The 72089-nt window shown below is 43.2% G+C and overlaps 2 protein-coding genes across 4 annotated transcripts in view; one reads left to right on the top strand and one right to left on the bottom strand.

The window, feature by feature from the left end:
- Positions 1–5446: 5446 nt before the first annotated feature.
- Positions 5447–57990, bottom strand: ggt1a (gamma-glutamyltransferase 1a). Of its 3 annotated transcripts, XM_072914212.1 has the most exons (13): positions 57770–57990; positions 51650–51826; positions 49800–49930; positions 49629–49718; positions 46407–46599; positions 23619–23779; positions 23259–23408; positions 20460–20596; positions 12992–13179; positions 11990–12117; positions 10147–10259; positions 9943–10056; positions 5447–6106 (listed from the first exon to the last, which is right to left on the bottom strand). In XM_072914212.1, exons 1-13 carry the CDS (start codon positions 57853–57855, stop codon positions 5960–5962), a joined length of 1815 nt encoding a protein of 604 aa, XP_072770313.1. In that variant the 5' UTR covers positions 57856–57990; the 3' UTR covers positions 5447–5959. The 3 variants fall into 3 exon arrangements, with proteins under 3 accessions (XP_072770313.1, XP_072770312.1, XP_072770314.1); XM_072914211.1 differs by having other exon boundaries at positions 9943–10259; XM_072914213.1 differs by lacking the exon at positions 57770–57990 and adding an exon at positions 54419–54529 and having other exon boundaries at positions 9943–10259.
- A 7940-nt stretch (positions 57991–65930) lies between these two features.
- The window catches only part of lrrc75ba (leucine rich repeat containing 75Ba), a 34775-nt gene continuing 28616 nt past the window's right edge, over positions 65931–72089 (top strand). The window contains exon 1 of the mRNA XM_061985845.2: positions 65931–66534. Coding sequence (XP_061841829.2) covers positions 66256–66534 — 279 coding nt within the window. The 5' untranslated portion in view covers positions 65931–66255. The remainder of the gene's footprint in view (positions 66535–72089) is intronic.

Consider the following 72089-nt stretch of genomic DNA (forward strand, 5'->3'; position numbering starts at 1 on the left):
TCCTTTAATACAGCTCTATACTCTGGTATTTAAGCTCCAACAAATACTGTATTTTCCGGACTATAAGGCGCACTTAAAAGCATTTTATAATACTTATAACCCGGTGCGCCTAATGTACGGAATAATTCTGGTTTTGCTTACCCACCTTGAAGCAATTTTATTTGGTACATGGTGTAATGATAAGTGTGAGTAGTAGATGGCAGTTAAACATAAGAGTTTGATTGATTGTTTGAGACTTTTATTAGTAGATTGCACAGTACAGTACATATTCCGTACAATTGACCACTAAATGGTAACACCCCAATAAGTTTTTCCACTTGTTTAAGTCTTAGTCCACGTTAATCATTTCATGAGATTCAGAGATACTCACTTACCGTATTTTCCGCACTATTAGCCGCACCTAAAAACCACAAATTTACTCAAAAGCTGACAGTGCGGCTTATAACCCGGTGCGCTTTATATATGGATTAATATTAAGATTCATTTTCATAAAGTTTCGGTCTCGCAACTACGGTAAACAGCCGCCATCTTTTTTCCCCGTAGAAGAGGAAGTGCTTCTTCTTCTACGCAAGCAACCGCCAAGGTAAGCACCCGCCCCCATAGAACAGGAAGCGCTTCTTCTACTACTGTAAGCAACCACCCGCCCGCGTAGAAGAAGAAGAAGAAGCGCGCGGATATTACGTTTCATTTCCTTTGTGTGTTTACATCTGTAAAGACCACAAAATGGCTCCTACTAAGCGACAGGTTTCCGGTTCATGAAAAGACGCAATCTCTCCATCCGCACACGGACTACTATTTCACAGCAACTGCCTAAAGACTTTCAAGAAAAGCTGGCTACTTTCCGTGCATATTGTAAAAACAAGATAGCTGAAAAAAAGATCCGGCCAGAGAACATTATCAACATGGACGAGGTTCCACTGACTTTTGATATTCCTGTGAACCGCACTGTGGATACAACGGGAGCACGTACGGTGAATATTCGCACCACAGGGAATGAGAAGTCATCCTTCACTGTGGTTCTAGCTTGCCATGCTAATGGCCAGAAACTTCCACCCATGGTGATATTCAAAAGGAAGACCTTGCCAAAAGAGACCTTTCCAGCCGGCGTCATCATAAAAGCTAACTCGAAGGGATGGATGGATGAAGAAAAGATGAGCGAGTGGTTAAGGGAAGTTTACGCGAAGAGGCCGGGTGGCTTTTTTCACGCAGCTCCGTCCATGTTGATATACGACTCCATGCGCGCCCACATCACGCTGGTTTTTAATATATTATTAAAGTTTGACTGACCTATCTGACTGTTTTTTTGACATTCCTTTAGCGCAGTTAGATGCGGCTTATAACACGGGGCGGCTTATAGGTGGACAAAGTTTTGAAATATGCCGTTCATTGAAGGCGCGGCTTATAACCCAGGGCGCCTTATGGTGCGGAAAATACGGTACTTGAGTTTTAGAGGTACACCTGAACACAACATAAGAACACAACTTGTTTACTGTGAAGTAATTGACGCTCATCAGCCGGCTGTACTGTAAGACTTTATTGACAAGCGTAGTCACAAACATGGCATGAGAACATTGCATGTTTTAGAAAAAATATATTTGCAAACATTTTCACAAGCAACTATACATGAACTTCCACCCTACTATAAAAAACATTTACAAAGAAATGCAAAATTATAAATGGATGTTTCTAGATTTAAAAAGTATTAATTACATTGGAAGGGCTGACGAACTGTTTTTAAACATGAAAACAACCTGAGCAAATACATCTGGTTTTAGAACCGTGTCTTATATGATGTGAAAACAAACATTGTTTTGAGTAGAAATCACTTCTACTGTACATTGACACTGTGCAGATACTCACATCTCAACTAGATGAGCTGTGAATGCTCCAATGCTGAAGTTGAACTGAAATCCTGGAATTTTTTTTAGAATTGTTGAAGTAGAGCACATTTTCTAAACAGGCTGAATATTCTGAAATTGGAACAGTTTCAATCAGATGAAAATTGTGGAACTTTGTAGAATGTCCCATTGATTTCAATGGGAATTTCGGGAAAAGCGGGAATTATTGTGGAACTGGTAAAAAAACTTGAATGGTCTGAATGAGTTGAAATGGTTGGTGTTGAAATGTTTCAAATCGGTCGAGAAATGTTGAAGTAGTATAATGTTGAATTGAGAAATGGTATTACGGAATTTCACGAAAACGGGGAATTTTTCCAGTCCAAAAACAACTTTTGTTTTTTATCCTGATTAAGAAGAATGTTTTGACGGTGGAACGGTTGAAGTGGGTTGAAAAATGTGGGAGGAGTAGTCGCCAGGAAAAAGGGTAGAAATAGGGCTTTGGAAATCCAGGAATTCTGGAAAATCCTGTAATTTTTTCGAACTTGGAAAAAGAGTAGTGTAAATTTCCAGAATGGTTTGAATTGGTTGAAAAATGTGGAAATGGTGAAAGTTTGAAAAATGGCCAATTCATTTTGAATGGGAAAAATGTCCCGGAAAACCTGGAAATCTGGGAAATGTTTTGAATTTGTCAAGGGAAAGCCCGCGATTCCCAAATAGGCTGAACAGTTTGAAGTTGGAACGCTTTGAATCGGGTGAAAAAGGTGGAAGGTAGAGCGCGCCAAAATTTGGAGAAGAAGAAGTTGAATAACTAGAAGAGGCAATTACTGAAGGAATGTGGTGTGAATGTTCCAATGCTGAAGTTGAACTGAAATGCTGACAGAATGTAGAATGAATGTAAGAATACCGGTAGTTTGAATGTAAGAATAGTTTGAATGTTGAAGAGTTGACGCTGAACTGAAATGCTAATAGAATGTAGGGTGAATGTAAAAATGGTTTAAATGTTGAAATCGTTTAAACGCTGAAATGGTTTGAATGTTGGAATGGTTTGAATTTCCAGGAAAACCGGAATTTGGTTTGGAACTTGGGACAGTGTTAGTTTGAATGTCCAGGATGAGTGGAATGTGTTGAAGGGGGAATGCTTTGAATAGGTTGAAAAATGTAGGAATTGTGCAACTTGGAAAAAATGTCCCATTCATTTCAATGGGAATTTCCTGGAAATTGGGGAATTTTGGGAAAAGCGTGAGTTTTGGAAAATGATTAGGAGCATGAATGTCCTAAATGAGCTGAATTGGTTGGTGTTCAAATTGTTTAATCGGGCAAGAAATGTTGAAGTAGTAAACGGTATTAGGGAATTTCAGGAAAATCGGGAATTTTGTTGTACTTGTAAAAAGGGCAGTTTGAATTTCCAGAATGGTAAAATGTGTTGAAGGTGGAATGGGTTGAAGAATGTGGGGATTGTGGAAGTTTGAAAAATGGCCAATTCATTTTGAATGGGGAAAATGCAAAAAAAATCAATTATGGGAAATCCGGGAATTCTGGAAAAATCTGGAAAAGAATAATAATACTAATAAATAGGTGAATTTTGGTGTAGAAAAATGCTTTGGAGCATTCACACAATTAATAAAAAGTGTATTTTACATGATCACATCTATTTCATGTTTGAACTTCAAAAGTCTTCAAAATGTTTTCAAGTCAGTCAAGGAAAAAGCGGATTATGATGTATGATATTCACCATCATGTTGCTATTCACCATGATGTTGATATTCACCATGATGTTGATATTCACCATGATGTTGATATTCACCATGATGTTGATATTCACCATCATGTTGATATTCACCATCATGTTAATATTCACCATGATGTTGATATTCACCATCATGTTGATATTCACCATCATGTTGATATTCACCATGATGTTGATATTCACCATGATGTTGATATTCACCATGATGTTGATATTCACCATCATGTTAATATTCACCATGATGTTGATATTCACCATCATGTTGATATTCACCATCATGTTGATATTCACCATCATGTTGATATTCACCATGATGTTGATATTCACCATGATGTTGATATTCACCATCATGTCGATATTCACCATCATGTTAATATTCACCATCATGTTGATATTCACCATCCTGTTGATATTCACCATCATGTTGATATTCACCATCATGTTGATATTCACCATCATGTTGATATTCACCATCATGTTGATATTCACCATGATGTTGATATTCACCATCATGTTGATGTTCACCATGATGTTGATGTTCACCATCGTGTTGATATTCACCATGATGTTGATATTCACCATCATGTTGATATTCACCATCATGTTGATATTCTCCATGATGTTGATATTCACCATCATGTTGATATTCACCATCCTGTTGATATTCACCATGATGTTGATTATTCACCATCATGTTGATATTCATCATCATGTTGATATTCACCATCATGTTGATATTCACCATGATGTTGATATTCACCATCATGTTGATATTCACCATGATGTTGATATTCACCATGATGTTGATATTCACCATTATGTTGATATTCACCATGATGTTGATAGTCACCATGATGTTGATATTCACCATCCTGTTGATATTCACCATCCTGTTGATATTCACCATCATGTTGATATTCACCATCATGTTGATATTCAAGCCTGACATTTCCCTCCGGATGACCAAGGACGTTATATTATTATTATTATTATATTATTATGTTATATTATTCATGCTTGATGAGGAACTTTTGAAATAGTAAACAATAATTTGTTGTTTGCCAAATGTTACCATTAGTTTTAAACGACAATGTTATATTGACGTTTTAAATTACACATTTATTTTTAATCTACATTTTCCTCACTTGAATTTTAGGTTTTGGTGTGTTGTTTTTAGATCCTAGTACATTAAAATTTAAACAAATAACTATACTGTCGCACATGAAATGTTGTCCTGGGAGGGGAAAAAGGACACCAACCGAGGCAAGATAAACAGTTTGTAAGGTGAGCTATAAAAGGTAAATATTTGCAGGTACTTTTTTTCATATTTGAATTGAATATTAAAAAAAAATTGTAAGTTATCACAAAAAAATTTTGTGTTGAAATGAGTTCCAGGCAAAAAGACAAAAGGCTGTCTTTGAAACCAACCAAGAAGAAGGCTCGTAAAACTCCACTGGGACTTCAAAGCGGAGAGAACCAAGGATCTGCCCAATTTCCAGACTAACTCTTTTTGAACTATTTTACGAACTCCTTTTGAAGTATTTTACGACCTCTTCTTTTGAACTGTTCGGTAACCAAAGGCAGCGCTGTTTACGACCCACTTCCCTCTGGAAGCAGCTGTGGTCAGGTGGGGGGAGAAAGTCAAATTAAGAAGGAGGAGTGCAATCCTTTGGCAGAGCGTGCTGAGACGCTGTAAGAGGTCATAGGTCGACGGCGACTCTCCTCAATATATTGACTCCAAATTGAATTCTGTCTCTGTTTAATTCTTTGCCTCTTGTCTTGTTTAATAGATGTCATCAGTGTTTGAACCTGACACCAAAGCATCCCAACCGCTTCAGCAGAGAGTAATATCACCTTTATCACGTACTGCGAATACATAAGTCAACTAGGAAAACACTCGGAGAGCACACACCTCCCAGTAGTAAAAAGCCTTGAATGCAGACAGCGATCCGGATCAGCCCCAAAATGTAATCGCTTCTTCCTTCCCCATTTCTGACATGTCCGGAAAGTTTCATTAAAATGTTCCCATCTGGTCATCCACTTTCTTTGTCTCTGTGGGTGGAGGCGGGGCCACTGACATACACTCAGACAGAATTTGAAACGTGTAATGTAAACGTACGGTAGAAATGATCCGGATCAGCCCCAATATGTAACGACTTGTTCCCTATCCCGTTTCAGACATTTCCTGGAAGTTAGTAACGAGCTACTTTGCCAACTAACTTACAGACAGAAAGACAAAGGATTACAAATCCTGGCGGAGGTAATAACTCTTAAGAGCATCCGTGTTTGGATATTTAGAGTTACCCAAGCGAGGTAATAAAACTGAGTCGTTCCTTTAGTTTTTGTACGTCTGAGTGGGAGTTTGAAAGCACGTTTAGTATCCAGCCGGATATCCTCCTTTCCTGGGGTCGGACTCGGCACAGAGACGCTCTCCTTGCTGCATCACCACCTGGACCACAGAATCTGGACTCTTCAGCAGCTGGGTTACATGGTTCTTCTGCATCAGGCCCTCAAGGACACTCTGGAATTAAAACAACTTTAGAGGTTGGTGTGGATTAAAACAAGAGCAAACTTGATGCATTGTGCCGAGTGTGACATTTGGTGGAGGAGGAATTATGGTGTGGGGTTGTTTTTCAGTAGTTGGGCTTGACACCTTAGTTCCAGTGAAAGGAACTTTGATTGCTCCAGGATACCAAAACATTTTTGGACAATTCCATGTTCCCAACCTTGTGGGAACAGTTTCCTCTTCCAACATGACTGTGCACCAGTGCACAAAGCAAGGTCCATAAAGACATGGATGACAGAGTCCGGTGTGGATGAACTTGACTGGCCTGCACAGAGTCCTGACCTGAACACCTTTGGGATGAATTAGAACGGAGACTGAGAGCCAGGCCTTCTCCACCAACATCAGTGTGTGTGACCTCACCAATGCGCTTTTGGAAGAATGGTGGAAAATTGCTATAAAGACACTCTGCAACCTTGTGGACAGCCTTCCCAGAAGAGTTGAAGCTGTAATAGCTGCAAAAGGTCATATTGAACCCTATGGGTTAGGAATGGGATGGCACTTCAAGTTCATACGTGAGTCAAGGCAGGTGGCCAAATACTTTTTGGAAATATAGTGTATCTTTGGGCAGTTTCTCCTGTTCCTCTTCTCAGCACCTTTCAAGCTCCATCAGGTTGCATGAGAAGTGTGGGTTTTCATCCATGATGTCTCCGTACATTGCTGCATTCATCTTTCCCTCTATCCTGACTTGTCTCCCAGTTAGTTTTCCATCCAGGATGTCTCCGTACATTGCTGCATTCATCTTTCCCTCTATCCTGACTTGTCTCCCAGTTAGTTTTCATCCATGATGTCTCCGTACATTGCTGCATTCATCTTTCCCTCTATCCTGACTTGTCTCCCGGTTAGTTTTTATCCACGATGTCTCCGTACATTGCTGCATTCATCTTTCCCTCTATCCTGACTTGTCTCCCAGTTAGTTTTCATCCACGATGTCTCCGTACATTGCTGCATTCATCTTTCCCTCTATCCTGACTTGTCTCCCAGTTAGTTTTCCATCCACGATGTCTCCGTACATTGCTGCATTCATCTTTCCCTCTATCCTGACTTGTCTCCCAGTTAGTTTTCCATCCACGATGTCTCCGTACATTGCTGCATTCATCTTTCCCTCTATCCTGACTTGTCTCCCAGTTAGTTTTCCATCCACGATGTCTCCGTACATTGCTGCATTCATCTTTCCCTCTATCCTGACTTGTCTCCCAGTTAGTTTTCATCCACGATGTCTCCGTACATTGCTGCATTCATCTTTCCCTCTATCCTGACTTGTCTCCCAGTTAGTTTTCATCCACGATGTCTCCGTACATTGCTGCATTCATCTTTCCCTCTATCCTGACTTGTCTCCCAGTTAGTTTTCATCCACAATGTGTCCGTACATTTCTGCATTCATCTTTCCCTCTATCCTGACTTGTCTCCCAGTTAGTTTTCATCCACGATGTCTCCGTACATTGCTGCATTCATCTTTCCCTCTATCCTGACTTGTCTCCCAGTTAGTTTTCATCCACAATGTGTCCGTACATTTCTGCATTCATCTTTCCCTCTATCCTGACTTGTCTCCCAGTTAGTTTTCATCCATGTCTCCGTACATTGCTGCATTCATCTTTCCCTCTATCCTGACTTGTCTCCCAGTTAGTTTTCATCCATGTCTCCGTACATTGCTGCATTCATTTTTCCCTCTATCCTGACTTGTCTCCCAGTTAGTTTTCATCCACGATGTCTCCGTACATTGCTGCATTCATCTTTCCCTCTATCCTGACTTGTCTCCCAGTTAGTTTTCCATCCATGATGTCTCCGTACATTGCTGCATTCATCTTAGTCTAGTCAGGGAGGTGACCAAGAACCCGATGGTCACTCTGTCAGAGCTACAGCATTCCTCCGTGGAGAGAGGAGAACCTTCCAGAAGGACAACCATCCCAGCAGCAATCAGGCTTGTTTAGTATAGTAGCCAGACGGAAGCCATTTCTTAATAAAACGTTTTAGACCATGAGAAATCCTTACTTTGGGCTCTCGATTTCGTGGAATCATATACTGGTTTTTGTTCCGCCCAGTTGGTCTTACTATAGATTCAGATAGATTCAGATAGATCCTTATTGTCATTGCACAAGTCCAACGAAACTTTGTTTTCAGCACAAACCCGTTCAAGATGAGACAAAGAAACAGTGTACAGGGTTACAGAACAGGAACGCTGATGGGTCGCCACAAGGCGCCTCGTAAAAAATGGGAAAAAGGTAAAAGGCTAGGGAGAAAGATGAGTAAAAAAATACAATCTAGACTGGACTCCTAAGGGGGTCTAGTCTGGAGTGGGAAAAAACCTCCATGCAATGCACACATAAACACGTTACATTTAATCACCACAAACTCGCAACAGAGGGGCGGGGAGTTGGGGCCCTGGAGGTCGACTGCTGCTATGAAGCGCTGCCATCCGACCATCACCCCAAGGGGAAACAAGCGGTGGGGAAGGCGTGGGGGGGTGTATGTGCCCATTGTCTTGGGTGTGACGATGTAATGTTTTTTATAGACTGAGGCCGATCTGCAAAAGTTCGACTCCAGGTGTCGTTGAGGAGGGAGGGAAGTCAAAAGCGTCCATCATTGAGGTGTCCTTGGGGGTGTTTTTCAGAACAGCCTGGTCCTGTTTTCACAGCGTCAAAGCTATTCGAGGGAGTCAAATCGTAGATTAGGATGTTTGTTTTGAGCGAGCAGACAAAAACAATGACTTGTCTGTTCTATTCGTCCATGCTGGGTTTTCTCAAATTCAATTCTCCTTTCACGGTGGCAGAGGGGTTAGTGCATCTGCCTCACAATACGAAGGTCCTGAGTAGTCTTGGGTTCAATCCCGGGCTCGGGATCTTTCTGTGTGGAGTTTGCATGTTCTCCCCGTGACTGCGTGGGTTCCCTCCGGGTACTCCGGCTTCCTCCCACCTCCAAAGACATGCGCCTGGGGATAAGTTGATTGGCAACACTAAATTGGCCCTAGTGTGTGGATGTGAGTGTGAATGTTGTCTGTCTATCTGTGTTGGCCCTGCGATGAGGTGGCGACTTGTCCAGGGTGTACCCCGCCTTCCGCCCGATTGTAGCTGAGATAGGCTCCAGCGCCCCCCGCGACCCCAAAGGGAATAAGCGGTAGAAAATGGATGGATGGGATGGAATTCTCCTTTTCAGCAAGCTTCTCCATGATGTGATCCATCTTGCGATTCAGTTCAGAAATGGCCACAGTCTGTGTTCCCACAGCCCGGCCCAAACCTTCCATTGCGACGAACAGCCTTTGGGCTCCTTGAGTGCCCAGCCCAATCAGCAGGTGCCCCGCGATCACGCTTCCAAATAGGTAGATGTCTTCCACGTCCTCGATGGAAAGGACTGAGAGGCACATGATTCTCCATTTGTCCCAGGAATTTCTCACGTACTCCGCAGCAATGGTTCCATCAGGGCAGCCAGGCTCCCCCGAACCTCTTTTCCTCGTCGAAAATACTTTGTCAATTGCGTCGAGAGTCCAGCTGATCATTTCCATGTCTGATGTTTTAGATTTGAGGACAGCGCAAAGAAAGAGGCTTCAAAAAAGTTCAGACAAGACAAAAACAAAGAGAGCAAGCTGGGAAAGGAGCGAGCGGAGAAAAATGCGACCGCCCTCACCAGAGGCAAGACAGAAAGCCTATAGCTGAGACAGTCACCAAAAACCGGGGCAAAATTTAGCTATGTTGTGACTGAGATAACACTGTTGTAAATGTAACACTGATCGTGTTCTTTTAATAACAACATTGCAATAAATCAATAATAACTGATGTACCATTGTACACGCCACTTACCTTCTCAAAGCCCTGCTCCACCACCGTCAGATTTGGATTGAGCTGATTGTGGACTCGCGGCTCAGTAACCGCTTTCTTTAGGTCATAGTTGAAAAACAGGGAGTTGAGGATGACCTGACACCAGAACAATGAACATGTAACTGTCAGAAGTGAGAGACAATGCAGCATGCATGCAGATGAGTGGAAGTCTTGAACCGGTCTAACCAAAGCGGTGGCTGTGGTGATTTTGGTGCCTCCTGATGCGCCTACAACCATTTTAACCCTCTTGTCTTTGTCAAAGACGATCGTCGGCGTCATGGAAGACAAAGGCCTCTTGCCTGAAACAGAAAAACAAAATGGCCCAAACACATACAGGTAAAAGCCAGTAAATTAGAATATTTTGAAAAACTTGATTTATTTCAGTAATTGCATTCAAAAGGTGTAACTTGTACATTATATTTATTCATTGCACACAGACTGATGCATTCAAATGTTTATTTCATTTAATTTTGATGATTTGAAGTGGCAACAAATGAAAATCCAAAATTCCGTGTGTCACAAAATTAGAATATTACTTAAGGCTAATACAAAAAAGGGATTTTTAGAAATGTTGGCCAACTGAAAAGTATGAAAATGAAAAATATGAGCATGTACAATACTCAATACTTGGTTGGAGCTCCTTTTGCCTCAATTACTGCGTTAATGCGGCGTGGCATGGAGTCGATGAGTTTCTGGCACTGCTCAGGTGTTATGAGAGCCCAGGTTGCTCTGATAGTGGCCTTCAACTCTTCTGCGTTTTTGGGTCTGGCATTCTGCATCTTCCTTTTCACAATACCCCACAGATTTTCTATGGGGCTAAGGTCAGGGGAGTTGGCGGGCCAATTTAGAAGAGAAATACCATGGTCCGTAAACCAGGCACGGGTAGATTTTGCGCTGTGTGCAGGCGCCAAGTCCTGTTGGAACTTGAAATCTCCATCTCCATAGAGCAGGTCAGCAGCAGGAAGCATGAAGTGCTCTAAAACTTGCTGGTAGACGGCTGCGTTGACCCTGGATCTCAGGAAACAGAGTGGACCGACACCAGCAGATGACATGGCACCCCAAATCATCACTGATGGTGGAAACTTTACACTAGACTTCAGGCAACGTGGATCCTGTGCCTCTCCTGTCTTCCTCCAGACTCTGGGACCTCGATTTCCAAAGGAAATGCAAAATTTGCTTTCGTTAGAAAACATGACTTTGGACCACTCAGCAGCAGTCCAGCTGGTGTCGGTCCACTCTGTTTCCTGAGATCCAGGGTCAACGCAGCCGTCTACCAGCAAGTTTTAGAGCACTTCATGCTTCCTGCTGCTGACCTGCTCTATGGAGATGGAGATTTCAAGTTCCAACAGGACTTGGCGCCTGCACACAGCGCAAAATCTACCCGTGCCTGGTTTACGGACCATGGTATTTCTGTTCTAAATTGGCCCGCCAACTCCCCTGACCTTAGCCCCATAGAAAATCTGTGGGGTATTGTGAAAAGGAAGATGCAGAATGCCAGACCCAAAAACGCAGAAGAGTTGAAGGCCACTATCAGAGCAACCTGGGCTCTCATAACACCTGAGCAGTGCCAGAAACTCATCGACTCCATGCCACGCCGCATTAACGCAGTAATTGAGGCAAAAGGAGCTCCAACCAAGTATTGAGTATTGTACATGCTCATATTTTTCATTTTCATACTTTTCAGTTGGCCAACATTTCTAAAAATCCCTTTTTTGTATTAGCCTTAAGTAATATTCTAATTTTGTGACACACGGAATTTTGGATTTTCATTTGTTGCCACTTCAAATCATCAAAATTCAATGAAATAAACATTTGAATGCATCAGTCTGTGTGCAATGAATAAATATAATGTACAAGTTACACCTTTTGAATGCAATTACTGAAATAAATCAAGTTTTTCAAAATATTCTAATTTACTGGCTTTTACCTGTATACTTTATTTTCATCTTAACATGCAGAAACAATGTGACGTTTATACTCCTTCAGTCTTCTCTAACAACACATTAGGCACAAAATGGACACGTCTCACCTGGTTGGATGAAGTTGTTAGGCGAGGGAGGGATTCCAAAGCCATTGATTATATACGGAGAGCTGAAGTCGTCCATTTCATCGTTGAAGATTATTCCAGTTGATCGAGACCTGACTTTGGATCCAAAGCTGGATGCAGAAAAAAACAATAATCATGAATAATTGATGCAGTGGGAAGGGGATTTATATGCCACATTTGTCGTGGTTTACCTGACACATGAAATGTGACGCATTTGGGCCATGCACGAGCCACTTTAGCCACCAGATGGCAGTAGAGTGTTGAATATCTTAACCTCTTAAGGCCCAAGCTGTTTTTTTATGTGGATCTAGCATGATAGTGAGAGTCCAGTCCATAGTGGATCTAACATAATAGTGTGAGAGTCCAGTCCATAGTGGATCTAACATAATAGTGAGAGTCCAGTCCATAGTGGATCTAACATAATAGTGTGAGAGTCCAGTCCATAGTGGATCTAACATAATAGTGTGAGAGTCCAGTCCATAGTGGATCTAACATAATAGTGAGAGTCCAGTCCATAGTGGATCTAACATAATAGTGTGAGAGTCCAGTCCATAGTGGATCTAACATAATAGTGAGAGTCCAGTCCATAGTGGATCTAACATAATAGTGTGAGACTCCAGTCCATAGTGGATCTAACATAATAGTGTGAGAGTCCAGTCCATAGTGGATCTAACATAATAGTGAGAGTCCAGTCCATAGTGGATCTAACATAATAGTGTGAGAGTCCAGTCCATAGTGGATCTAACATAATAGTGAGAGTCCAGTCCATAGTGGATCTAGCATAATAGTGAGAGTCCAGTCCATAGTGGATCTAGCATAATAGTGAGAGTCCAGTCCATAGTGGATCTAACATAATAGTGAGAGTCCAGTCCATAGTGGATCTAACATAATAGTGTGAGAGTCCAGTCCATAGTGGATCTAACATAATAGTGTGAGAGTCCAGTCCATGTAGATGTGTTGTGACCGGCCAGATGAGAGACTTACTACAGATTAATGGTGCTGGTGGCAGCCACTGCACTGCCGTCCTCAGCTATGACGGACAGATGAGCAGTTCCATGGCTGTCTGGGACAAAGTAATCCGGCTCGTAGTAAATGTCCGGGTGAGTGGTGTCATCTGTAATTTTCTTCCGTATGCCTTCTCCAAAGTAGTCTGATGTCATGTTTTGGATGAGCTGAGAAAAGTGAAACATGTCACAGGTTAGGACGATCAAAACACTTATTTATCATCTTGGAAAACTTTAATCTTATATTTGTAACATTTCTCACTTATCTTCTATTATTATTATTATTATTTTTATTTTTATTATTATTATTTTTATTATTATCATCTAATCTTCTATTCCTAACATTTCTCATCTAATATTCTATTCTTCTTCTTCTTCTTCTTCTTCTTCTTCTTCTTCTTCTTCTTCTTCTTCTTCTTCTTCTTCTTCTTCTTCTTCTTCTTCTTCTTCTTCTTCTTCTTCTTCTTCTTCTTCTTCTTCTTCTTCTTCTTCTTATTATTATTATTATTATTATCATCTAATTTTCTATTTCTAACATTTCTCATCTAATCTTCTGTTATTATTATTATTATTATTGTTATTATTCTCATCTAAAAGGCCATGGAAAACGACTTCCGGACGGCTTCGAAGCAATTCTGGTCCACCATCCGCCGCCTCAGGAAGGGGAAGCAGTGCACTATCAACACCGTGTATGGTGAGGATGGTGTTCTGATGACCTCGACTGCGGATGTTGTGGATCGGTGGAGGGAATACTTCGAAGACCTCCTCAATCCCACCAACACGTCTTCCTATGAGGAAGCAGTGCCTGGGGAGTCTGTGGTGGGCTCTCCTATTTCTGGGGCTGAGGTTGCTGAGGTAGTTAAAAAGCTCCTCGGTGGCAAGGCCCCGGGGGTAGATGAGATCCGCCCGGAGTTCCTTAAGGCTCTGGATGCTGTGGGGCTGTCTTGGTTGACAAGACTCTGCAGCATCGCGTGGACATCGGGGGCGGTACTTCTGGATTGGCAGACCGGGGTGGTGGTTCCTCTCTTTAAGAAGGGGAACCGGAGGGTGTGTTCTAACTATCGTGGGATCACACTCCTCAGCCTTCCCGGTAAGGTCTATTCAGGTGTACTGGAGAGGAGGCTACGCCGGATAGTCGAACCTCGGATTCAGGAGGAACAGTGTGGTTTTCATCCTGGTCGTGGAACTGTGGACCAGCTCTATACTCTCGGCAGGGTCCTTGAGGGTGCATGGGAGTTTGCCCAACCGGTCTACATGTGTTTTGTGGACTTGGAGAAGGCATTCGACCGTGTCCCTCGGGAAGTCCTGTGGGGAGTGCTCAGAGAGTACGGAGTATCGGACTGTCTGATTGTGGCGGTCCGCTCCCTGTATGATCAGTGTCAGAGCTTGGTCCGCATTGCCGGTTGTAAGTCGGACACGTTTCCAGTGAGGGTTGGACTCCGCCAAGGCTGCCCTTTGTCACCCATTCTGTTCATAACTTTTATGGACAGAATTTCTAGGCGCAGTCAAGGCGTTGAGGGGATCTGGTTTGGTGGCTGCAGGATTAGGTCTCTGCTTTTTGCAGATGATGTGGTCCTGATGGCTTCATCTGGCCAGGATCTTCAGCTCTCACTGGATCGGTTCGCAGCCGAGTGTGAAGCGACTGGGATGAGAATCAGCACCTCCAAGTCCGAGTCCATGGTTCTCGCCCGGAAAAGGGTGGAGTGCCATCTCCGGGTTGGGGAGGAGATCTTGCCCCAAGTGGAGGAGTTCAAGTACCTCGGAGTCTTGTTCACGAGTGGGGGAAGAGTGGATCGTGAGATCGACAGGCGGATCGGTGCGGCGTCTTCAGTAATGCGGACGCTGTATCGATCCGTTGTGGTGAAGAAGGAGTTGAGCCGGAAGGCAAAGCTCTCAATTTACCGGTCGATCTACGTTCCCATCCTCACCTATGGTCATGAGCTTTGGGTTATGACCGAAAGGACAAGATCACGGGTACAAGTGGCCCAAATGAGTTTCCTCCGCCGGGTGGCGGGGCTCTCCCTTAGAGATAGGGTGAGAAGCTCTGCCATCCGGGGGGAGCTCAAAGTAAAGCCGCTGCTCCTCCACATGGAGAGGAGCCAGATGAGGTGGTTCGGGCATCTGGTCAGGATGCCACCCGAACGCCTCCCTAGGGAGGTGTTTAGGGCACGTCTCACCGGTAGGAGGCCGCGGGGAAGACCCAGGACACGTTGGGAAGACTATGTCTCCCGGCTGGCCTGGGAACGCCTCGGGGTCCCACAGGAAGAGCTGGACGAAGTGGCTGGGGAGAGGGAAGTCTGGGCTTCCCTGCTTAGGCTGCTGCCCCCGCGACCCGACCTCGGATAAGCGGAAGAAGATGGATGGATGGATGGATCTAATTTTCTATTCCTAGCATTTCTCATCTAATATTCTATTATTATTATTATTATTATTATTATTATTCTTATTATTATTATTATTATTATTATTATTATTGTTATTATTCTCATCTAATCTTCTATTATTATTATTGTTATTATTATTATTATTATTATTATTATTATTATTATTACTATTATCCTCATCTAATCTTCTATTCCTAGCATTTCTGAGAGAACCAGAACTGGGCCTGATGTACTAAAAGGTTTGCGTTTCTTAAAACACGTGCAAACTTAAACTTTTTGGGGAATTTTGCCTATTGTTCACAATCATGAGAGACAAGAACACACGTCTTTAAAAAAAATGTATTTTAAAGATGAAAAAAACGCTTGGAAGATGCAGCTAACGGGAGTCACGGTTGTAGTCTTCAAAGTCCTCTAAAACGAGGTCAAAACCCTCCATCAACGTTTTATATACACACTGTGTACATAATGTAGTAACAGACACCTTCATAACAATATGTAATATGTACAATATACACACTGCAAGTATATATATAATGTAGTAACAGACACCTTCATAACAATATGTAATATGTACAATATTTACCTTATTTTGGTCATTTTAATCATCGATTTTCGTTTCCATGGCAGCGCACTTACAATTTCTTGCAAACAACTGTGTTCCTACTTCCGGAAACAAAGGCGTGTGTGTTGTAATCATGGCAGAATCGGTAACAACAACAACAACAAAGACGACTATTGTTGGACAAATGAGAATTCGCAAGCCAATCTTTTTGAAACTGAATATACGGAGGATGAACTACTTTTTTTTATTTTTATTTTATTTTTTTGTCCTGTCCAGCTTCTCAGGCAAATCATATAGTTGATGTAGATGTCCATATCGGCTGTACACATTTACTTATTTACTTATTTGTATTTGACTTTATTAAATGTATTTATATTATCATTTGGTGCAGCCGGGCCGGAGCAGGAGGGGATAGAAAGAGAAAAAAAGGAAGATAGAGGGGGAAATTGTGGGGACAAGAGGGGGATAAGACAGAAAGACAACAATAACAACAACAACAATAGAGCAACACTAGTAAATAGGATAAGTACAAATATGATGGTAAAAGTGATAGCAAACGAGCAGTTAGTGAAATAAATAATAATACAGAAATGACAATGAGCATTACAGAGGATGAACTTCTGCTTCTAGAAGCCAGCACAAAGGAAGGGTGAGACGTTGGAGCAGACGGAAGCCAAGAAAGTGAGGTCGGCGTGATTCGAAGCTGCACAATGTGGAATTTGGAGCCATGCTATTTCGACATAAATGGAATGCTTGCCCAAATAAAGTGGAAAAAACATCCCCAGCCAGCTGGACCAAATGCATAACTGTCCATCGAGTGAGTCACACAACATGCTTGTTAGTACAACTACACTACATTCACTGTGCACAAACAAAACATGAAATGTGGACTAATACTTTACACATACAGGTAAAAGCCAGTAAATTAGAATATTTTGAAAAACTTGATTTATTTCAGTAATTGCATTCAAAAGGTGTAACTTGTACATTATATTTATTCATTGCACACAGACTGATGCATTCAAATGTTTATTTCATTTAATTTTGATGATTTGAAGTGGCAACAAATGAAAATCCAAAATTCCGTGTGTCACAAAATTAGAATATTACTTAAGGCTAATACAAAAAAGGGATTTTTAGAAATGTTGGCCAACTGAAAAGTATGAAAATGAAAAATATGAGCATGTACAATACTCAATACTTGGTTGGAGCTCCTTTTGCCTCAATTACTGCGTTAATGCGGCGTGGCATGGAGTCGATGAGTTTCTGGCACTGCTCAGGTGTTATGAGAGCCCAGGTTGCTCTGATAGTGGCCTTCAACTCTTCTGCGTTTTTGGGTCTGGCATTCTGCATCTTCCTTTTCACAATACCCCACAGATTTTCTATGGGGCTAAGGTCAGGGGAGTTGGCGGGCCAATTTAGAACAGAAATACCATGGTCCGTAAACCAGGCACGGGTAGATTTTGCGCTGTGTGCAGGCGCCAAGTCCTGTTGGAACTTGAAATCTCCATCTCCATAGAGCAGGTCAGCAGCAGGAAGCATGAAGTGCTCTAAAACTTGCTGGTAGACGGCTGCGTTGACCCTGGATCTCAGGAAACCGATTGGACCGACACCAGCAGATGACATGGCACCCCAAACCATCACTGATGGTGGAAACTTTACACTAGACTTCAGGCAACGTGGATCCTGTGCCTCTCCTGTCTTCCTCCAGACTCTGGGACCTCGATTTCCAAAGGAAATGCAAAATTTGCATGGTTGGGTGATGGTTTGGGGTGCCATGACATCTGCTGGTGTCGGTCCACTCTGTTTCCTGAGATCCAGGGTCAACGCAGCCGTCTACCAGCAAGTTTTAGAGCACTTCATGCTTCCTGCTGCTGACCTGCTCTATGGAGATGGAGATTTCAAGTTCCAACAGGACTTGGCGCCTGCACACAGCGCAAAATCTACCCGTGCCTGGTTTACGGACCATGGTATTTCTGTTCTAAATTGGCCCGCCAACTCCCCTGACCTTAGCCCCATAGAAAATCTGTGGGGTATTGTGAAAAGGAAGATGCAGAATGCCAGACCCAAAAACGCAGAAGAGTTGAAGGCCACTATCAGAGCAACCTGGGCTCTCATAACACCTGAGCAGTGCCAGAAACTCATGGACTCCATGCCACGCCGCATTAACGCAGTAATTGAGGCAAAAGGAGCTCCAACCAAGTATTGAGTATTGTACATGCTCATATTTTTCATTTTCATACTTTTCAGTTGGCCAACATTTCTAAAAATCCCTTTTTTGTATTAGCCTTAAGTAATATTCTAATTTTGTGACACACGGAATTTTGGATTTTCATTTGTTGCCACTTCAAATCATCAAAATTAAATGAAATAAACATTTGAATGCATCAGTCTGTGTGCAATGAATAAATATAATGTACAAGTTACACCTTTTGAATGCAATTACTGAAATAAATCAAGTTTTTCAAAATATTCTAATTTACTGGCTTTTACCTGTACTGTAAAATGATCATGTTTTTCCACTCAGTACAGATTAGTGTCTTATCACATTTTGTTGTGCATCACAAACTCCCACGCATTTTGTATTGACGCAAAAGCTAGTTTATCTCTTTCCATAGCTAGCTTTTACAGCTAATACCGTAGCATGGCAACGCGTTAGTATGCTAGGAAAAGAGTTCCTCGGTGTTCTCTCTTACAATAACAATGTCGCTACACCTTGGTTATTACGCAGGTTACGGAAGGTAAATTAAGTTGTGTTGATGGTTTTTGAATGCATTTTTAAAGTCATTTAGTGGTAGAATTGTTTACTCCCATTATCTGCACTGCAAAGCACCAAGAACGAGCCGAATAATAATAATAGTAATCAATAATAATATTAATAATAATAATAATAATTAATAGTGTCCCTTTTTTTCCATGTAGACGATATAATATCTCCTAAATGAAAAAACCTCTGGCAATATGCATTATCTTGCACCTGGATCATTCCTGATGCACCATTACAACATCAAAAAAAAAAAGGTTCTGTTGTCTAGATCACACTTCTATACGGACCAAAAAAGGTGGTGCATATATTTATGTGCTGCATGTCTTTAACTGCCACACGTTGGACCATATGATGCTGTTACTGTCTCCATGGCGACAGCCCATATACAAAACCTAAAAGCAGTGAAGTTGTCACCTTGTGTAAATAAAAAGAGAATACAACAAATCCTTTTCAACTTATATTCAATTGAATAGACTGCAAAGAAAAGATATTTCATGTTCACACTGAGAAACTCTTTTACTATGAAGCCACGCTGTTGTAACACGTGGCTTGGCATTGTCTTGCTGAAATAAGCAGGGGCGTCCATGAAAAAGAAGCACATATGTTGCTCCAAAACCTGTATGTACCTTTCAGTATTAATGGTGCCTTCACAGATGTGTAAGTTACCCATGTCTTGGCCACTAATACACCCCCATACCATCACAGATCCTGCCTTTTACACTTTCACCCTAGAACAATCCGGATGGTTCTTTTCCTCTTTGGTCCGGAGTATCCAAAAACAATTTGAAATGTGGACTCGTCAGACCACAGAACACTTTTCCACTTTGCATCAGTCCATCTTAGATGAGCTCGGGTCCAACGAAGCCGGCGGCGTTTTTGGGTGTTGTTGATAAATGGCTTTGGCTTTGCATAGTAGAGTTTTAACTTGCACTTACAGATGTAGCGACCAACCGTAGTTACTGGCAGTGGTTTTTTGAAGTGCTCCCGAGCCCATGTGGTGATATCCTTTACACACTGATGTCGCTTTCTGAGGGCAAGGCCGTTTACATGCAGTGATTTCTCCAGATTCTCTGAACCTTTTGATGATATTACGGAGCGTAGATGGTGAAATCCCTCAATTCCTTGTTGAGAAATGTTGTCCTTAAACAATTTGCTCAGGCATTTGTTGACAAAGTGGTGACCCTCGCCCCGTCCTTGTTTGTGAACGACTGAGCATTTCATGGAAGCTGCTTTTATAGCCAATCATGGCACCCACCTGTTCCCAATTAGCCTGCTCACCTGTGGGATGTTCCAAATAAGTCTTTGATGAGCATTTCTCAGTCTTTTTTGCCATTTATGCCAGCTTTTTTGAAACATGTTGCAGGCATCAAATTCCAAATGAGCTAATATTTGCAAAAACTACCAAAGTTTCTCAGTGTGAACATGAAATATCTTGTCTTTGCAGTCTATTCAATTGAATATAAGTTGAAAAGGATTTGTTGTATTCTCTTTTTATTTACCATTTACACAACCTGACAACTTCACTTCTTTTGGGTTTTGTACATACAAACCTCATTTAAAGCAGTTGTCATCAATTGTCCACACAGTCTTGGTAGATCACCCCGACACACAATATTATATTTTGCACACGCTATTTAGCACTTTTTTTGGATCTTAATAGATCAGGCCCCGAGAGTACTCCCAATCTGCAATTACATAAAAATATTTCCCAGCCGAGGACAAGTTGGAGGCTTACGTCTGTAATATTAAGATAACGTGGGTCCCCGAGTTTGCTCCTCTTGGCGTAAGCGAAACGGAAAGCCTCAATGATGCGATGATATGTGAGAGTCTTCTTCTCGGCTGTGGAGACACTCATGTCTGTGAAGTTGTACCCTGGAAGATATATCCACAGGGAGGAACGTCAGCACAGCATGAACAATTCTTCTAATCAGTTAATGAGTCTTGGATGGATTAGATGACACACACACACACACACACACACACACACACACACACACACACACACACACACACACACACACACACACACACAGGCAGCATTGGCTGGTATTACCATTTGGGAATGTGTGAACATGTTCTTCCTGCATCAGTAAAGAAGGTCACTTTGAATCATACTTGCCAACCTTGAGACCTCCGATTTCGGGAGGTGGGGGGAGGGGGTGGGGGTGGGCGTGGTTGGGGTGGGACGGCGGCGTGGTTGGGGGCGTGGCTAAAAGGGGGGGGGAGTATATTTACAGCTAGAATTCACCAAGTCAAGTATTTCATATATATATATATCCATCCATCCATCCATCTTCTTCCGCTTATCCGAGGTCGGGTCGCGGGGGCAGCAGCCTAAGCAGGGAAGCCCAGACTTCCCTCTCCCCAGCCACTTTGTCCAGCTCTTCCTGTGGGACCCCGAGGCGTTCCCAGGCCAGCCGGGAGACATAGTCTTCCCAGCGTGTCCTGGGTCTTCCCCGTGGCCTCCTACCGGTCGGACGTGCCCGAAACACCTTCTTAGGGAGGCGTTCGGGTGGCATCCTGACCAGATGCCCGAACCACCTCATCTGGCTCCTCTCCATGTGGAGGAGCAGCGGCTTTACTTTGAGCTCCCCGCGGATGACAGAGCTTCTCACCCTATCTCTAAGGGAGAGCCCCGCCACCCGGCGGAGGAAACTCATTTAGGCCGCTTGTACCCGTGATCTTGTCCTTTCGGTCATAACTCAAAGCTCATGACCATAGGTGAGGATGGGAACCTAGATCGACCGGTAAATCGAGAGCTTTGCCTTCCGGCTCAGCTCCTTCTTCACCACAACGGATCGATACAGCGTCCGCATTACTGAAGACGCCGCACCGATCCGCCTGTCGATCTCACGATCCACTCTTCCCCCACTCGTGAACAAGACTCCGAGGTACTTGAACTCCTCCACTTGGGGCAAGATCTCCTCCCCAACCCGGAGATGGCACTCCACCCTTTTCCGGGAGAGAACCATGGACTCGGACTTGGAGGTGCTGATTCTCATCCCAGTCGCTTCACACCCGGCTGCGAACCGATCCAGTGAGAGCTGAAGATCTTGGCCGGAGGAAGCCATCAGGACCACATCATCTGCAAATAGCAGTGACCTAATCCTGCAGCCACCAAACCAGATCCCCTCAACGCCTTGACTGCGCCTAGAAATTCTGTCCATAAAAGTTCAGAACAGAATGGGTGACAAAGGGCAGCCTTGGTGGAGTCCAACCCTCACTGGAAACGTGTCCGACTTACTGCCGGCAATGCGGACCAAGCTCTGACACTGATCATACAGGGAGCGGACTGCCACAATCAGACAGTCCGTTACCCCATACTCTCTGAGCACTCCCCACAGGACTTCCCGGGGTACACGGTCGAATGCCTTCTCCAAGTCCACAAAGCACATGTAGACTGATTGGGCAAACTCCCATGCACCCTCAAGGACCCTGCCGAGAGTATAGAGCTGGTCCACAGTTCCACGACCAGGACGAAAACCACACTGTTCCTCCTGAATCCGAGGTTCGACTATCCGGCGTAGTCTCCTCTCCAGTACACCTGAATAGACCTTACCGGGAAGGCTGAGGAGTGGGATCCCACGATAGTTGGAACACACCCTCCGGTTCCCCTTCTTAAAGAGAGGAACCACCACCCCGGTCTGCCAATCCAGAGGTACCGCCCCTGATGTCCACGCGATGTCAACCAAGACAGCCCCACAGCCTTAAGGAACTCCCGGCGGATCTCATCCACCCCCGGGGCCTTGCCACCGAGGAGCTTTTTAACTACCTCGGCAACCTCAGCCCCAGAAATAGGAGAGCCCACCACAGATTCCCCAGGCCCTGCTTCCTCATAGGAAGACGTGTTGGTAGGATTGAGGAGGTCTTCAAAGTATTCCCTCCACCGATCCACAACATCTGCAGTCGAGGTCAGCAGAACACCATCCCCACCATACACGGTGTTGACACTGCACTGCTTCCCCTTCCTGAGGCGGCGGATGGTGGTCCAGAATTGCTTCGAAGCCGTCCGGAAGTCTTTTTCCATGGCCTCCCCGAACTCCTTCCATGTCCGAATTTTTGCCTCCGTGACCGCTGAAGCCGCACACCGCTTGGCCTGTCGGTACCTGTCTGCTGCCTCAGGAGTCCCATGAGCCAAAAGAACCCGATAGGACTCCTTCTTCAGCTTGACGGCATCCCTCACCGCCGGTGTCCACCAATAATTAATAATATTGTTTCGTAATTCTTTATATATATATATTATATATGTAAATAAAACATAGAGCTTAACTAGGCCCCTTTGTGGTCTGTGCCGTCGACACCTCCCCCGCAAACATAACACACTTTTACCAAACTGATTTTTAAACATGCATTTTGCGCACAAATTTTTACTCAATGAAATGATCAGCATAATTTGATGTAAAAAAAAAAAATTCTGTTCACGAAATTCAAACGCAAAAAATTCCGTCACATAAATTCAGTGCTTTGTTAATAAAGCCACAAATGAACCTCCGTAATCCTCCCGACAGTTTGGATGCACAACATATTTGCTCACCGTTCACTATGTTCAGAATGAGTGCCAGGACTGGGCCACTGGAGGGGGCGTCTGGGACATGCATGGTGTATTCCCCCACCTGGAGCTTCAATGGATTTTCATTCAGCACCGGCTGGTACTCCAATAAATCCTCCAAGGTGATAATTCCACCTAGAAAGAGATGCCAGAGTAAATTCTAAGTAATCATAGTGAGCTATCAACTTCCTTCGGGTGTTGGAATTAGTTCTGAGCAGATAGACTATATTAGTGAGTGGTAAAGGATGAAGAAACAACAATAGACTATATTAGTGAGTGGTAAAGGATGAAGAAACAACAATAGACTATATTAGTGAGTGGTAAAGGATGAAGAAACTATAACACCTGCTGCCTGGATGTCCTCCACCATGTTGTGCGCCACTGAGCCGTTATAGAAGACGTCAGGACCCCCGTCTGCTATCCTCTGGTACGTGTCTGCCAGCTTTGGGAATCGTACAATGTCGTTTTCCTTCAGAATGTTTTTGTGAGAGTCACAAAACACTTCACTGGGAGACAAGAAGACAACAAATGTTTAGTATGTGGGACTAAGATAGTATAAGATAGTTTAGTATGTGGGACTAAGATAGTATAAGATAGTTTAGTATGTGGGACTAAGATAGTAGAAGATAGTTTAGTATGTGGGACTAAGATAGTATAAGATAGTTTAGTATGTGGGACTAAGATAGTATAAGATAGTTTAGTATGTAAGACTAAGATAGTATAAGATAGTTTAGTATGTAGGATTAAGACAGTATAAGATAGTTTAGTATGTAGGACTAAGATAGCTAAGCTGAGGTTAATTAGGTCGAGAGAACTAAATTCTGTTTTCAGCAATTCTCTTTATTAGGCTTCCAACAAACTTTATTCCATACGGAATTGAAATTGACATTAAATTGTTTAGTTCCCAGAAAACCTCAACGCGTTTTGCTACCGTGTCAGGAATAAAAAACACAACATTGCAAAACAGAGTCAAAGAAAACGGTGAAAAAAACATCCAAATGTCTGACAAATGATACATTTTCTGCAGAACTTTATCATAGAAAGTTTGCTTCTACCTTTTTGTTACACCGATCAGAACCTCACCCTAAGTTATTTACATAATAGCTTTCTATTTTAACCCTAACCCTAACCCTAACCCTAACCCTAATCTTAACCTTAGCCCTAACCCCAACCCCAACCCTAACCTTAACCCTTGCTTCTACCTTTGTGTTACACCGATCAGAGCCTCGCCCTAACTTATTTACATGATAGCTTTCTATTTTGACCCTAACCCTAACCCTAATCTTAACCTTAACCCTAACCCCAACCCCAACCCCAACCCCAACCCCAACCCTAACCCTAACCCTTGCTTCTACCTTTGTGTTACACCGATCAGAGCCACACCCTAACTTATTTACATAATAGCTTTCTATTTTAACCCTAACCCTAACCCTAACCCTAATCTTAACCTTAACCCTAACCCTAACCCTAACCCCAACCCCAACCCCAAACCCAACCCTAACCTTAACCCTTGCTTCTACCTTTGTGTTACACCGATCAGAGCCACGCCCTAACTTATTTACATAATAGCTTTCTATTTTAACCCTAACCCTAATCTTAACCCTAACCCTAACCCTAACCTTAACTCCAAACCTAACCCTAACCCTAACCCTAACCCTTACCCTTGCGTCTACATTTTTGTTACACCGATCAGAGCCTCGCCCTAACTTATTTACATAATAGCTTTCTATTTTAACCCTAACCCTAACCCCAACCCCAACCCTAACCCTAACCTTAACCCTTGATCTACCTTTGTGTTACACCGATCAGAGCCACGCCCTAACTTATTTACATAATAGCTTTCTATTTTAAGCCTAACCCTAACCCCAACCCCAACCCTAACCTTAACCCTTGCTTCTACCTTTGTGTTACACCGATCAGAGCCACGCCCTAACTTATTTACATAATAGCTTTCTATTTTAACCCTAACCCTAATCTTAACCCTAACCCTAACCCTAACCCTAACCCTAACCCCCACCCCAATCCTAACCCTAACCCTTGCTTCTACCTTTTTGTTACACCGATCAGAACCTCGCCCTAAGTTATTTACATAATAGCTTTCTATTTTAACCCTAACCCTAACACCAACCCCAACCCCAATCCTATCCTTAACCCTTGCTTCTACCTTTGTGTTACACCGATCAGAGCCACGCCCTAAGTTATTTACATAAGAGCTTTCTATTTTAACCCTAACCCTAACACCAACCCCAACCCCAATCCTATCCCTAACCCTTGCTTCTACCTTTGTGTTACACCGATCAGAGCCACGCCCTAACTTATTTACATAATTGCTTTCTATTTCAACCCTAACCCTAAACCCAACCCCAACCCTAACCCTAACCCTAACCCTTGCTTCTACCTTTTTGTTACACCGATCAGAGCCACGCCCTAACTTATTTACATAATTGCTTTCTATTTTAACCCTAACCCTAACCCTAACCCCAACCCCAACCCCAATCCTATCCTTAACCCTTGCTTCTACCTTTGTGTTACACCGATCAGAGCCACGCCCTAAGTTATTTACATAAGAGCTTTCTATTTTAACCCTAACCCTAACACCAACCCCAACCCCAATCCTATCCCTAACCCTTGCTTCTACCTTTGTGTTACACCGATCAGAGCCACGCCCTAACTTATTTACATAATTGCTTTCTATTTCAACCCTAACCCTAAACCCAACCCCAACCCTAACCCTAACCCTAACCCTTGCTTCTACCTTTTTGTTACACCGATCAGAGCCACGCCCTAACTTATTTACATAATTGCTTTCTATTTTAACCCTAACCCTAACCCTAACCCCAACCCCAACCCCAATCCTATCCTTAACCCTTGCTTCTACCTTTGTGTTACACCGATCAGAGCCACGCCCTAACTTATTTACATAATTGCTTTCTATTTTAACCCTAACCCTAAACCCAACCCCAACCCTAACCCTAACCCTAACCAACGCTTTTTCTTTATGCCTAACCCTAATCCTAATCCTAATCCTAACCCTAACCCTAAACCTAATCCTAATCCTAACCCTAACCCTAATCCTAATCCTAACCCTAATCCTAACCCTAACCCTAACCCTAACCCCCACCCCAATCCCAACCCTAACCCTTGCTTCTACCTTTTTGTTACACCGATCAGAACCTCGCCCTAAGTTATTTACATAATAGCTTTCTATTTTAACCCTAACCCTAACACCAACCCCAACCCCAATCCTATCCTTAACCCTTGCTTCTACCTTTGTGTTACACCGATCAGAGCCACGCCCTAAGTTATTTACATAATAGCTTTCTATTTTAACCCTAACCCTAACACCAACCCCAACCCCAATCCTATCCCTAACCCTTGCCTCTACCTTTGTGTTACACCGATCAGAGCCACGCCCTAACTTATTTACATAATTGCTTTCTATTTTAACCCTAACCCTAAACCCAACCCCAACCCTAACCCTAACCCTAACCCTTGCTTCTACCTTTTTGTTACACCGATCAGAGCCACGCCCTAACTTATTTACATAATTGCTTTCTATTTTAACCCTAACCCTAACCCCAACCCCAATCCTATCCTTAACCCTTGCTTCTACCTTTGTGTTACACGGATCAGAGCCACGCCCGAACTTATTTACATAATTGCTTTCTATTTTAACCCTAACCCTAAACCCAACCATAACCCTAACCCTAACCCTTGCTTCTACCTTTTTGTTACACCGATCAGAGCCTCGCCCTAACTTATTTACATAATAGCTTTCTATTTTAACCCTAACCCTAACCCCAACCCTAACCCCACCCCTAACCCTAGCCCTAACCCTAACCAACGCTTTTTCTTTATGCCTAACCCTAATCCTAATCCTAATCCTAACCCTAACCCTAAACCTAAACCTAATCCTAACCCTAACCCTAATCCTAATCCTAACCATAATCCTAACCCTAATCCTAACCCTAACCCTAACCCTAACCCCCCACCCCAACCCCAAACCTAACCCTTGCTTCTACCTTTTTGTTACACCGATCAGAACCTCGCCCTAAATTATTTACATAATAGCTTTCTATTTTAACCCTAACCCTAACACCAACCCCAACCCCAATCCTATCCCTAACCCTTGCTTCTACCTTTGTGTTACACCGATCAGAGCCACGCCCTAACTTATTTACATAATTGCTTTCTATTTTAACCCTAACCCTAAACCCTACCCCAACCCTAACCCTAACCCTAACCCTTGCTTCTACCTTTTTGTTACACCGATCAGAGCCTCGCCCTAATTTATTTACATAATAGCTTTCTATTTTAACCCTAACCCTAACCCTAACCCCACCCCCAAACCTAACCCTAACCCTAACCAACTCTTTTCTTTATGCCTAACCCTAACCCTAATCCTAATCCTAACCCTAACCCTAATCCTAACCCTAACCCTAACCATAATCCTAACCCTAACCCTAATCCTAACCCCAACTCTAACCCCAACTCTAACCCCAACCCTAACCCCAACCCTAACCCCTACCCCAACCCTAACCTAACCCTTGCTTCTACCTTTTTGTTACACTGATCAGAGCCTCGCCCTAACTTATTTACATAATAGCTTTCTATTTTAACCTTAACCCTAACCCTAACCCCACCCCAACCCTAGCCCTAACCAACTCTTTTTTTTTATGCCTAACCCTAACCCTAATCCTAATCCTAATCCTAACCCTAATCCTAACCTTAACCCTAACCCTAACCCTAATCCTAATCCTAACCCTAACCCTAATCTTAACCCTAACCCTAACCCTAACCCCAACCCCAACCCCAACCCTAACCCTTGCTTCTACCTTTTTGTTACACCGATCAGAACCTCGCCCTAATTTATTTACATAATAGCTTTCTATTTTAACCCTAACCCCAACCCTAACACCAACCCCAACCCTAACCTAACCCTTGCTTCTACATTTTTGTTACACTGATCAGAGCCTCGCCCTAACTTATTTACAAAATAGCTTTCTATTTTAACCCTAACCCTAACCCCAACCCCAACCCCAATCCTATCCTTAACCCTTGCTGCTATCTTTGTGTTACACCGATCAGAGCCACGCCCTAACTTATTTACATAATTGCTTCCTATTTTAACCCTAACCCTAACCCTAACCCCAACCCCAACCGCAATCCTATCCTTAACCCTTGCTTCTAACTTTGTGTCACACCGATCATAGCCACGCCCTAACTTATTTACATAATTGCTTCTCTATTTTAACCCTAACCCTAAACCCAACCCCAACCCTAACCCTAACCCTTGCTTCTACCTTTTTGTTACAACGATCAGAGCCTCGCCCTAACTTATTTACATATTAGCTTTCTATTTTAACCCTAACCCTAACCCTAACCCTAAACCCAACCCCAACCCTAGCCCTAACCCTAACCAACTCTTTTTCTTTACGCCTAACCCTAATCCTAATCCTAACCCTAATCCTAACCCTAACCCTAATCCTAATACTAATCGTAATCGTAATCCTAATCCTAATCCTAACCCTAATCCTAATCCTAACCCCAACCCTAACCCCAACCCTAACCCTAACCCCAACCCCAACCCTAACCTAACCCTTGCTTCTACATTTTTGTTACACTGATCAGAGCCTCGCCCTAACTTATTTACATAATAGCTCTCTATTTTAACCCTAACCCTAACCCCACCCCCAACCCTAGCCCTAACCTTAACCAACCCTTTTTCTTTATGCCTAACCCTAACCCTAATCCTAATCCTAACCCTAACCCTAATCCTAACCCTAACCCTAACCAACTCTTTTTCTTTATGCCTAACCCAAACTCTAATCCTAATCCTAATCCTAACCCTAATCCTAACCCTAACACCTAATCCTAATCCTAACCCTAATCGTAACCCCAACCCTAACCCCAACCCTTGCTTCTACCTTTTTGTTACACTGATCAGAGCCTCGCCCTAATTTATTTACATAATAGCTTTCTATTTTAACCCTAACCCTAACCCCACCCCCAACCCTAGCTCTAACCAACTCTTTTCGTTATGCGTAACCCTAACCCTAATCCTAATCCTAACCCTAATCCCAACCCTAACCCTAACCCCAACCCCAACCCTAACCCTTGCTTCTACCTTTTTGTTACACCGATCAGAGCCTCGCCCTAATTTATTTACATAATATCTTTCTATTTTAACCCTAACCCCAACCCTATACCCAACCCCAACCCTAACCTAAACCTTGCTTCTACATTTTTGTTACACTGATCAGAGCCTCGCCCTAATTTATTTACATAATAGCTTTCTATTTTAACCCTAACCCTAACCCTAACCCGAACCCCACCCCCAACCCTAGCTCTAACCAACTCTTTTCTTTATGCGTAACCCTAACCCTAATCCTAATCCTAACCCTAATCCCAACCCTAACCCTAACCCCAACCCCAACCCTAACCCTTGCTTCTACCTTTTTGTTACACCGATCAGAGCCTCGCCCTAATTTATTTACATAATAGCTTTCTATTTTAACCCTAACCCCAACCCTATACCCAACCCCAACCCTAACCTAACCCTTGCTTCTACATTTTTGTTACACTGATCAGAGCCTCGCCCTAAGTTATTTACATAATAGCTTTCTATTTTAACCCTAACCCCAACCCTAACCCTAACCCTAACCCTAACCAAACCCTTTTTGTTTAGGCCTAATCCAAACTCTAATCCTAATCCTAATCCTAACCCTAATCCTAATCCTAACCCTAATCCTAACCCTAACACCTAATCCTAATCCTAACCCTAATCCTAACCCCAACCCTAACCCCAACCCTTGCTTCTACCTTTTTGTTACACTGATCAGAGCCTCGCCCTAATTTATTTACATAATAGCTTTCTATTTTAACCCTAACCCTAACCCTAACCCTAACCCCACCCCCAACCCTAGCTCTAACCAACTCTTTTCGTTATGCGTAACCCTAACCCTAATCCTAATCCTAACCCTAATCCCAACCCTAACCCTAACCCCAACCCCAACCCTAACCCTTGCTTCTACCTTTTTGTTACACCGATCAGAGCCTCGCCCTAATTTATTTACATAATAGCTTTCTATTTTAACCCTAACCCCAACCCTATACCCAACCCCAACCCTAACCTAACCCTTGCTTCTACCTTTTTGTTACACTGATCAGAGCCTCGCCCTAATTTATTTACATAATAGCTTTCTATTTTAACCCTAACCCTAACCCTAACCCTAACCCCACCCCCAACCCTAGCTCTAACCAACTCTTTTCTTTATGCGTAACCCTAACCCTAATCCTAATCCTAACCCTAGTCCCAACCCTAACCCTAACCCCAACCCCAACCCTAACCCTTGCTTCTACCTTTTTGTTACACCGATCAGAGCCTCGCCCTAATTTATTTACATAATAGCTTTCTATTTTAACCCTAACCCCAACCCTATACCCAACCCCAACCCTAACCTAACCCTTGCTTCTACATTTTTGTTACACTGATCAGAGCCTCGCCCTAAGTTATTTACATAATAGCTTTCTATTTTAACCCTAACCCCAACCCCAACCCTAACCCTAACCCTAACCCTTGCTTCTACCTTTGTGTTACACCGATCAGAGCCTCGCCCTAACTTATTTATATAATAGCTTTCTATTTTAACCCTAACCCCAACCCTAACCCTATCCATAACCCTAACCCTAACCCCAACCCCAACCCTAACCCTAACCCTAACCCTTGCTTCTACCTTTGTGTTACACCGATCAGAGCCTCGCCCTAACTTATTTACATAATAGCTTTCTATTTTAACCCTAACCCTAACCCCACCCGCAACCCTAGCCCTAACCCTAACCAACTCTTTTGCTTTATGCCTAACCCTAACCCTAATCCTAATCCTAACCCGAATCTTAACCCTAACCTTAATCCTAACCCTAACCCTAACCCTAACCCCAACCCCAACCCTAACCCTAACCCTAACCATTGCTTCTACCTTTGTGTTACACCGATCAGAGCCTCGCCCTAACTTATTTACATAATAGCTTAATATTTTAACCCTAACCCTAACCCTAACCCCACCCGCAACCCTAGCCTTAACCCTTGCTTCTACCTTTGTGTTACACCGATCAGAGCCACGCCCGAACTTATTTACATAATTGCTTTCTATTTTAACCCTAACCCTAAATCCAATCCTAACCCTAACCCTAACCCTTGCTTCTACCTTTTTGTTACACCGATCAGAGCCTCGCCCTAACTTATTTACATAATAGCTTTCTATTTTAACCCTAACCCTAACCCTAACCCTAACCCCACCCCCAACCCTAGCCCTAACCAACGCTTTTTCTTTATGCCTAACCCTAATCCTAATCCTAATCCTAACCCTAACCCTAAACCTAAACCTAAACCTAATCCTAACCCTAACCCTAATCCTAATCCTAACCCTAATCCTAACCCTAACCCTAACCCCCACCCCAACCCCAAACCTAACCCTTGCTTCTACCTTTTTGTTACACCGATCAGAACCTCGCCCTAAGTTATTTACATAATAGCTTTCTATTTTAACCCTAACCCTAACACCAACCCCAACCCCAATCCTATCCCTAACCCTTGCTTCTACCTTTGTGTTACACCGATCAGAGCCACGCCCTAACTTATTTACATAATTGCTTGCTATTTTAACCCTAACCCTAAACCCTACCCTAATCCTAACCCTAACCCTAACCCCCACCCCAACCCCAAACCTAACCCTTGCTTCTACCTTTTTGTTACACCGATCAGAACCTCGCCCTAAGTTATTTACATAATAGCTTTCTATTTTAACCCTAACCCTAACACCAACCCCAACCCCAATCCTATCCCTAACCCTTGCTTCTACCTTTGTGTTACACCGATCAGAGCCACGCCCTAACTTATTTACATAATTGCTTGCTATTTTAACCCTAACCCTAAACCCCACCCCCAACCCTAACCCTAACCCTAACCAACTCTTTTCTTTATGCCTAACCCTAACCCTAACCCTAACCCTAATCCTAATCCTAACCCTAACCCTAATCCTAACCCTAATCCTAATCCTAACCCTAATCCTAACCCCAACTCTAACCCCAACCCTAACCCTAACCCCACCCCCAACCCTAGCCCTAACCAACTCTTTTTTTTTATGCCTAACCCTAACCCTAATCCTAATCCTAATCCTAACCCTAATCCTAACCTTAACCCTAACCCTAACCCTAATCCTAATCCTAACCCTAACCCTAATCTTAACCCTAACCCTAACCCTAACCCCAACCCCAACCCCAACCCTAACCCTTGCTTCTACCTTTTTGTTACACCGATCAGAACCTCGCCCTAATTTATTTACATAATAGCTTTCTATTTTAACCCTAACCCCAACCCTAACACCAACCCCAACCCTAACCTAACCCTTGCTTCTACATTTTTGTTACACTGATCAGAGCCTCGCCCTAACTTATTTACAAAATAGCTTTCTATTTTAACCCTAACCCTAACCCCAACCCCAACCCCAATCCTATCCTTAACCCTTGCTGCTATCTTTGTGTTACACCGATCAGAGCCACGCCCTAACTTATTTACATAATTGCTTCCTATTTTAACCCTAACCCTAACCCTAACCCCAACCCCAACCGCAATCCTATCCTTAACCCTTGCTTCTAACTTTGTGTCACACCGATCATAGCCACGCCCTAACTTATTTACATAATTGCTTCTCTATTTTAACCCTAACCCTAAACCCAACCCCAACCCTAACCCTAACCCTTGCTTCTACCTTTTTGTTACAACGATCAGAGCCTCGCCCAGCTTATTTACATATTAGCTTTCTATTTTAACCCTAACCCTAACCCTAAACCCAACCCCAACCCTAGCCCTAACCCTAACCAACTCTTTTTCTTTACGCCTAACCCTAATCCTAATCCTAACCCTAATCCTAACCCTAACCCTAATCCTAATACTAATCGTAATCGTAATCCTAATCCTAATCCTAACCCTAATCCTAATCCTAACCCCAACCCTAACCCCAACCCTAACCCTAACCCCAACCCCAACCCTAACCTAACCCTTGCTTCTACATTTTTGTTACACTGATCAGAGCCTCGCCCTAACTTATTTACATAATAGCTCTCTATTTTAACCCTAACCCTAACCCCACCCCCAACCCTAGCCCTAACCTTAACCAACCCTTTTTCTTTATGCCTAACCCTAACCCTAATCCTAATCCTAACCCTAGCCCTAATCCTAACCCTAACCCTAACCAACTCTTTTTCTTTATGCCTAACCCAAACTCTAATCCTAATCCTAATCCTAACCCTAATCCTAACCCTAACACCTAATCCTAATCCTAACCCTAATCGTAACCCCAACCCTAACCCCAACCCTTGCTTCTACCTTTTTGTTACACTGATCAGAGCCTCGCCCTAATTTATTTACATAATAGCTTTCTATTTTAACCCTAACCCTAACCCCACCCCCAACCCTAGCTCTAACCAACTCTTTTCGTTATGCGTAACCCTAACCCTAATCCTAATCCTAACCCTAATCCCAACCCTAACCCTAACCCCAACCCCAACCCTAACCCTTGCTTCTACCTTTTTGTTACACCGATCAGAGCCTCGCCCTAATTTATTTACATAATATCTTTCTATTTTAACCCTAACCCCAACCCTATACCCAACCCCAACCCTAACCTAAACCTTGCTTCTACATTTTTGTTACACTGATCAGAGCCTCGCCCTAATTTATTTACATAATAGCTTTCTATTTTAACCCTAACCCTAACCCTAACCCGAACCCCACCCCCAACCCTAGCTCTAACCAACTCTTTTCTTTATGCGTAACCCTAACCCTAATCCTAATCCTAACCCTAATCCCAACCCTAACCCTAACCCCAACCCCAACCCTAACCCTTGCTTCTACCTTTTTGTTACACCGATCAGAGCCTCGCCCTAATTTATTTACATAATAGCTTTCTATTTTAACCCTAACCCCAACCCTATACCCAACCCCAACCCTAACCTAACCCTTGCTTCTACATTTTTGTTACACTGATCAGAGCCTCGCCCTAAGTTATTTACATAATAGCTTTCTATTTTAACCCTAACCCCAACCCTAACCCTAACCCTAACCCTAACCAAACCCTTTTTGTTTAGGCCTAATCCAAACTCTAATCCTAATCCTAATCCTAACCCTAATCCTAATCCTAACCCTAATCCTAACCCTAACACCTAATCCTAATCCTAACCCTAATCCTAACCCCAACCCTAACCCCAACCCTTGCTTCTACCTTTTTGTTACACTGATCAGAGCCTCGCCCTAATTTATTTACATAATAGCTTTCTATTTTAACCCTAACCCTAACCCTAACCCCACCCCCAACCCTAGCTCTAACCAACTCTTTTCGTTATGCGTAACCCTAACCCTAATCCTAATCCTAACCCTAATCCCAACCCTAACCCTAACCCCAACCCCAACCCTAACCCTTGCTTCTACCTTTTTGTTACACCGATCAGAGCCTCGCCCTAATTTATTTACATAATAGCTTTCTATTTTAACCCTAACCCCAACCCTATACCCAACCCCAACCCTAACCTAACCCTTGCTTCTACCTTTTTGTTACACTGATCAGAGCCTCGCCCTAATTTATTTACATAATAGCTTTCTATTTTAACCCTAACCCTAACCCTAACCCCACCCCCAACCCTAGCTCTAACCAACTCTTTTCTTTATGCGTAACCCTAACCCTAATCCTAATCCTAACCCTAGTCCCAACCCTAACCCTAACCCCAACCCCAACCCTAACCCTTGCTTCTACCTTTTTGTTACACCGATCAGAGCCTCGCCCTAATTTATTTACATAATAGCTTTCTATTTTAACCCTAACCCCAACCCTAAACCCAACCCCAACCCTAACCTAACCCTTGCTTCTACATTTTTGTTACACTGATCAGAGCCTCGCCCTAAGTTATTTACATAATAGCTTTCTATTTTAACCCTAACCCCAACCCCAACCCTAACCCTAACCCTAACCCTTGCTTCTACCTTTGTGTTACACCGATCAGAGCCTCGCCCTAACTTATTTATATAATAGCTTTCTATTTTAACCCTAACCCCAACCCTAACCCTATCCATAACCCTAACCCTAACCCCAACCCCAACCCTAACCCTAACCCTAACCCTTGCTTCTACCTTTGTGTTACACCGATCAGAGCCTCGCCCTAACTTATTTACATAATAGCTTTCTATTTTAACCCTAACCCTAACCCCACCCGCAACCCTAGCCCTAACCCTAACCAACTCTTTTGCTTTATGCCTAACCCTAACCCTAATCCTAATCCTAACCCGAATCTTAACCCTAACCTTAATCCTAACCCTAACCCTAACCCTAACCCCAACCCCAACCCTAACCCTAACCCTAACCATTGCTTCTACCTTTGTGTTACACCGATCAGAGCCTCGCCCTAACTTATTTACATAATAGCTTAATATTTTAACCCTAACCCTAACCCTAACCCCACCCGCAACCCTAGCCTTAACCCTTGCTTCTACCTTTGTGTTACACCGATCAGAGCCACGCCCGAACTTATTTACATAATTGCTTTCTATTTTAACCCTAACCCTAAATCCAATCCTAACCCTAACCCTAACCCTTGCTTCTACCTTTTTGTTACACCGATCAGAGCCTCGCCCTAACTTATTTACATAATAGCTTTCTATTTTAACCCTAACCCTAACCCTAACCCTAACCCCACCCCCAACCCTAGCCCTAACCAACGCTTTTTCTTTATGCCTAACCCTAATCCTAATCCTAATCCTAACCCTAACCCTAAACCTAAACCTAAACCTAATCCTAACCCTAACCCTAATCCTAATCCTAACCCTAATCCTAACCCTAACCCTAACCCCCACCCCAACCCCAAACCTAACCCTTGCTTCTACCTTTTTGTTACACCGATCAGAACCTCGCCCTAAGTTATTTACATAATAGCTTTCTATTTTAACCCTAACCCTAACACCAACCCCAACCCCAATCCTATCCCTAACCCTTGCTTCTACCTTTGTGTTACACCGATCAGAGCCACGCCCTAACTTATTTACATAATTGCTTGCTATTTTAACCCTAACCCTAAACCCTACCCTAATCCTAACCCTAACCCTAACCCCCACCCCAACCCCAAACCTAACCCTTGCTTCTACCTTTTTGTTACACCGATCAGAACCTCGCCCTAAGTTATTTACATAATAGCTTTCTATTTTAACCCTAACCCTAACACCAACCCCAACCCCAATCCTATCCCTAACCCTTGCTTCTACCTTTGTGTTACACCGATCAGAGCCACGCCCTAACTTATTTACATAATTGCTTGCTATTTTAACCCTAACCCTAAACCCCACCCCCAACCCTAACCCTAACCCTAACCAACTCTTTTCTTTATGCCTAACCCTAACCCTAACCCTAACCCTAATCCTAATCCTAACCCTAACCCTAATCCTAACCCTAACCCTAATCCTAATCCTAACCCTAATCCTAACCCCAACTCTAACCCCAACTCTAACCCCAACCCTAACCCCAACCCTAACCCCAACCCCAACCCCAACCCTAACCTAACCCTTGCTTCTACCTTTTTGTTACACTGATCAGAGCCTCGCCCTAACTTATTTACATAATAGCTTTCTATTTTAACCTTAACCCTAACCCTAACCCCACCCCCAACCCTAGCCCTAACCAACTCTTTTTTTTTTATGCCTAACCCTAACCCTAATCCTAATCCTAATCCTAACCCTAATCCTAACCTTAACCCTAACCCTAACCCTAACCCTAATCCTAATCCTAACCCTAACCCTAATCTTAACCCTAACCCTAACCCTAACCCCAACCCCAACCCCAACCCTAACCCTTGCTTCTACCTTTTTGTTACACCGATCAGAACCTCGCCCTAATTTATTTACATAATAGCTTTCTATTTTAACCCTAACCCCAACCCTAACACCAACCCCAACCCTAGCCTAACCCTTGCTTCTACATTTTTGTTACACTGATCAGAGCCTCGCCCTAACTTATTTACAAAATAGCTTTCTATTTTAACCCTAACCCTAACCCCAACCCCAACCCCAATCCTATCCTTAACCCTTGCTGCTATCTTTGTGTTACACCGATCAGAGCCACGCCCTAACTTATTTACATAATTGCTTCCTATTTTAACCCTAACCCTAACCCTAACCCCAACCCCAACCGCAATCCTATCCTTAACCCTTGCTTCTACCTTTGTGTCACACCGATCATAGCCACGCCCTAACTTATTTACATAATTGCTTCTCTATTTTAACCCTAACCCTAAACCCAACCCCAACCCCAACCCTAACCCTAACCCTTGCTTCTACCTTTTTGTTACACCGATCAGAGCCTCGCCCTAACTTATTTACATATTAGCTTTCTATTTTAACCCTAACCCTAACCCTAAACCCACCCCCAACCCTAGCCCTAACCCTAACCAACTCTTTTTCTTTACGCCTAACCCTAATCCTAATCCTAACCCTAATCCTAACCCTAACCCTAATCCTAATCGTAATCCTAATCCTAACCCTAATCCTAATCCTAAACCCAACCCTAACCCCAACCCTAACCCTAACCCCAACCCCAAACCTAACCTAACCCTTGCTTCTACATTTTTGTTACACTGATCAGAGCCTCGCCCTAATTTATTTACATAATAGCTCTCTATTTTAACCCTAACCCTAACCTTAACCCCACCCCCAACCCTAGCCCTAACCTTAACCAACCCTTTTTCTTTATGCCTAACCCTAACCCTAATCCTAATCCTAACCCTAACCCTAATCCTAACCCTAACCCTAACCAACTCTTTTTCTTTATGCCTAACCCAAACTCTAATCCTAATCCTAATCCTAACCCTAATCCTAATCCTAATCCTAACCCTAATCCTAACCCTAACCCAAATCCTAATCCTAACCCTAATCCTAACCCCAACCCTAACCCCAACACTTGCTTCTACCTTTTTGTTACACTGATCAGAGCCTCGCCCTAATTTATTTACATAATAGCTTTCTATTTTAACCCTAACCCTAACCCTAACCCTAACCCCACCCCCAACCCTAGCTCTAACCAACGCTTTTCTTTATGCGTAACCCTAACCCTAATCCTAATCCTAACCCTAATCCCAACCCTAACCCTAACCCCAACCCCAACCCTAACCCTTGCTGCTACCTTTTTGTTACACCGATCAGAGCCTCGCCCTAATTTATTTACATAATAGCTTTCTATTTTAACCCTAACCCCAACCCTATACCCAACCCCAACCCTAACCTAACCCTTGCTTCTACATTTTTGTTACACTGATCAGAGCCTCGCCCTAACTTATTTACATAATAGCTTTCTATTTTAACCCTAACCCCAACCCTAACCCCAACCCCAACCCTAACCTAACCCTTGCTACTACCTTTTTGTTACACTGATCGGAGCCTCGCCCTAACTTATTTACATAATAGCTCCCTATTTTAACCCTAACCCCAACCCTAACCCCAACCCTAACCCTAACCCTAACCCTTGCTTCTACCTTTGTGTTACACCGATCAGAGCCTCGCCCTAACTTATTTATATAATAGCTTACTATTTTAACCCTAACCCCAACCCTAACCCTAACCATAACCCTAACCCTAACCCCAAACCCAACCCTAACCCTAACCCTAACCCTTGCTTCTACCTTTGTGTTACACCGATCAGAGCCTCGCCCTAACTTATTTACATGATAGCTTTCTATTTTAACCCTAACCCTAACCCCACCCGCAACCCTAGCCCGAACCCTAACCAACTCTTTTGCTTTATGCCTAACCCTAACCCTAACCCTAATCCTAATCCTAACCCGAATCTTAACCCTAACCCTAACCTTAATCCTAACCCTAACCCTAACCCTAACCCAACCCTAACCCTAACCCTAACCCTAACCCTAACCCCAACCCCAACCCTAACCCTAACCCTAACCCTTGCTTCTACCTTTGTGTTACACCGATCAGAGCCTCGCCCTAACTAATTTATATAATAGCTTTCTATTTTAACCCTAACCCTAACCCCAACCCTAACCCTAACCATAACCCTAACCCTAACCCTAACCCCAACCCCAACCCTAACCCTAACCATTGCTTCTACCTTTGTGTTACACCGATCAGAGCCTCGCCCTAATTTATTTACATAATAGCTTAATATTTTAACCCTAACCCTAACCCTAACCCCACCCGCAACCCTAGCCCTAACCCTAACCAACTCTTTTGCTCTATGCCTAACCCTAACCCTAATCCTAATCCTAACCCTAATCCTAACCCTAACCCAAACCCTAATCCTAACCCTAACCCTAATCCTAATCCTAACCCTAATCCTAACCCTAACCCTAACCCTAACCCCAAACCCAACCCTAACCCTTGCTTCTACCTTTTTGTTACACCGAGCAGAGCCTCGCCCTAACGTATTTACATAATAGCTTTCTATTTTAACCCTAACCCCAACCCCAACCCTAACCCTAACCCTAACCCCAACCCCAACCACAACCCTAACCCTAACCGTAACCCTTGCCTCTACCTTTGTGTTACACCGATCAGAGCCTCGCCCTAACTTATTTACACAATAGATTCTATTTTAACCCTAACCCTAACCCCAACTCCAACCCCAACCCTAAGCCTAACCTTTCCTTCTACCTTTTTGTTACACCGATCAGAACCTCGCCCTAACTTATTTACATAATAGCTTTCTATTATAACCCTAACCCCAACCCCAACCATAACCCTAACCCCAACCCCAACCCCAACCCTAACCTAACCTTTGCTTCTACCTTTTTGTTACACTGATCAGAGCCTCGCCCTAACTTATTTACATAATAGCTTTCTATTTTAACCCTAACCCCAACCCCAACCCTAACGCTAACCCTAACTCCAACCCCAACCCTAACCGTAACCCTTGCTTCTACCTTTGTGTTACACCGATCAGAGCCTCGCCCTAACTTATTTACATAATAGCTTTCTATTTTAACCCTAACCCTAACCCCAACTCCAACCCCAACCCTAAGCCTAACCCTTGCTTCTACCTTTTTGTTACACCGATCAGAGCCTCACCCTAACTTATTTACATAATAGCTTTCTATTTTAACCCTAACCCCAACCCCAACCCTAACCCTAACCCTAACTCCAACCCCAATCCTATCCTTAACCCTTGCTTCTACCTTTGTGTTACACCGATCAGAGCCACGCCCTAACTTATTTACATAATTGCTCTCTATTTTAACCCTAACCCTAACCCTAACCCCAACCCCAACCCCAATCCTATCCTTAACCCTTGCTTCTACCTTTGTGTTACACTGATCAGAGCCTCGCCCTAACTTATTTACATAATAGCTTTCTATTTTAACCCTAACCCTAACCCCAACTCCAACCCCAACCCTAAGCCTAACCCTTGCTTCTACCTTTTTGTTACACCGATCAGAGCCTCACCCTAACTTTTTTACATAATAGCTTTCTATTTTAACCCTAACCCTAACCCCAACCCCAACCCCAACCCCAACCCTAACCCTAACCCCAACCCCAACCCCAACCCTAACCTAACCCTTGCTTCTACTTTTTTGTTACACTGATCAGAGCCTCGCCCTAACTTATTTACATAATGGCTTTCTATTTTAACCCTAACCCCAACCCCAACCCTAACACTAACCCTAACCCCAACCCCAACCCTAACCCTAACCGTAACCCTTGCTTATACCTTTGTGTTACACCGATCAGAGCCTCGCCCTAACTTATTTACATAATAGCTTTCTATTTTAACCCTAACCCCAACCCCAACCCCAACCCTAACCCTAACCCTAACCCCAACCCCAACCCCAACCCTAACCAAACCCTTGCTTCTACCTTTTCGTTACACTGATCAGAGCCTCGCCCTAACTTATTTACATAATCGCTTTCTATTTTAACCCTAACCCCAACCCCAACCCCAACCCTAACCCTAACCCTAACCCAAACCCTTGCTTCTACCTTTGTGTTACACCGATCAGAGCCTCTCCCTAACTTATTTACATAATAGCTTTCTATTTTAACCCTAACCATAACCCCAACCCTAACCCTAACCCTAACAGTAACCCTTGCTTCTGCCTTTGTTTTACACCAATCAGAGCCTCTCCCTAACTTATTTACATAATAGCTTTCTATTTTAACCCTAACCCCAACCCCAATCCTAACCTCAACCCCAACCCTAACTCTAACCCTAACCCAAACCTAACCCTTGCTTCTACCTTTTTGTTACACCGATCAGAGCCTCGCCCTAACTTATTTACATAATAGCTTTCTATTTTAACCCTAACCCTAACCGCTAACCCTAAACCTATTTTAGTGACATATTTGAGTCCCGTAATGACCTGTAAATCCCTATAAAAGGACAGAGTCTCTAGCTTCAGAAAACACTGAAATGGTGGTAAGACTTACGGTAATATAAGAAGAGTGGAGCAAATCCTATTCTTCACTACAGTTTTAATGTCAGATGCTTGAAAAAGGAATGTTTGTTTGCCCAAGACTGGAATAGAACTACCAAGTAACACTTCATTTATTCATTATTACCAGAGGTGGGTAGTAACGCGCTACATTTACTCCGTTACATCTACTTGAGTAACTTTTGGGATAAATTGTACTTCTAAGAGTAGTTTGAATGCAACATACTTTTACTTTTACTTGAGTATATTTATAGAGAAGAAACGCTACTTTTACTCCGCTCCATTTATCTACATTCAGCTCGCTACTCGCTACTGGTTTTTATCCATCTGTTAATGCACGCTTTGTTTGTTTTGGTTTGTCAGACAGACCTTCAAAGTAGGATCTAGCACATGCCTGCGTTTCACCAATCAAATACAGTCACTGGTGACGTTTGACTCCGTTTCACCAATCAAATACAGTCACTGGTGACGTTTGACTCCGTTTCACCAATCAAATACAGTCACTGGTGACGTTTGACTCCGTTTCACCAATCAAATACAGTCACTGGTGACGTTTGACTCCGTTTCACCAATCAAATACACTCACTGGTGACGTTTGACTCCGTTTCACCAATCAAATACAGTCACTGGTGACGTTTGACTCTGTTTCACCAATCAAATACACTCACTGGTGACGTTTGACTCCGTTTCACCAATCAAATACACTCACTGGTGACGTTTGACTCTGTTTCACCAATCAAATACTCTCACTGGTGACGTTTGACTCCGTTTCACCAATCAAATACAGTCACTGGTGACGTTTGACTCCGTTTCACCAATCAAATGCAGTCACTGGTGACGTTTGACTCCGTTTCACCAATCAAATGCAGTCACTGGTGACGTTTGACTCCGTTTCACCAATCAAATACAGTCACTGGTGACGTTTGACTCCGTTTCACCAATCAAATACACTCACTGGTGACGTTTGACTCCGTTTCACCAATCAAATGCAGTCACTGGTGACGTTTGACTCCGTTTCACCAATCAAATGCAGTCACTGGTGACGTTTGACTCCTTTTCACCGATCAAACAGAGCCAGGCGGTCACATGATTAACTGCACATAAAGTTTCAGCGGCAAACAACAACAAGCTTAAGCTTACATGAACTCAACGTCAAATTTGAGGAAGCACATGGCGGTAAGTAACGTTAGTAGATATTTTGGCTGTCACCGTAGGCTGATGTTAGCTTCCCTGCTATGAATCACTGTACATCGTGTGGGGACATTTATTAACGCACTGCAGCCTCATAGACAGACACACACACACACACACACACACACACACACACACACACACACACACACACACACACACACACACACACACACACACACACACACACACACACTTGCTTACTTCTTGCTTACGGTTGTCCATCGATTCGATGATGACCATCTTCTTTTATTTATGAGTCTGCTGATGTTTGAAAAGTCCGATCCTGGATCCACAGATGCGGTTACAGACCGGGCATGTGAAAGAGGTGCTGGGGGGAGCAGGGGTGGCTTGGCGAGCATGCCTCTTCACGCGCTTTGCTGCACGGTGTTGTGTGCGCTGTTCCTCTGTATAATCCACTCCTTGTGAGGAGTGGGAGCGCCAGAGGTCTCGGCAGGAAGCAAGTTCCTCCAGTGAAGAGGGGTTGATCTGGCATCTCTTCAGTGTGGTCTTCATTTGGTCTTTGAACCGCTTCTTCTGCCCACCAGCACTGCGTTGGCCTAGGTGTAACTGACCATAGAGGATTCTGCGTGGGAGTCTATGGCTGGGCATTCGGATGACATGCCCCAACCACCTGAGTTGATGTTGGGTCATGATGGACTCCACGCTGCAGCTGCCTGCCCTCTCCAGCACTTCTGTGTGCGGCACTCTGTCCTTCCATGTGATGCCAAGGATCTTCTGCAGACATCTTACATGGAAGGTGTCCAGGCTTCTCAGATGGCGGCTGTAGATAGTCCATGCCTCACATCCGTACAGTAATGCAGTGATGCATACTGCTCTGTAGACCAGCACTTTGGTGTGGAGTTTGAGGTTGCTGTTCTGAAAAACCCTTCTCCTTAGACGACCAAAAGATGCTGATGCTTGCTTGAGGCGGTTCTGGATCTCGTCATCCATTGAGCAGGTGTCAGACATTATGCTCCCCAGGTATTTGAAGGTGGGCACCGTGAGCTGCTGTGAGGGTTATTGTGTGGTTTTGTGGGAGGTCAGCACTGGACTGACAAAGTACCTCTGTCTTCTGGGTGTTGATCGTCAGTCCCATTCTGGTATATGCAGTTACAGCTGCCGAGAGGGTGTTTTGCAGAGCCTCTGGTGTATGGAAAACCAGGGCACAGTCATCGGCGTATTGCAGCTCAATGATGGTCTCCGAGGTCAGCTTGGTAGTTGCCTGTAGCCTCCTGATGTTAAACAGGTTACCATCAAGCCTGAAGTCTATGGTAACTCCAGCCTGCTCCTCCATCCCCCTACGTAGCAGTGTTGTGACACAGACGAGGGAGATGTTGAAGAGAACTGGAGCCAGCACACTGCCCTGCCTCACTCCAGTTTTCACACCAAAGGGCTCTGAGTTGTGTCTTCCCACTACCACTCGGGCCATCATCCCACACACACACACACACACACACACACACACACACACACACACACACACACACACACACACACACACACGCACGCATGCATGCATACAAACACCAATCAGTGTGTTCCCAGGTGCAGCCCACACCTATCAGTTTATGGTTTGCGTAAAGGCTAACTTGTTATTTTCCTTTGTAATCTCTGCCTACTGAGCCTATGGTGCTGTTAAGTTATTATGGCTCAATTTGCCTTAATTTGTTTTATGTTAATGTCCATCCATCCATCCATCCATCTTCTTCCGCTTATCCGAGGTCGGGTCGCGGGGGCAGCAGCTTAAGCAGGGAAGCCCAGACTTCCCTCTCCCCAGCCACTTCGTCCAGCTCCTCCCGGGGGATCCCGAGGCGTTCCCAGGCCAGCCGGGAGAGATAGTCTTCCCAGCGTGTCCTGGGTCTTCCCCGTGGCCTCCTACCGGTCGGACGTGCCCGAAACACCTTCCTAGGGAGGCGTTCGGGTGGCATCCTGACCAGATGCCCGAACCACCTCATCTGGCTCTTCTCGATGTGGAGGAGCAGCGGCTTTACTTTGAGCTCCCCCCGAATGACAGAGCTTCTCACCCTATCTCTAAGGGAGAGCCCCGCCACCCGGCGGAGGAAACTCATTTCGGCCGCTTGTACCCGTGATCTTGTCCTTTCGGTCATGACCCAAAGCTAATGACCATAGGTGAGGATGGGAACGTAGATCGACCGGTAAATCGAGGGCTTTGCCTTCCGGCTCAGCTCCTTCTTCACCACAACGGATCGATACAGCGTCCGCATTACTGAAGACGCCGCACCGATCCGCCTGTCAATCTCACGATCCACTCCTCCCCCACTCGTGAACAAGACTCCGAGGTACTTGAACTCCTCCACTTGGGGCAAGATCTCCTCCCCAACCCGGAGATGGCACTCCACCCTTTTCCGGGAGAGAACCATGGACTCGGACTTGGAGGTGCTGATTCCCATCCCAATCGCTTCACACTCGGCTGCGAACCGATCCAGTGAGAGCTGAAGATCTTGGCCGGAGGAAGCCATCAGGACCACATCATCTGCAAATAGCAGTGACCTAATCTTGCAGCCACCAAACCAGATGTTATGTTATTTATGTTATGTTTATGTTATGTTATTTATCCGCATCCGCCAACCACTGCCCCATCTATGGGTCAAATAGTCGTCATTCCCCCTGCCCCCACCCCACCCGCTGCCTTGTGGTACCTTTGGGAGAAGGAAAGGCTATGGGAGTAAACCCAGACAGAAAATCAGGAGTGGAGCCCCTGAGGCGGCTGGGTGTCATTGCTGACCCCCTGCCGGCAGCTCCTGCAGCCAAGCCGATGCCAGATGTATTGCCTTGCTTTCCTCTGGGCCACATCGTCACGGCCGAGAGGGGGATCTTGATGTCTGGGCAACCCAAGATCTCCATACTTTCTGCCCAGGCTTGCGCCACGGAGAGGTCACTCCAGCCTCCCCCCTAAAGGGAGGAAACAACACGGAAGCTGGCAGTCTTAAGTTCCACCCGATTGGCGCCAGCTTCGACGGTGGGAGGAATCATTGAGAATGAACTCCCCCAGGCGCAACCCATCGTCACTACTGACGGACGGATGCCTATGATGTTATGTTATTTATGTTAATGTATTATTATTTGATATATATTATTGTTTTAGTTGCTTAAGAGATATTCCTGGCTCTGAATTTGCTCATTGCTATTTTTATGTTTTTGTGCATTATTTGTTGCCGTCATCATTAAACGAACAGGTTACTCATCAGTTACTCGGTACTTGAGTAGTTTTTTCACAACATACTTTTTACTTTTACTCAAGTAAATATTTGGGTGACCTTACTTTTACTTGAGTAGTAAATCTCTAAAGTAACAGTACTCTTACTTGAGTACAATTTCTGGCTACTCTACCCACCTCTGATTATAACGCATTATTACACAGGTACCCTCTTTACGTCCAAAAGTGACTAAAGCAGAACTGCGGGGCAGCGAGTGCCGACCAGGCTGGCAAGGCGTCCTCCTCACCACAGGTTAGCGTCTCCTCGAATGGAATCCTTGCTTTTAAAGATAGCGTGAGCCAAGGCTTTTCCGATAGGAAATCCGTGGCGAGCCAAGGCGATGCTGGGCTCAAACAGCTCGCTCCACGGCAGTCTGCCGTGTCTCTTGTGGGCCATCTCGTAGCCGCGGATCTCCCCTGGGATAGCGATGGACAATCCACCTGTCAGGTAGAAACATTATTACCGTATTTTCCGCACCATAAGCCGCCCTGGGTTATAAGCCGCGCCTTCAATGAACGGCATATTTCAAAACTTTGTCCACCTATAAGCCGCCCCGTGTTATAAGCCGCATCTAACTGCGCTAAAGGAATGTCAAAAAAACAGTCAGATAGGTCAGTCAAACTTTAATAATATATTAAAAACCAGAGTGATGTGGGCGCGCATGGAGTCGTATATCAACATGGACGGAGCTGCGTGAAAAAAGCCACCCGGCCTCTTCGCGTAAACTTACCTTAACCACTCGCTCATCTTTTCTTCATCCATCCATCCCTTCGAGTTAGCTTTTATGATGACGCCGGCTGGAAAGGTCTCTTTTGGCAAGGTCTTCCTTTTGAATATCACCATGGGTGGAAGTTTCTGGCCATTAGCATGGCAAGCTAGAACCACAGTGAAGGATGACTTCTCATTCCCTGTGGTGCGAATATTCACCGTACGTGCTCCCGTTGTATCCACAGTGCGGTTCACAGGAATATCAAAAGTCAGTGGAACCTCGTCCATGTTGATAATGTTCTCTGGCCGGATCTTTTTTTCAGCTATCTTGTTTTTACAATATGCACGGAAAGTAGCCAGCTTTTCTTGAAAGTCTTTAGGCAGTTGCTGTGAAATAGTAGTCCGTGTGCGGATGGAGAGATTGCGTCTTGGAAACCTGTCGCTTAGTAGGAGCCATTTTGTGGTCTTTACAGATGTAAACACACAAAGGAAATGAAACGTAATATCCGCGCGCTTCTTCTTCTTCTACGGGGGCGGGTGGTTGCTTACAGTAGAAGAAGAAGCGCTTCCTCTTCTATGGGGGCGGGTGCTTACCTTGGCGGTTGCTTGCGTAAAAGAAGAAGCACTTCCTCTTCTACGGGGAAAAAGATGGCGGCTATTTACCGTAGTTGCGAGACCTAAACTTTATGAAAATGAATCTTAATATTAATCCATATATAAAGCGCACCGGGTTATAAGCCGCACTGTCAGCTTTTGAGTAAATTTGTGGTTTTTAGGTGCGGCTAATAGTGCGGAAAATACGGTAATCATGGACCATGTTTTGGTCACTAAAAATACTTAGTACTTCAATATCTGCTTGTCACCTTGGCATATGATTTTAAACTAAGTTATCCATCAATCTGTGTATTGACAATGTGATGAAATGTAATATAATAAATCTGAGGGCAGCCATAATGTTGGTGTGGCCCTCAGTATAAACAAGAGACAGGACTGCGGAGCTGGTGCTGAGCCGGTCCGGGACGGACAAGCTTCACAGTGTCTTGGCTGAATGAGCAAGTATCAGACACCTCGGTCTCCTTGGACGCATCCTCGCTCATCCATGCGGACTGGACACTGGGTGAGAGTTAGTTGCTTTGTTGGGTCTGCTCCTGTCTCTGGCCATGCTCCCCCCACCCCAGCAGACGATGGCGTGGAACACCGCAGAGGCCACCACAGTGTATATGTTTTTTGTTTGTTGTTGTTTTACTTTTGTGGCTGTGTGTAGAAGTGTCTAGTTGCATCAGCTCTGCTCTTTTAATTTCTTTAATGTCCTTTGTGTTCTTTGATGTTTCCCTCTTACACACATGCTAATGTGTGCTATGGCTATGAGGTTTTTGTTTACCTTGGCCTCAGTCTGGACCCCCTCTCCAGGGGCCCAGGCTTAGACTGAATATTTTATTTTCTCACCACAGTCTCCCCACGTTTACTTGTTTCTCACCTTTTTTGTAAGGGGCGCCGGAAATTGGCAGACCCGTCAGCGATCCTGTTTTGTTTCCCTGTAATATTTGATCCTGTTGTGTCTCCCCGTAATGTTGATCCTGTTGTGTCTCCCTGTAATGTTTGATCCTGTTGTGTCTCCCTGTAATGTTTGATCCTGTTCTGTCTCCCTGTAATGTTTGATCCTGTTCTGTCTCCCTATAATGTTTAATCCTGTTCTGTCTCCTTATAATGTTTGATCCTGTTCTGTCTCCCTGTAATGTTTCATCCTGTTCTGTCTCCCTGTAATGTCTGATCCTGTTCTTTCTCCCTGTAATGTTTGATCCTGTTGTGTCTCCCTGTAATGTGTGATCCTGTTCTGTCTCCCTGTAATGTCTGATCCTGTTCTGTCTCCCTGTAATGTTTAATCCTGTTCTGTCTCCCTGTAATGTTTGATCCTGTTGTGTCTCCCTGTAATGTTTGATCCTGTTCTGTCTCCATGTAATGTTTGATCCTGTTCTGTCTCCTTGTAATGTTTGATCCTGTTCTGTCTCCCTGTAATGTCTGATCCTGTTCTGTCTCCCTGTAATATTTGATCCTGTTCTGCCTCCCTGTAATGTTTGATCCTGTTCTGCCTCCCTGTAATGTTTGATCATATCCTGTCTCCCTGTAATGTTTGATCCTGTTCTGTCTCCATGTAATGTTTGATCCTGTTCTGTCTCCCTGTAATGTCTGATCCTGTTCTGTCTCCATGTAATGTTTGATCCTGTTCTGTCTCCTTGTAATGTTTGATCCTGTTCTGTCTCCCTGTAATGTTTGTCTGCTCTTGAATGGGATTGTACTGAAAATCTTAAATATTAAAATATTTCTGATTCTGATTCTCTTTCACATTTTTATGAAGTGAAGTGAAGTGAATTATATTTATATAGCGCTTTTCTCTAGTGACTCAAAGCTCTTTTACATAGTGAAAGCCAATATCTAAGTTCCATTTAAAGCAGTGTGAGTGGCACTGGGAGCAGGTGGGCAAAGCGTCTTGCCCAAGGACACAACGGCAGTGACTAGGATGGCGGAAGCGGGGATCGAACCTGGAACCCTCAAGATGCTGGCACGGCCCCACTAAAAGGGGAGAAGATGCAGCTCTCGCCAACCATATTCTGGGGCGCAAATCAGTCAGATGAGGGTTCATTGTTCCAAAATGTACAATGGGAAACTGACCTAAGCTGTATGACGATGTTGACATGTGGCGACGAATAAGATCATAAAATGTAAGAATGAGGTGGAACAAAAATGAAAAGTGTGATTGCACCTGCACGAGAAAGCTGGGTGTTGTTGCCAAACATGTCCTCAGTGGCGTTCTTGGGTGCCGTCTCCCTGGCATCAATAGTTTCTACCTTCCCTGTCAAGCAGAACGTGTGCACAAAGGTGAATTTCCCTCCAATAAAACACATTAAAAATACTGATTTATATTTATAGTCACCAGTGGAAGCATTGTAGATGACAAAGAAGACTCCGCCTCCGATGCCCATACTGTGAGCATTAAAAAGGCCAACACACAGCAAGGCGGCAATGGAAGCATCCACCGCAGAACCGTTCTTCTTCAGAATGTCCCTAAACATGCATGTAGTTATGTATGCACAAACACTATACAGGTAAAAGCCAGTAAATTAGAATATTTTGAAAAACTTGATTTATTTCAGTAATTGCATTCAAAAGGTGTAACTTGTACATTATATTTATTCATTGCACACAGACTGATGCATTCAAATGTTTATTTCATTTAATTTTGATGATTTGAAGTGGCAACAAATGAAAATCCAAAATTCCGTGTGTCACAAAATTAGAATATTACTTAAGGCTAATACAAAAAAGGGATTTTTAGAAATGTTGGCCAACTGAAAAGTATGAAAATGAAAAATATGAGCATGTACAATACTCAATACTTGGTTGGAGCTCCTTTTGCCTCAATTACTGCGTTAATGCGGCGAGGCATGGAGTCGATGAGTTTCTGGCACTGCTCAGGTGTTATGAGAGCCCAGGTTGCTCTGATAGTGGCCTTCAACTCTTCTGCGTTTTTGGCTCTGGCATTCTGCATCTTCCTTTTCACAATACCCCACAGATTTTCTATGGGGCTAAGGTCAGGGGAGTTGGCGGGCCAATTTAGAACAGAAATACCATGGTCCGTAAACCAGGCACGGGTAGATTTTGCGCTGTGTGCAGGCGCCAAGTCCTGTTGGAACTTGAAATCTCCATCTCCATAGAGCAGGTCAGCAGCAGGAAGCATGAAGTGCTCTAAAACTTGCTGGTAGACGGCTGCGTTGACCCTGGATCTCAGGAAACAGAGTGGACCGACACCAGCAGATGACATGGCACCCCAAACCATCACCCAACCATGCAAATTTTGCATTTCCTTTGGAAATCGAGGTCCCAGAGTCTGGAGGAAGACAGGAGAGGCACAGGATCCACGTTGCCTGAAGTCTAGTGTAAAGTTTCCACCATCAGTGATGGTTTGGGGTGCCATGTCATCTGCTGGTGTCGGTCCACTCTGTTTCCTGAGATCCAGGGTCAACGCAGCCGTCTACCAGCAAGTTTTAGAGCACTTCATGCTTCCTGCTGCTGACCTGCTCTATGGAGATGGAGATTTCAAGTTCCAATAGGACTTGGCGCCTGCACACAGCGCAAAATCTACCCGTGCCTGGTTTACGGACCATGGTATTTCTGTTCTAAATTGGCCCGCCAACTCCCCTGACCTTAGCCCCATAGAAAATCTGTGGGGTATTGTGAAAAGGAAGATGCAGAATGCCAGACCCAAAAACGCAGAAGAGTTGAAGGCCACTATCAGAGCAACCTGGGCTCTCATAACACCTGAGCAGTGCCAGAAACTCATCGACTCCATGCCACGCCGCATTAACGCAGTAATTGAGGCAAAAGGAGCTCCAACCAAGTATTGAGTATTGTACATGCTCATATTTTTCATTTTCATACTTTTCAGTTGGCCAACATTTCTAAAAATCCCTTTTTTGTATTAGCCTTAAGTAATATTCTAATTTTGTGACACACGGAATTTTGGATTTTCATTTGTTGCCACTTCAAATCATCAAAATTAAATGAAATAAACATTTGAATGCATCAGTCTGTGTGCAATGAATAAATATAATGTACAAGTTACACCTTTTGAATGCAATTACTGAAATAAATCAAGTTTTTCAAAATATTCTAATTTACTGGCTTTTACCTGTATATATATGTAGTTATGTATGCACAAACACTATATATGCATGTAGTTACGTGTGCACAAACACTATATAAACAACACATTTGGCTTCTTACCTTCCAACCTCGGAGCACTTGCCAGCATCAGCAGCAACAGCAGCCCTTGAGAAGAAGTACCCGGTGGGCGGGGCCATGTATTTCTTCCCCAAGCCCATGAACACGCCCAGGAGCAGGCTCACCAGAGCCACCAGAAGCACCACCATACCAGCAATCAGGGGCTTCGCAACCATTTTCCTGAAATGAGGAATCAACATAGAGCCTTGTCAGGGCACATGTAGACAAAACATTTACCCACGTTTTCGTGCGTAGTAATAATCATGTATATATATTATCACACAACTTTAGTATGCTTAAAGTCCGTTGCTATAGTTATTAGCTATTGTGCTCAAGCTGCATTTTTTTTCTATCTGTGTAAGGACAAAACTTCTTGTCTGAGGGGTGACCTCAGCCGCAGATGTTATCTTTGTTTTAGCCCGCTAACAGCCAAGGACTTCAAGGACCTCAACGAAGACAAGATGACAGCACGCAGACGAAGGAGAAACAAGGCGATCACAAGGCTTCAGCACTTTCCGTCACGTATTGTGCGTACTGGACCTGCTTTGCACGATATATGTGACCACTCCTTTTAGAGGCGGCCTCTATGATGTTTACTGTGGAACTCCTGAATAAATAGAGGGACGCGGGAGCTGTACCTTAGAGCGTTGGGCGAGACTGTGACTAAGTGTGCAGCTCCATGCGTTCTCCCCATGAGCTAAATTGAACTCTGTCTTTGCATGATTCCTTGCTTCTTGTCTGATTAATAGATGTCATCAGTGTTTCAACCTCGGATTCAGTAGGAACAGTGTGGTTTTCGTCCTGGTCGTGGAACTGTGGACCAACTCTATACTCTAGGCAGGGTCCTTGAGGGTGCATGGGAGTTTGCCCAACCAGTCTACATGTGCTTTGTGGACTTGGAGAAGGCATTCGACCGTGTCCCTCGGGAAGTCCTGTGGGGAGTGCTCAGAGAGTATGGGGTAACGGACTGTCTTATTGTGGCAGTTCGCTCCCAGTACGATCAGTGCCAGAGCTTGGTCCGCATTGCCGGCAGTAAGTCGGACACGTTTCCAGTGAGGGTTGGACTCCGCCAAGGCTGCCCTTTGTCACCCATTCTGTTCTGAACTTTTATGGACAGAATTTCTAGGCGCAGTCAAGGCGTTGAGGGGATCTGGTTTGGTGGCTGCAGGATTAGGTCTCTGCTTTTTGCAGATGATGTGGTCCTGATGGCTTCCTCCGGCCAAGATCTTCAGCTCTCACTGGATCGGTTCGCAGCCGAGTGTGAAGCGACTGGGATGAGAATCAGCACCTCCAAGTCCGAGTCCATGGTTCTCTCTCGGAAAAGGGTGGAGTGCCATCTCCGGGTTGGGGAGGAGATCTTGCCCCAAGTGGAGGAGTTCAAGTACCTCGGAGTCTTGTTCACGAGTGAGGGAAGAGTGGATCGTGAGATCGACAGGCGGATCGGTGCGGCGTCTTCAGTAATGCGGACGCTGTATCGATCCGTTGTGGTGAAGAAGGAGCTGAGCCGGAAGGCAAAGCTCTCAATTTACCGGTCGATCTACGTTCCCATCCTCACCTATGGTCATGAGCTTTGGGTTATGACCGAAAGGACAAGATCACGGGTACAGGCGGCCGAAATGAGTTTCCTCCGCCGGGTGGCGGGGCTCTCCCTTAGAGATAGGGTGAGAAGCTCTGTCATTCGGGGGGAGCTCAAAGTAAAGCCGTTGCTCCTCCACATCGAGAGGAGCCAGATGAGGTGGTTCGGGCATCTGGTCAGGATGCCACCCGAACGCCTCCCTAGGGAGGTGTTTAGGGCACGTCCGACCGGTAGGAGGCCGCGGGGAAGACCCAGGACACGTTGGGAAGACTATGTCTCCCGGCTGGCCTGGGAACGCCTCGGGGTCCCACAGGAAGAGCTGGACGAAGTGGCTGGGGAGAGGGAAGTCTGGGCTTCCCTGCTTAGGCTGCTGCCCCCGCGACCCGACCTCGGATAAGCGGAAGAAGATGGATGGATGGATGGATGGATGCAAAGACAAGATATTTCATGTTCAAACTGGAAAACGTTGTTAGTTTTTGCAAATATTAGCTCATTTGGAATTTGATGCCTGCAACATGTTTCAAAAAAGCTGGCACAAGTGGCAAAAAAAGAGTGAGAAAGTTGAGGAATGCTCATCAAAGACTTATTTGGAACATCCCACAGGTGAGCGGGCAAATTGGGAACAGGTGGGTGCCATGATTGGGTATTTCCATGAAATGCTCAGTCATTCACAAACAAGGACGGGGGGCGAGGGTCACCACTTTGTCAACAAACGCCTGAGCAAATTGTTTAAGAACAACATTTCTCAACAAGGAATTTAGGGATTTCACCAATCTACGCTCCGTAATATCATCAAAAGGTTCAGAGAATCTGGAGAAATCACTGCACGTAAGCGGCAAGGCTGCAAACCAACATTGAATGCCCGTGACCTTGGATCCCTCAGGCGGCGCTGCATCAAAAAAGCGACATCGGTGTGTAAAGGATATCACCACATGGGCTCAGGAAGACTTCAGAAAACCACTGTCAGTAACTACAGTTGGTCGCTACATCTGTAAGTGCAAGTTAAAACTCTACTATGCAAAGCCAAAGCCATTTTTATCAACAACACCCAGAAGCGCCGCCGGCTTCGCTGCGCCCGAGCTTTGTTTTTTACATGCTTGCTTGTCCTTGGCCGCCCTGCTCCCGCTCTGTTTTGTTCCTCTTATTCGTGGTCATGTCAGAAAGTGGAAGGCCTGACAACACCTGTCTGCAATTACCTTTATTGTATCGTGATCCCTCCTATTGAATCTGATGACTTGCAGCTGCTGGTTGCTGGTTCGATCCTTTGTGTTTCTCCGAGTCAGGACTATGCTAACCTTCCTCCTGCCACTTCACTGGCAAGTATTTTTGGTATGTCTTTTATTTGCTACTTTGTTTTTTGGGCTCAGCGTCACCCAGCCTTTATTTTTGTACTTTGTTTCTTTTTTTTCATAGTGTGAATGAATTACCAGTAAGAGACGTGGAGAAGGGAAATGATTAAATAAGCTCTGCCTCTTCCTGTTGTTATCCAGACATGTTGAATTGTAACCACATGTCACATGTCTGAAACAAATAAATCAGACTCTCGGCTACCATTGGTGTGGTAGAATCAGAGGTGGGTAGTAACGCGCTACATTTATTCCGTTACATCTACTTGAGTAACTTTTGGGATGAATTGTACTTCTAAGAGTAGTTTTAATGCAACATACTTTTACTTTTACTTGAGTATATTTATAGAGAAGAAACGCTACTTTTACTCCGCTACTTTTATCTACATTCAGCTCGCTACTCGCTACTAATTTTTATCGATCTGTTAATGCACGCTTTGTTTGTTTTGGTCTGTCAGACAGACCTTCAAAGTGCCTGCCTTACTGGTGACGTTTCACTTCGTTCCACCAATCAGATGCAGTCACTGGTGACGTTGGACCAATCAAACAGAGCCAGGCGGTCACATGACCTGACTTAAACAAGTTGAAAAACTTATTGGGGTGTTACCATTTAGTGGTCAATTGTACGGAATATGTACTGTACTGTGCAATCTACTAATAAAAGTTCCAATCAATCAATCAAAAGTGTGAAGGAAAAAAGATCCTTTTTTTATTTCAACCGTACATCCCGTCAAAAGCCTAAAGACTGACTGCACAGTTCCTGTCTTCACAATAAAAGTGCCGCTCCATCGCGCCTGCGCTTTCAAAACAAGAGTCTCCGAAAGCCGGCGCAAACAAGCTAGCAAGCTACGGAGTTTGCCGCCAATGTATTTCTTGTAAAGTGTATAAAAACGAATATGGAAGCTGGACAAATAAGATGCCAAAAACCAACCACTTTCATGTGGTATTAGACAGAAAGGAGGAACTTTTTTTCTCCTCCATTTGAAAACGTGGACGCTATCATCACTACTGTCTGATTACAATCAATGCAAGTCATCAGAATCAGGTAATACACCAACTTATATTCTTGTCTTCATGAAAGAAAGGAATCTATATGTGTTAAACATGCATGTATATTCATTAAAACACCTTTAACATGTAAACAAAAACGGCAAAATAAATAAATATAAATTATATACTGTATACATCAATGTATGTATATATATATGTGTGTGTGTGTGTATATATATATATATATATATATATATATGTGTGTGTGTGTGTGTGTGTATATATATATACATTATGTATATGTGTATATATATATATATATATATGTGTGTGTGTGTGTGTGTGTGTGTGTGCATATATATATATATATATATGTGTGTGTGTGTATATATATATATATATATGCGTGTGTATATATATATATATATGTCTTAATAAGGTTATCCAAAAAATAGTGCTCGATACCGTAGTAGAGCGCAATATATGTATGTGTGGGGAAAAAAATCACAAGACTACTTCATCTCTACAGGCCTGTTTCATGAGGGGGTTCCCTCAATCATCAGGAGATTTTAATGGGAGCATTCACATACCATGGTTTATATAGGGCACAGAGTGGGTGGGTACAGGCTGGCGTAGGGGCGTGGTGATTGGCTCATGTGTTACCTAGGAGGTGTTTCCGTCTGTGGCGGCATGCTGATACAATTTCGCTATCGATGCTGTCATCTAGCAAAGCTGAATTTGACCAAGCAACCCCGCCGTACCAAAAAGCCCTTGATGAAAGCGGATACAATTTCACCCTCACCTATGAACCCACGCCTGGAAACCAACCAAAAAAGAACAGAAAACGAAACAACATCAGCTGGTACAACCCCCCATACAGCAAAAACGTCTCAACGAACATTAGACACAAATTCCTCAATCTGATTGACAAACACTTTCCCAAAGACAACACCCTAAGAAAAGTATTCAACAAGAACAACATTAAATTGAGCTACAGCTGCATGAACAATATACGACAAATCATCTCAAACCACAACAAAACAATTGCAAATGAGCCGTCGGCCCCCGGACAGAGCGACCCCAAAACCAACAAAGGCTGCAACTGCCGCAAGAAACCTGATTGCCCTCTCAACGGGGGGTGCTTGCAAACATCAGTTGTCTACCAATCTAAGGTAACACGCAAGGACATTAACACATCCGACACATATGTAGGATTAACCGAGGGAGAGTTTAAAACCAGATGGAACAATCACAAGGCTTCTTTCAGGAACCAAAACCTGCGGAATACCACAGAACTCAGCAAACACATTTGGGACCTCAAAGACAATAATGTTGAATATTCAATAACATGGCAAATTCTTGCATCCAGCACACCTTACAATAGTGGTAATAAAAGATGCAACCTATGCTTGAAAGAGAAACTGTTTATTATTTACCGTCCAGACCTGTCATCCCTCAACAAGCGCAGCGAAATTGTAACAGCATGCCGCCACAGACGGAAACACCTCCTAGGTAACACATGAGCCAATCACCACGCCCCTACGCCAGCCTGTACCCACCCACTCTGTGCCCTATATAAACCATGGTATGTGAATGCTCCCATTAAAATCTCCTGATGATTGAGGGAACCCCCTCATGAAACAGGCCTGTAGAGATGAAATAGTCTTGTGATTTTTTTTTCCCACACATACATATATATATATATATATATATATATACATATATATATATATATATATATATATATATATATATATATATATATATATATATATATATATATATATATGATATGTGTGTGTATGTTACTCATTAGTTACTCAGTACTTGAGTAGTTTCTTCACAACATACTTTTTACTTTTACTCAAGTAAATATTTGGGTGACTACTCCTTACTTTTACTTGAGTAATAAATCTCTAAAGTAACAGTACTCTTACTTGAGTACAATTTCTGGCTACTCTACCCACCTCTGGGTAGAATAAGGAAAGTAAAATAATAGTATGATGATTGTGGATCAGCATGTTTTACTTCACATGTTCCCTGCTGTTGCTAAATGTGCTTCCAGGTAAGCCGTATTAAAGATGCTGCTTGCTTGCTTCCTTTGATTGCATCTAAATCTAATCACCACAGTCCTGGTCCCAATCTCCCAGGTTAAGAGTCTGCCTGAGCGAGGACTAATCTAAATCACAGATGACAACATACTCTTGTTACCTCGTATGCCCGCACCACACCATCACCATCTTCTCCTGTTTTTTCCCAAAATGCTGACCGTGTTCCACTTTACGGATCCCACGCATTTCCAGGTGTCCCTGTGAACCATAAAAATTGAGCGATCAACGATAAAAAGCAGTAGAAAATGGACATGTGGTTACCTCCGGCTGCAGGTGTACTTCATTTTGTGACCAAGGATTACAGTAACGCGGGTGTCAAACTCCTTGTCCTTGAGGGCCACACTTGTGACAGTGAATATATTAGCGCCTCATGTTAGTTTACAATTGCATATGTTATTATTAGGGTTGCAAAATTCCAGGAATATTCAAAGTTGGAAACTTTTGATGGGAATTAACGGGAAATGAATGGGAATAAACATTGAATGCAACATGCTAGATCTTGCAACATGATTATTAGCTAAAACAACCTGATTTCATGCAAATTCAGTTGAATTTCAACCCTGCACTGTGCATTCCTCCATCACATGCGTGCTACACACTACAGCAGGGCTATTGAGGCCACACTAGTATTTGAGCCCAAGGACTTCATCCACTCAGGTAAGTGTTGTGTTAGTGACGAGGGGGTTTACGCAGCTTGCTTCGAGGATTGTTCTCCCAAGGACGCAAACGGACTACTCTGGACGTGGCTTCAAGGTAAAAACATGATTTAATCCTGACTATAATTCAACATAGTACAAAACAAAGGCACTACTTAGCGTAGGATACAAAAACTAACACTAAGACAGGACCAACGTTCCCTCTAAGGTGCGCGCCTGTGCAATTGCGCACTGCTCAAGCGTCCTCTGTGCACGGCAAATCTATGCCGCGCACAAAATCAAATAAAAAAATAAGCGCATAACAATTTTCGACACACGGACACGACAGAGAAAACAGTTTTCGTTATCACTGTTCAAATATTGTAACGTCTGTCGAGACGCTTTGAGGACATGAATTCCATCCATCACTTTACTGAGCAAAACTCTTTATTGTCAGCCATAAACACATCACCAAAACATTAGTAAAAAAATGTATATCTAGCAAAAGTAGTCATTTTCTGCAGTACAAACCAGACCAAAAGCAACTTTGTTATATCAACAGCCGCTCGCTCTTTCTCACTTGCACCAACACATGCACATATGGCACTTAGCCAGTGATGCGTTTACAGCCACAAAAAAAGTCGGACAACTCCAACACCACACATAAAGTGTCATTCCAGGTCGCTACACTATGATTCACCAATCAAATGTCTGCTTATTCTAGTGTCATTTATTAGGAATCTTCATTTATAAATATTAATCATGAAATGCTGTTAGTATATTAAATAAATACTAATAAAAATATATTTTTTACAAACAGGAAGTTGCAGGAATGTACACATGATCCCCTGCTTACATCTCATTGTGCAACATGTGAATGCTTTAATGGGAACTAAATGCAATGTCTTGAGGGCCACACTTGTGACAGTGAATATATTAGCGCCTCATGTTATTTCACAATTTCATATGTTATTATTAGGGTTGCAAAATTCCAGGAATATTCAAAGTTGGAAACTTTTGATGGGAATTAACGGGAATTAATGGGAAATGAATGGGAATAAGCATTGAATGCAACATGCTAGATCTTGCAACATGATTATTAGCTAAAACAACCTGATTTCATGCAAATTCAGTTGAATTTCAACCCTGCACTGTGCATTCCTCCATCACATGTGCAGTGCATTCTTCCATCACACTACAGCAGGGCTATTGAGGCCACACTAGTATTTGAGCCCAAGGACGTCATCCACTCAGGTAAGTGTTGTGTTAGTGACGAGGGGGTTTACGCAGCTTGCTTCGAGGATTGTTCTCCCAAGGACGCAAACGGACTACTCTGGACGTGGCTTCAAGGTAAAAACATGATTTAATCCTGACTATAACTCAACAAAGTACAAAGCAAAAGGCGCTCACAAAACAAAGGCACTACTTAGCGTATGATACAAAAACTAACACTAAGACATGACCAACGTTACCTCTAAGGTGCGCGCCTGTGCAATTGCGCACTGCTCAAGCGTCCTCTGCACACGGCAAATCTATGCCGCGCACAAAATCAAATAAAAAAATAAGCGCATAACAATTTTCGACACACGGACACGACAGAGAAAACAGTTTTCGTTATCACTGTTCAAATATTGTAACGTCTGTCGAGACGCTTTGAGGACATGAATTCCATCCATCACTTTACTGAGCAAAACTCTTTATTGTCGGCCATAAACACATCACCAAAACATTAGTAAAAAAAATGATATCTAGCAAAAGTGGTCATTTTCTGCAGTACAAACCAGACCGAAAACAACTTTGTTATATCAACAGCCGCTCGCTCTTTCTCACTTGCGCCAACACATGCACATATGGCACTTAGCCAGTGATGCGTTTACAGCCACACAAAAAGTCGGACAACTCCAACACCATACATAAAGTGTCATTCCAGGTCGCTACACTATGATTTACCAATCAAATGTCTGCTTATTCTAGTGTCATTTATTAGGAATCTTAATTTATAAATATTAATCATGAAATGCTGTTAGTATATTAAATAAATACTAATAAAAATATATTTTTTTACAAACAGGAAGTTGCAGGAATGTACACATGATCCCCTGCTTACATCTCATTGTGCAACATGTGAATGTTTTAATGGGAACTAAATGCAATGTCTGAAAGGGGTACACATTATTTCCAAAGCAGGACCTCCACCCAGACAAACAATACAAGTACACAGTTTGTGAAAAACAACATTTGTTTCTATTGTCATTGTAAGTGGGCCTAAACACTTATATTAGAAAATAACCTCATGGAAATGACTGCTGTCATTTGATTATTACACTTTCCATCATTGCTAACTGTGGCATGAATAAACAAACCTTACGTGGGCACGGCATGAATCGAACAATACAGAGCATGAATCTATGGCATGGAAACCAGCAACGAGAACTATGGCATGGACAGAGCAAAAACAGAGTAATGTCGCCAGGACGACTAACTGAAAAAACAGGCTTAAATAATAGTCTCTTGATTAGAACAGGTGCGTGCATAAGGCAGGTGAAACTATTGAGTAGTCATGGAAACCAAACAAACAGGAGTGCACAAAAACAGGAACTAGTGGAGTCCAAAAATCAACAGAACATAACCAAACAAAACATGATCCAGACCACAGATCATGACATTTTGATGATATTACTTTTTTTTTTTAAAGACGACTCCAATTGTTTAGCTGACTATTTATATCTGTGTTGCATTGCATTAGTGTTTTTACAAGCTTCTCATCTTATTCTACAGAATAAGATGGACGGGGTCCAACTTTGAATAATCAAAAAAATGGCCAAAATGTCCAAACTTCCCGTGGTAAATTTACGGAAAGTTTCTGGAAATTTACCGGAAACTTTCCACCCCTTTGCAACTCTAGTTATTATTCCACAATAACCTATGAATTCATCATATTTGTTACTGAAGTGTATTTCTGCTCTTGTCATCCTCGTCCGGGCAGAGGGATGACTCGGCAGTGCGGCTGGATCAAAAGAACAAAAGTTGCTTCATTACAAGCGAGTGTCATTATACAGGTCTGCAGTTCCCTGGAGGAGGTCAGGGTCAAGAAAACGAGGCACTCCTAACTTGGAGAAGCCAAACCATCAGTTTTTATATTCATCCTTCCTGTCTCTGGGTGTGTGTGCTAAGTCAGGAGAGCACATCCTGACCATCAGGACTCCTCTTCCTCCTATCCTTTAAATCGCAAAAAGCAGCTGCCTGACCAGGGCTTCAAAAATCTGTAGAGACTCCTCCCACCCCCACCAAGGACTGTTCTCACTGCTGGACTCCGGAAAGAGGTTTCACAGCCTCCGTAGCAGAACCTCCAGGTTCTGTAACAGCTTCTTCCCTCAGGCCACAAGACTCTTGAACGCATCATAATAATTCCCCTGGACTATAAATACAATAGAACATACATCCACAAACCTGGATGCATATGCAAACGTTTATTGCTCTTTTATCCTGCACTACAACCAGCTAATGCAACAAAATGTCGTTCTTATCCATACTCCATCCATCCACCCATTTTCTACCGCTTGTCCCGTGCTGTAAAGTTCAAATTTGAATGACAATAAAGGAAGTCTAAAAAGAGATGTCCGTGTGTAAGTGTCTGAAAAACAACTGCTTTAAGTCATAACTTAAGCGTTGAGCTAGACAGGTAGTCTCTTCTCAAGGATAGGGCTATCACTTTTGCATTCCGAAGTCCCAATTAGGGCCTCTTTCCTACGAGAAGTGATCCAATCCACCTGTGAATATCAAACTAAGAGGCCTTATCTTATCATGTGCTCAAACTGAAATACCACTATTTACTTAAACTTGGTGGTTTGCTTTCTCCAAAGTGAATATAAACATTCACCATATGTAGATTATGATATGAGTTCATTCATTCACTTCGTTATTAACAAACTGATGGATAGTTTGCTTTGAAATAATAAGTCAAGTTGACAATCAGGTATCTTGGGATTTTTAATGACATAAAAATGCTTGGGTTATCTGGTTACACGGTCAGATGACGTTCAAGTTTAGAAACTATTGCATCTCAGTACAAAATTGACAAAACACATACGTTTAGCAAAACAAGTTAAAGTGCCGGATCACCAGACTCTTTACTATTTGGCGACTATCCAGGTGTTATTCTAGCTATTCTACAAAATGGGTAATTTGTTTATATTTTTTCTGTCCGGAACAAATGGATTGATTTCCATCCCCAGCAGGCACAGGACATTGATACGTACATGTCCTTTAAAAAACTGACCTTGAAACACCCTTGCAAAATAGTTGTACTTGTAAATTCAGACAACTTTGCATCCACGTTGTTGGTTGGAAAATGACCAAATTTGGCAATATAGTGCCCTCCATCCATCCATTTTCTACCGCTTAAACCCTTCGGGGTCGCGGGGGGCGCTGGAGCCTATTTCAGCTACAATCGGGCGGAAGGCGGGGTACACCCTGGACAAGTCGCCACCTCATCGCAGGGCCAACACAGATAGACAGACAACATTCACACTCACATTCACACACTAGGGCCAATTTAGTGTTGCCAATCAACTTATCCCCAGGTGCATGTCTTTGGAGGTGGGAGGAAGCCAGAGTACCCGGAGGGAACCCACACAGTCACGGGGAGAACATGCAAACTCCACACAGAAAGATCCCGAGCCCGGGATTGAACCCAGGACTTTTCGGGACCTTCGTATTGTGAGGCAGACGCACTAACCCCTCTACCACCGTGCTGCCCGTAATAAACAGGTAAAAGCCAGTAAATTAGAATATTTTGAAAAACTTGATTTATTTCAGTAATTGCATTCAAAAGGTGTAACTTGTACATTATATTTATTCATTGCACACAGACTGATGCATTCAAATGTTTATTTCATTTAATTTTGATGATTTGAAGTGGCAACAAATGAAAATCCAAAATTCCGTGTGTCACAAAATTAGAATATTACTTAAGGCTAATACAAAAAAGGGATTTTTAGAAATGTTGGCCAACTGAAAAGTATGAAAATGAAAAATATGAGCATGTACAATACTCAATACTTGGTTGGAGCTCCTTTTGCCTCAATTACTGCGTTAATGCGGCGTGGCATGGAGTCGATGAGTTTCTGGCACTGCTCAGGTGTTATGAGAGCCCAGGTTGCTCTGATAGTGGCCTTCAACTCTTCTGCGTTTTTGGGTCTGGCATTCTGCATCTTCCTTTTCACAATACCCCACAGATTTTCTATGGGGCTAAGGTCAGGGGAGTTGGCGGGCCAATTTAGAGCAGAAATACCATGGTCCGTAAACCAGGCACGGGTAGATTTTGCGCTGTGTGCAGGCGCCAAGTCTTGTTGGAACTTGAAATCTCCATCTCCATAGAGCAGGTCAGCAGCAGGAAGCATGAAGTGCTCTAAAACTTGCTGGTAGACGGCTGCGTTGACCCTGGATCTCAGGAAACAGAGTGGACCGACACCAGCAGATGACATGGCACCCCAAACCATCACTGATGGTGGAAACTTTACACTAGACTTCAGGCAACGTGGATCCTGTGCCTCTCCTGTCTTCCTCCAGACTCTGGGACCTCGATTTCCAAAGGAAATGCAAAATGTGCATGGTTGGGTGATGGTTTGGGGTGCCATGTCATCTGCTGGTGTCGGTCCACTCTGTTTCCTGAGATCCAGGGTCAACGCAGCCGTCTACCAGCAAGTTTTAGAGCACTTCATGCTTCCTGCTGCTGACCTGCTCTATGGAGATGGAGATTTCAAGTTCCAACAGGACTTGGCGCCTGCACACAGCGCAAAATCTACCCGTGCCTGGTTTACGGACCATGGTATTTCTGTTCTAAATTGGCCCGCCAACTCCCCTGACCTTAGCCCCATAGAAAATCTGTGGGGTATTGTGAAAAGGAAGATGCAGAATGCCAGACCCAAAAACGCAGAAGAGTTGAAGGCCACTATCAGAGCAACCTGGGCTCTCATAACACCTGAGCAGTGCCAGAAACTCATCCACTCCATGCCACGCCGCATTAACGCAGTAATTGAGGCAAAAGGAGCTCCAACCAAGTATTGAGTATTGTACATGCTCATATTTTTCATTTTCATACTTTTCAGTTGGCCAACATTTCTAAAAAAATCCCTTTTTTGTATTAGCCTTAAGTAATATTCTAATTTTGTGACACACGGAATTTTGGATTTTCATTTGTTGCCACTTCAAATCATCAAAATTAAATGAAATAAACATTTGAATGCATCAGTCTGTGTGCAATGAATAAATATAATGTACAAGTTACACCTTTTGAATGCAATTACTGAAATAAATCAAGTTTTTCAAAATATTCTAATTTACTGGCTTTTACCTGTAGTGTATATGATATATATTACATTGTAATAAATAAAATACAATTTATGTATTATTTATTGTCATTGTACATTGTACAACGAAATTGTAAGCAAAACTAATTTAGTGCAAATTCATAATAACACATTAAAAAATAATAAAATAAATACATATTATAAAAATCATTAATTAAAAAAATTATAAAAAATAATAAAATACCCTTTCCATCCTTTGTAACTGAGCTACAGTGTGAGACAATTTCCTTTGTGGATCAATAAAGTTTGTGTAAATCTAAGTCTAAATCTAAGTCTAAGTCTAAGTCTAAGTCTAAATCTTATCCAGTGCTTCTCAAATATCATACTTGCCAACCCTGCCGAATTTTCCGGGAGACTCCCGAAATTCAGCGCCTCTCCCGAAAACCTCCCGGGACAAATATTCTCCCGAAAATCTCCTGATTTTCAGCCAGAGCTGGAAGCCACGCCCCCTCCAGCTCCATGCGGACCTGAGTGAGGACAGCCTTTTTTCATGACGGGAGGACAACAGGGTGACAAGAACTAAATCATCCAGACTAGAGATAAATTGTATTATTATGTTTATCTTACCTAAAAATAAATATATTTATTAATTTAAAAAAATAAATAAATAAATACATTTTTACTATATTTTGCTAAAAACATCAAAACTAATTGTATTTTTATTTTTATTTTTTCCTGACTCCTTATTACATCCAGCCATAGAATTATACATTAAAATAAACATATTTGAAATAATTGATTTTAAATTATCATAATAATTCATTTAAAATGACCATATTTAATTATTAAAATAATTGCTTGTTTATCAACAACTTTAGCATTTTATTCATTACATTTTGAAGCTCTCAGAAGCCAAGTTATGTTATATTCCTTAATATTTATTTATGCAAGTTTGAAGTATCAATTATCTAAACACAGTTTTGTTTGCATATTTTCAAATGTAGATATATATATATCTATATATATATAGATATATATATATATGAAATACTTGAATTGGTGAATTCTAGCTGTCAATATACTCCTCCCCTCTTAACCACGCCCCCAATCACGCCCCGCCCCCCCGACCACGCCCCCACCCCCCACCTCCCGAAATCGGAGGTCTCAAGGTTGGCAAGTATGTCAAATATGTTCTGTTTAATTTCAGAATAAACTAATAAATACATGTGAGGCTACTTGGCGCACCTTTGTAGCGGCATAGCAGTAAAGTGTGTGTTTGTGGGCTGCACCTGACTATTCCCTTAAGTTGATGGCGGAACAAAGGCGGAACAAAGGCGGACTCCGCCAGACCAAAGCGGTGAGCAAGACGCGCTGTGATTGGTCAGACGCTCCGTGCCGCACAAACCTAAACAGCAGCGTAGAAACATCGTGATTGATCGTCGTCATCTTGTAAGAGTACGAGGCTTAGAGGAGCGAGTAAGAGATCCATCTGCTAAAAAAGACGTCTTGTCGTCGTCGTGCATATCGGATGCGGTGCGGCGGACAGCACGACGCGAGCTAGGCGGCTGAACATGAAGCTGAAGATGAAGATGAAGATGTCTCAGTGCTGTCGGTGATCACCAGGCCAGCTCCACCCCGCCATGGGCTCCAGGCTGAGCCGACACAACAGTTTGGACGGCGACTCTTTCTCCAGGAAGCGCCGCAGGGTCGTCGATGGCGCCGCGGAGGGCGAGCGTCGAGGCGGAGGAGGAGACTTCCTGTTCGCTCTCATGCTGAAGACGGACAAACTGCCCGGCATGCTGCGGAGGAGCAACCACAGCCCCTACGCCAGGAGGGTGGCCTGGATCAAAGACATCCAGAAGATGCTTCGAGAACGCAGGATGGAACAAGCCAGTCAACTTCTTCAACTGCTCAGGAAGGTCAGGGAAGCACACACAATCATCCCGCCTCCTGTCTTCTTCTTCTTCTTCTTCTTCTTCTTCTTCTTGATGTTGTTGTTGTTGATGATGATGATGATGATGATGATGCAGTGTTGTTGTTGATGATGATGCAGTGTTGTGTTGTTGTTGATGATGATGATGATGATGCATTGTTGGTATTGTTGTTAATGTTGTTGTTTTTGATGGTGATGATGATGCAGTGTTGCTGTTGTTGTTGATGATGTTGTTGCTGATGATGATAATACAGTGTTGTGTTGTTTTTGTTGATGATGCAGTGTTGTGTTGTTGTTGTTAGTGATGATGATGCAGTGTTTTGTTGTTGTTGAAGATGATGATGCAGTGTTGTTGTTGTTAATGGTGTTGTTGCTGATGTTGATGATGCAGTGTTGTTGTTGTTGATGATGATGATGCAGTGTTGTGTTGTTGTTGATGGCGATGCAGTGTTGTTGTTGATGATGATGATGATGATGCATTGTTGGTATTGTTGTTAATGTTGTTGTTTTTGATGGTGATTATGATGCAGTGTTTCTGTTGTTGTTGTTGATGATGCAGTGTTGTGCTGTGTTGTTGTTGATGATGATATTGTTGCTGATGATGATAATGCAGTGTTGTGTTGTTTTTGTTGATGATGCAATGTTGTGTTGTTGTTGTTGATGATGATGATGCAGTGTTTTGTTGTTGTTGTTGCTGATGTTGATGATGCAGTGTTGTTGTTGTTAATGTTGTTGTTGATGATGCAGTGTTGTTGTTGTTGAAGATGATGATGCAGTGTTGTGTTGTTGTTATTGATGATGATGATGCAGTGTTGTTGTTGTTAATGTTGTTGTTACTGATGTTGATGATGCAGTGTTGTTGTTGTTGATGATGATGATGCAGTGTTGTGTTGTTGATGATGATGATGATGATGCAGTGTTGTTGTTGTTGATGTTGTTTTTGCTGATGTTGATGATGATGCAGTGTTGTTGTTGTAACGATGATGATGATGATGTTGTTGATGTTGTTTTTGCTGATGTTGATGATGATGCAGTGTTGTTATTGTTGTAACAATGATGATGATGATGATGATGTAGTGTTGTTGTTGATGATGTTGATGATGATGATGATGATGATGCAGTGTTGTTGTTGATGATGGTGATGCAGTGTTGTTGTTGTTGTTGATGGTGATGATGATGCAGTGTTGTTGTTGATGATGATGCAGTGTTGCGTTGTTGTTGATGGTGATGCAATGTTATTGTTGATGATGATGATGATGATGCAGTGTTGTTATTGTTGTTGATTTTGTTGTTTTTGATGGTGATGATGATGCAGTGTTGCTGTTGTTGTTGTTGATGATGCAGTGTTGTGTTGTGTTGTTGTTGTTGATGATGTTGTTGCTGATGATGATAATGCAGTGTTGTGTTGTTTTTGTTGACGATGCAATGTTGTGTTGTTGTTAGTGATGATGATGCAGTGTTTTGTTGTTGTTGAAGATGATGATGCAGTGTTGTGTTGTTGTTATTGATGATGATGATGCAGTGTTGTTGTTAATGTTGTTGTTGCTGATGTTGATGATGCAGTGTTGTGTTGTTGTTGTTAGTGATGATGATGCAGTGTTGTGTTGTTGTTATTGATGATGATGATGCAGTATTGTTGTTGTTAATGTTGTTGTTGCTGATGTTGATGATGCAGTGTTGTGTTGTTGTTGTTAGTGATGATGATGCAGTGTTTTGTTGTTGTTGAAGATGATGATGCAGTGTTGTGTTGTTGTTATTGATGATGATGATGCAGTGTTGTTGTTAATGTTGTTGTTGCTGATGTTGATGATGCAGTGTTGTTGTTGTTGTTGTTGATGATGATGCAGTGTTGTGTTGTTGTTGATGATGATGATGATGCAGTGTTGTTGTTAATGTTGTTGTTGTTGATGATGATGATGCAGTGTTGTTGTTGTTGTTGTTGATGATGATGCAGTGTTGTGTTGTTGTTGATGATGATGATGCAGTGTTGTGTTGTTGTTGATGATGATGCAGTGTTGTGTTGTTGATGATGATGATGCAGTGTTGTTGTTGTTGATGTTGTTTTTACTGATGTTGATGATGATGCAGTGTTGTTGTTGTTGTTGTAACGATGATGATGATGATGTTGTTGATGTTGTTTTTGCTGATGTTGATGATGATGCAGTGTTGTTGTTGTTGTTGTAACGATGATGATGATGATGTTGTTTTTGCTGATGTTGATGATGATGCAGTGTTGTTGTTGTTGTAACGATGATGATGATGACGATGATGATGATGATGATGATGCAGTCCTAAAGCCACAGATGGCTGCCAGTCATGCATGTAAACAAGGGTGTCCTAACGTTTTCCAACAACAAATAAAAATTGTTTCAACCTCACCCTCAAAGACTCTGCCCCCAGCTGCTTCCCCCCCCCCCCTCTCTAATAAAAGACCCCAGCTGCACCCCCCCTCTAATAAAAGACCCCAGCTGCACCCCCCTCTAATAAAAGAGACTGTGCACACTCAGCCACTTTCACCTGACGTGCTCATATTTATAGAAAGTAGGCCAGTGTAGTGTCAGTGTAGTGTAGTGTAGTGTAGTGTCGACACATTGTCTGCACAGCATGTGACTCACCACACTGCTCAAGTTCAGGCTTGGTCAAGTGTGCAGTGTGCATTAAGAAAAAAAAAAAAAAAAAAAAACGCCAAGATAAACCAGAAGAAGAAATGCATCTTGCAGATTGGATTCTCTCAAAGTGAGGACAGGGTTTCCCAGACCATCCACCCTCCTGTTTCATCCACTTTTACAGCGTTCAACTCTCCTCCGGCTGTTCTGACATGACCATTAGAGCATGTTTCATTAGAGCATGTTTCATTAGAGCATGTTTCAGCGACACACTCTCCCTGTAATGGCCTGCTCTCTGTGAACAGAAGGTCACGGACAAAGAAATATGGACTTTTTCACTGCTGTCCACATTGACGTTAAATAGTCACTTCCATTGGAGTCGTGCTCAACCTAGAAAGGACAATGACAATGCCTGACCCTTGCAAGGTCAACAACCCTTATTTAGACATACATCATTAATATTCATGCATTCACTTCAATGTTGGTGTGACAGTGATGTGTTTCAGACATTAGACACACACATGTCTGAATTAATGGATTTCACGGATGGATGTCAGAGTGACAGGGCAGCAACACAATGTTTCGCTCTTGGGGGTTTGGTACCTTACTCACAGACGCATTGATAATGCTAAGGAGATTCACCGTCCGACAACCGGTTCTTATTTCCATATTCTAGTCTGCAGAATTATCCGACCATTAGACTCTGGCATTGTCCTATTTATACCTGCATTGTCCTTTCCATCCTTACACTTTCCATCACTGTAGCTGAGCTACTGTGTGGAACAATTTCCCTTGTGGATCATTAAAGTTTGTCTAAGTCTGTTGTTTACTGTATGTATACAGGTAAAAGCCAGTAAATTAGAATATTTTGAAAAACTTGATTTATTTCAGTAATTGCATTCAAAAGGTGTAACTTGTACATTATATTTATTCATTGCACACAGACTGATGCATTCAAATGTTTATTTCATTTAATTTTGATGATTTGAAGTGGCAACAAATGAAAATCCAAAATTCCGTGTGTCACAAAATTAGTATATTACTTAAGGCTAATACAAAAAAGGGATTTTTAGAAATGTTGGCCAACTGAAAAGTATGAAAATGAAAAATATGAGCATGTACAATACTCAATACTTGGTTGGAGCTCCTTTTGCCTCAATTACTGCGTTAATGCGGCGTGGCATGGAGTCGATGAGTTTCTGGCACTGCTCAGGTGTTATGAGAGCCCAGGTTGCTCTGATAGTGGCCTTCAACTCTTCTGCGTTTTTGGGTCTGGCATTCTGCATCTTCCTTTTCACAATACCCCACAGATTTTCTATGGGGCTAAGGTCAGGGGAGTTGGCGGGCCAATTTAGAAGAGAAATACCATGGTCCGTAAACCAGGCACGGGTAGATTTTGCGCTGTTTGCAGGCGCCAAGTCCTGTTGGAACTTGAAATCTCCATCTCCATAGAGCAGGTCAGCAGCAGGAAGCATGAAGTGCTCTAAAACTTGCTGGTAGACGGCTGCGTTGACCCTGGATCTCAGGAAACAGAGTGGACCGACATCAGCAGATGACATGGCACCGCAAACCATCACCCAACCATGCAAATTTTGCATTTCCTTTGGAAATCGAGGTCCCAGAGTCTGGAGGAAGACAGGAGAGGCACAGGATCCACGTTGCCTGAAGTCTAGTGTAAAGTTTCCACCATCAGTGATGGTTTGGGGTGCCATGTCATCTGCTGGTGTCGGTCCACTCTGTTTCCTGAGATCCAGGGTCAACGCAGCCGTCTACCAGCAAGTTTTAGAGCACTTCATGCTTCCTGCTGCTGACCTGCTCTATGGAGATGGAGATTTCAAGTTCCAACAGGACTTGGCGCCTGCACACAGCGCAAAATCTACCCGTGCCTGGTTTACGGACCATGGTATTTCTCTTCTAAATTGGCCCGCCAACTCCCCTGACCTTAGCCCCATAGAAAATCTGTGGGGTATTGTGAAAAGGAAGATGCAGAATGCCAGACCCAAAAACGCAGAAGAGTTGAAGGCCACTATCAGGGCAACCTGGGCTCTCATAACACCTGAGCAGTGCCAGAAACTCATCGACTCCATGCCACGCCGCATTAACGCAGTAATTGAGGCAAAAGGAGCTCCAACCAAGTATTGAGTATTGTACATGCTCATATTTTTCATTTTCATACTTTTCAGTTGGCCAACATTTCTAAAAATCCCTTTTTTGTATTAGCCTTAAGTAATATTCTAATTTTGTGACCCACGGAATTTTGGATTTTCATTTGTTGCCACTTCAAATCATCAAAATTAAATGAAATAAACATTTGAATGCATCAGTCTGTGTGCAATGAATAAATATAATGTACAAGTTACACCTTTTGAATGCAATTACTGAAATAAATCAAGTTTTTCAAAATATTCTAATTTACTGGCTTTTACCTGTATATATTGTTGTTTGAGTAAATAAGCACCGGCATTTCAAATCAGGGGCGTATGTCATGTCTGTGTAATCATGTTTTGTGTTAAGTCATGTTTTTGTTTAGTTATAGGACTCTTTAGTTTCTGTCTTTTCACTCCCTTGTCTTGTTTCCATGATTACCCCATTAGTTTCACCTGTTCCACGTTTGGACTCATTGTGCACTCTTGTTTGTCACCATAGCAACCATTAGTTTTCACCTGTCACGTCACGCACCTGTTTCACGTCTTGAGTCACGCACCTGCTTTCACTAATCATGTCCGTAGTATTTAAGTTCATTCATTTTCTGTTGTTCGTCCTGACGACCTCACACCACATTTATGCTCTGTCCATTTTTTCATGTCCATGTTCACGCTGCTCCTTTTTTGTCCATGCCAAGTAAGTTTTCTTTATTCAAGCCATAGTTTGCAAGTTTTGTTTAATTGTTCATAGTTTATTCTCCGCCACTGTGCGCGCTTTTTGTTTGATCTTT

The sequence above is a fragment of the Nerophis lumbriciformis genome, linkage group LG12, assembly GCF_033978685.3.
Source record: "Nerophis lumbriciformis linkage group LG12, RoL_Nlum_v2.1, whole genome shotgun sequence".
Taxonomy (NCBI): Eukaryota; Metazoa; Chordata; class Actinopteri; order Syngnathiformes; family Syngnathidae; genus Nerophis; species Nerophis lumbriciformis.

Coding starts and splice junctions, on each gene's coding strand:
- ggt1a (XM_072914211.1), bottom strand. CDS start 57,855: ATGCGTGGGATCCGTAAAGTGGAACACGGTCAGCATTTTGGGAAAAAA. Junction 12,118..12,991: donor ACCAGCACCATTAATCTGTA/GTAAGTCTCTCA, acceptor TTCTGCATCCAG/CTTTGGATCCAAAGTCAGGT. Junction 10,260..11,989: donor TAACAACTTCATCCAACCAG/GTGAGACGTGTC, acceptor TTTCTGTTTCAG/GCAAGAGGCCTTTGTCTTCC.